This window comes from Gymnoscopelus braueri (genome assembly GCF_963280865.1).
Source record: "Gymnoscopelus braueri genome assembly, chromosome: 19".
NCBI lineage: Eukaryota > Metazoa > Chordata > Actinopteri > Myctophiformes > Myctophidae > Gymnoscopelus > Gymnoscopelus braueri.
The window spans coordinates 47640330-47712418 of record NC_137621.1 but is presented as its reverse complement, the minus strand read 5'-3'; the positions used below and the strand labels follow the sequence as shown (position 1 = coordinate 47712418).

The 72089-nt window shown below is 43.2% G+C and overlaps 7 protein-coding genes and 1 long non-coding RNA gene across 8 annotated transcripts; 1 reads left to right on the top strand and 7 right to left on the bottom strand.

Moving 5' to 3' along the window:
• Nucleotides 1-14106: 14106 nt before the first annotated feature.
• On the bottom strand, nt 14107-16732 carry LOC308074287. The gene is made up of 4 exons (XR_013932083.1): nt 16587-16732; nt 16336-16487; nt 15261-15440; nt 14107-14243 (listed from the first exon to the last, which is right to left on the bottom strand). It is a non-coding gene; the product is annotated as an uncharacterized lncRNA (long non-coding RNA).
• Nucleotides 16733-16935: 203 nt separating this feature from the next.
• On the bottom strand, nt 16936-20501 carry LOC308074825 (uncharacterized protein; the record flags this gene model as incomplete). The annotated part of the gene is made up of 6 exons (XM_080414324.1): nt 20040-20501; nt 19072-19225; nt 18698-18899; nt 17735-18275; nt 17430-17616; nt 16936-17204 (listed from the first exon to the last, which is right to left on the bottom strand). The coding sequence occupies exons 1-6, from the start codon at nt 20379-20381 to the stop codon at nt 16936-16938; spliced, it is 1695 nt and encodes a 564-aa protein (XP_080270450.1). The 5' UTR covers nt 20382-20501.
• A 2314-nt stretch (nt 20502-22815) lies between these two features.
• LOC308074595 (electron transfer flavoprotein-ubiquinone oxidoreductase, mitochondrial-like) lies at nt 22816-24684 on the bottom strand (the record flags this gene model as incomplete). Its single annotated transcript, XM_080414099.1, has 1 exon — nt 22816-24684. One exon carries the CDS (start codon nt 24682-24684, stop codon nt 22816-22818), a length of 1869 nt encoding a protein of 622 aa, XP_080270225.1.
• A 2730-nt stretch (nt 24685-27414) lies between these two features.
• Nucleotides 27415-28101, bottom strand: LOC308074824 (superoxide dismutase [Mn], mitochondrial-like; the record flags this gene model as incomplete). Its single annotated transcript, XM_080414323.1, has 1 exon — nt 27415-28101. The coding sequence occupies one exon, from the start codon at nt 28099-28101 to the stop codon at nt 27415-27417; it is 687 nt and encodes a 228-aa protein (XP_080270449.1).
• Nucleotides 28102-29954: 1853 nt separating this feature from the next.
• Nucleotides 29955-30470, bottom strand: LOC308075004 (NADH dehydrogenase [ubiquinone] iron-sulfur protein 4, mitochondrial-like; the record flags this gene model as incomplete). The annotated part of the gene is made up of 1 exon (XM_080414580.1): nt 29955-30470. The coding sequence occupies one exon, from the start codon at nt 30468-30470 to the stop codon at nt 29955-29957; it is 516 nt and encodes a 171-aa protein (XP_080270706.1).
• A 1335-nt stretch (nt 30471-31805) lies between these two features.
• LOC308074823 (heat shock 70 kDa protein 4-like) lies at nt 31806-34262 on the bottom strand (the record flags this gene model as incomplete). Its single annotated transcript, XM_080414322.1, has 1 exon — nt 31806-34262. The coding sequence occupies one exon, from the start codon at nt 34260-34262 to the stop codon at nt 31806-31808; it is 2457 nt and encodes an 818-aa protein (XP_080270448.1).
• Nucleotides 34263-35756: 1494 nt separating this feature from the next.
• On the bottom strand, nt 35757-36287 carry LOC308074613 (D-aminoacyl-tRNA deacylase 2-like; the record flags this gene model as incomplete). The annotated part of the gene is made up of 1 exon (XM_080414121.1): nt 35757-36287. One exon carries the CDS (start codon nt 36285-36287, stop codon nt 35757-35759), a length of 531 nt encoding a protein of 176 aa, XP_080270247.1.
• A 580-nt stretch (nt 36288-36867) lies between these two features.
• LOC308074991 (vesicle-trafficking protein SEC22b-like) lies at nt 36868-37515 on the top strand (the record flags this gene model as incomplete). The annotated part of the gene is made up of 1 exon (XM_080414562.1): nt 36868-37515. The coding sequence occupies one exon, from the start codon at nt 36868-36870 to the stop codon at nt 37513-37515; it is 648 nt and encodes a 215-aa protein (XP_080270688.1).
• Between the last annotated feature and the right edge of the window lie 34574 nt (nt 37516-72089).

The window sequence follows — 72089 nt, the reverse complement described above, 5'->3', positions numbered from 1 at the left end:
GGTCGTTGCGGGCACTCGCGCCTGGAGGCGCTCGGGCGCAACTCCTCAGCCTCAAGGTCTGCTGAGTCGGCGCGCCTCCGTCATGGTCCAAAACTATACTTTATCGGCGAAAAGTCCGCGGATGACTGAAAAAGTTTTACCCCAAGCATTCTGTGAAAATGGAAAGCTCACAAAGTTAAAAACCATTGGGGTGAGTTTTCCGGAGTGAGTTTTCTCAGGTCCTGGGGTGAGTTTTCCTACCCCCGAAAATCTTGGTGGTGAGTTTTCCTACCCTGTGGGGTGAGTTTTCCGGAGTGAGTTTTCCTAGCAATGGGGTGAGTTGGTTTTGGAGTGAGTCTTCTTGATACCATTTCATTGTACTGCTCTCTAACACGGCTGTTTACTACAGATTTGTTTCTCAAATCTAACACCACCACCACCACCATCATCATCATCTATTATTCTTATTCATTATGTTACAGACCAGGAGACCTGGTTCTGCCAGACCCAGAAGGAACAAATTCGTAGTAGGCAACACACCTACAAACCACTTTATAAGTTAAAAGTATGAATCATTTTAGGCATTGTGTGTGTGTGTGTGTGTGTTAGGGCATTAACGAATAGTGATTTATGATATTCGAATTATTCGACCCAAAAGTATTCGAATAGTCGATTATTCGGTTTGATTATAAAAAAAAAAAAAAAAAATCTGTTGAGAAAAGCCACTAAAACAAAAAAGTCTTTAAAAAAAAATAATAATAATGCTTTTTTTTTTTTTTTTTCAAATAGTCGAATAGTGGTTTGATAGTCGGATAGTCGGTTTGATATTCGAATATTCGACTATTCTGTGAATGCCCTAGTGTGTGTGTAGCATTTTGTGTCTAGGGGTATTTGCAAGAGCCAAGCCTTTGCTCAGTTATCTCATTAGAACTAGTAACCATGACAACCAGTAACCTTAGAGTAGTTCTCACACTTTCAGATGATATCTGCTATTTGACAATGGGTATACAATGGGTTTGGATAGGATATACCTAATATCTAAATACTTAATCAAGCAACGTAAAAAGGTCTGGGGTGCTAGTGAGCCCGCCTAGGGAACCAGAGGCCCTGGTTGCCCCAGGTTCGATTCCAGGCTATCCCAGCATATGTGCCGATGATATGAAATTTGTCCCTGAGCAAGACTCTTAACCCCAATTGCTCACAGGTTCTCATTGGAAACAAGACCGCAAGGACTTTCATGAACGACCTGTTAAAAGGAATTATCCTTATCCTTATCCTCACACAATTCTGAGTAGATTAAGAAATAAATGGGCCAAACATGTTTGAAAGTGAAATATCCCTTTAACATGGTGTCAGAAATTTTGGAGGGGCAGGTGTGCTGATTGCTTGCTCAATTAACAAACATATAAAAGGTGGAACAACTGTGTTGGGAGTTGGAGCGATTATAACTATACAGAGTTATTGAGAGAGAAACTACAGAGAGAGAGAGAGAGAGAGAGAGAGAGAGAGAGAGAGAGAGAGAGAGAGAGAGAGAGAGAGAGAGAGAGAGAGAGAGAGAGAGAGAGAGAGAGAGAGAGAGAGAGAGAGAGAGAGAGAGAGAGAGAGAGAGAGAGAGAGAGAGAGAGAGAGAGAGAGAGAGAGAGAGAGAGAGAGAGAGAGAGATAGAGATAGAGATAGAGATAGAGATAGATAGAGACATTTGTGACTGAGTCATGGACCCACAAATGTTTGCAGAAATTTTCAATTTCAAGAGGGATTCAACCTTCCCAGAAGGTTTCAACAAGCATCAGAGGTATAACCTCAAAAGAAGGGGCCGAACAGTATGTCCTTAAGGGTATGTATTCTGTTACACTATCAATCTTTATTTAAAGTACTTTGTTCATTAACCTTTTAAAATTATTTGAAAAAACATGGTCTCCTCACACATTAGAAGGACAATATCAGTCACCAGGACCAATAATTTGTGTTTTTGATTAATCCATCATGGTTAAAATGGAGTTTGAAGTTATAATGGGTTTGTATAGGAAGGGGGCGTGTGTGATCAAATGAATATCAAATTTCTAAATACTGAATCAAGCCAGAGTCGACGATAAAATGTCACTTTAAGAGTAGATTGAACATTTTCACATTTATTTGTACTAGATGGCATCCTTCTATACCATTGCACCAGAAGCAAGAAGCAGGAGCCCCATTTGGCCAAGGTAAATGTGTTTCATGCTTACTTTTGGTGCTCAAACACTTGAATTTCCCCATGGGAATCAAAAGAGGAATCTAAGTATCTGTCTATCTCATCTCTCTATATGCTATCTATGTGTGTAGGTGGTGCAGTCGGCTGCTGAGGCGGCATCTGTATTCCAGGAATTCCATGCCAGTAGTATCGGTGGTCACTGTGGTGTGGAGAAAACACACCACGCAGTGATCCACCGATACTACTGGCCTGGAATGGAGGCGGACATCCGCAAATGGGTAAGTTGGAAGGGTCAAGGGTCCTCCAAATGTGTATATATCATTTGTATATGCAGGCCTATTTATGCAGGGCCTACTTAGGAAAACAATGGCAAATTGAAGCATTAACTAAATGCACACACTCATGTGATTGTATATCCCCTTCACTTACTATTTGTGCTTGACCAAAGGCCTGTGATATAAATTAATGTGCATATCATTTGACTTAAGATCAAGGAGTGCCCTGGGTGCCAGAAAAAGGCGGGTTGCTTGAAAGACAAAGCTCAGTATGAACCCATCACAGTGAGTGTTTTGCAACTGAAAATCCCATGCATCTAAATGTGCAAAGATAGGCTACCAGCAATCATACAGATGTCTAATTGGTTTCTTTTTTAATCACCTTTTTATCAGGTAAAGGAGCCATTTGAGCTTGTCGGCATAGACCTGATGAAACTGAAAAGGACACAAAATGGCAATGAGTATGTCTGTGTGATGGTGGACTACTTCACAAAATGGACAGAGGCCTACCCACTGCAAACCAAGCACGCAGCCGAGGTCTCCAAGTGCATTGTTGATTTTGTGTACAAACATGGGGCCCCGCAAAGGCTACTTTCGGACCAAGGTTCGGAATTCCGAAACCAGGTACAACACCCATCAAACATTACAAATTATATTTTTATTTAATTATTTATGTTGGGGATCGTACCATTGATCTGAATTGTGTTCATTTAATTGTTATTATTATTGTTTCCATTTAAAAACAATTCTTAATTGCTTTTATACTTTTATGGAATGTAGCACTTTGAGATTTGTGTCAAATTGTGTTCCAAATCTATTATTAATGGAATTTATAGGTGAATGCTCTGCTCTGTAAGGAGCTCGAGATAGAAAGGAGTTTTTCAGCGCCCTACCACCCGCAGACGAACGGCCTGGTAGAGAAAATGAACGGGACCATCCAGAAGTAAGTTGCATAATGCCAGATACACCTACAGTACACAACATGAATGCTGTAGACTACATTACATGCATCTGAATGTCTGCTATGTTATGTAATGTGAACATTTTCAGGTCGCTGAAAGCCCTGTTTGGATCATCCCAATCAGTGGGACAAGTACCTGCCAGCGGCCTTGTTTGCGCTGAGGACCAAAAAACACCTGACCACCCAATACACGCCCTTTTATCTCCTTTATGGGCGGGAGGCACGGTATCCATCGCAGGTCCATTTGGATTATGATGTAAGTGGATCCATTTGTTGGGGGGGGGGGGGGGGGGCTGTAAATTAGTAGCAGAGCACCAAATGAGTTTAACCCCATTTATACATTGGCTATTTGAAAATAGCCAATCTACAGTCTCACAACGCAGAGCGACACGATGTGAGCTTGTAGATCTGCTATTTCCCAAAATGTATGCCAAATGCATATTGATTTGGGGGTCCTTGACATGAATATATGAAATTGAAAACACTACTGTCAATAACCCCACCTGGTGTTTTTGTACCTTAGGTGACACCAGAAGATATGGAGGCATACTGTGGGTCGGAGGAGGTCTGTGAGGGGCTGACAAAGCAGACACCAGTGTACGAGGCTGTGCAGGGCAATGTCCTCAAACAGCAGGACAAGGTCAGGAAGAGGAAGCTGGAGCAGGGCTGGGATGACAAGTTCACAGTCGGGGATGTGGTGTTGAAGAAGAACATCCGAGAAGAGCAGAGGAAGGGAGGCAAGCTGGCCCCAGAGATGCTGGGGCCCTATACCATCACCGAGATAAAGGGGAAAGCGGTGTACTTGGTTGGGGACCGAAATCAGAAGCTTATTGCTAATTTGGACCAGCTGAAACGCTACATCGAGCCAGAGGAGAGGATTCCAGCGAAGCTTTTAAAGCTAGCTGGAACCTTTCCTTTGGCTCGCCCCCCTCCACCACTTTCCCCTTTACCTCATCCTCCTGCTCTTCTCCACCCTCCCCAACTGTCACCCAGTCCCTCCAGCCCTCTTCTTGGCCGCCCTGCACAGCCATCATGCAGCCCCTCCGGGCCTCCTCCTGCCCTCCACCACCCACCACCATCCTCGGGCCCCTCCACTGGCTCCCCACCTGGCAGAGGAGGGAGATCAGCAGAGGACCAGGTCACTGGTAAATCCCATTCACTAATGTGACATGAAGAATAATAATGCCATGTACAATTTTTAATGACTGAAATGTTCTGAATTTCCACTTCTCCAAGCTATATGGAAGGGCCACACGGGGCAGATTTTGTGGGCCAAATTTGGCCCATTTAAAATTCTCACCCTTGACGTCCAGAGCCTGGCGCCAGGGGAGACATTGACCAGCGAAGTAAGTCTAGTTTTGTGAGCAAGTGTTCTCATTGATATTAAAGTGATTTTTAATTGTATTTATTTTTGTGTGTAGATAGTCAATGCGTACCTCACTTGGGTCGCCCAAAAGGCCACAACAAGGGTGAGAGTTTTGCCAGTGGAGGAGATGAACAGAGTCTGGGACGGTTTAACCAGGGGGGTTAAAAAAGTAAGGATAATAGTTACTTTTAAAAGTGTTGGTTACAGTCGCACCATGTTAACAAATTAAATGATCACTTCACTTGCAGATTGATGTCTTGGAATGGGACATAATTATGGGGGCAGTGTGTAAGCATGGCCACTACACACTAGTAGTAAGTTAACTTTAATCAATGCAAATTATGCAACTATATTTACAACTAAGCTTTTGAAGTATTAAAGTATTCTATCTGCCGAAGGTTATGTATCCACATGACCTCAAATGCATGTTTGTGGACCCACTCACTGCCACCCCAAGACAACTGCAGATGTGTCAAGATAGTACAAGGCAAGTAAATCATAGATTTATTGTGCTTCATTGCAAGTATGTTCAATGGCTTCTGATACACAAGTAACCAACGGTTTTGTTTTTTCTTCAGAGCTTATATGCGGAGGATGAGGGGCACAATCTCTCGCTGGACCTGTGAGACTGTCCCTCATCCCCGCCAAACGGATGCAACATCATGTGGGGTGTTTGTGTGCAAAGTGAGATTATATAGCCTAGAATATCTATCCTAGTAACAATTTAATACATTCTAAAAGAACACTGTTAACACTAACCTGTATTTTAAGATTGCAGAGATGCTGGTCCTAGCCACTGCTGGGGTGGAGCAGGGCCTGCTAGCTAACATCAACCTGGTACGCCAAAGTCTTGCCAGACGACTTTTGGAGGACTCTGGTAGGCTTCAATCAAATGTTTATCAGCCTCACCCAGAGCACAAAATTGGACTTCACTGAACTCAAAAATATGTTTTCATAGATGACCAGACACTTATCTGTCGCTCCTGTGGGGAGGTGAGCGCTGGGACAGGAAGGTCCGCCGCACCCGTGGATGCTTGGGTACGAAACCTTTAAAGTTTTTTACATGGAGAGCACATTCTTTCTGTAACTAACTAAATAAATAAATGAATAACATTGTATCCATCTTCTTTCAGATTGAATGCTCATCATGTGCATTGTGGTTCCACTGGGTGTGTGTAGGCAGGCCTAACACCAGTGCCAGTGAGGACTACTTCTGCCCAGCCTGCACATAACCCAGTGGAATCACAATGCACATCTCTCTAGGTCGTCCTCAGACGAGCCCTCCATCGTTGCTTCCAGTCATCCCGACTCTCCATACATCTGGCCAGCTCATTGGTGCTATGGGCTCCTGCATCCTTGAGCGTGTCCACATATGTTGGTGTGGGGCGTCCTCTTGACCGGTGCCCATGTGTTGGTTCCCACAGCACCAGTTTGCTGGCTGGCAGCTCTCGGTGCCTTTGGCAGTGTCCTGCTAGTCTCATTCTCCTTACAGCAATCTTCTCGCTCACCCTTGGTATTCCCTCATACAGGATTATGTTGGTAACATGCGCACTCTTGCTGATGTTAAGCACCGCACGCAGCATCCTGGTGTAGCACCCGTCCAGGGACTTCTCAAGGGCTGGTTTCAGGGTCCAGCATTCACTGCCATAGAGAAGAACGGACTCTACTGTCGCGTAGAAGAAGCTGAGTTTGATTTGGCGGGGGAGATTGGAGTTCCATACACTGGTCATGCCATTCAGGGCCCTCCATGCAAGTGCCTTCCTCACTTTAAGATCTTGCTCAGTTGAGTTGACCCATGAGCCCAGGTATTTGAAGTCCTTGACTTCTTTCAGCACAGTGCCTCCTGAGAGGTTGGTGGAACGTTGTAGGTGAGGACCTCAGTTTTCTTGTCGTTTAGCCTGAGGCCGACCTTGGCGCACTCTAGCTCTACCCTGTTCAGTAGTTCTTGTGCTTGTTCCACGTTGTCAGAGAGCAAACTGATGTCATCCGCATAGTCAAGGTCTGTGAGGACCACTGCGGGGTGTCGCCTTGACTTCCTTGGCGTTAGTGTGAAGCCAAGTTCCTGCTCTCGTAAATGGATCTCCTCATACTGTGTGACGCCAGGATGGATCATCATCACTTTTTTATTTATTTTTTCATCAAGAGGCATTTTTTCCCCTTCATTGTTACAGTGAAGATGGACAGGAAAGACATGCAGCAAAGGTCGTTGGGTTGGAACCCGCGTGCGGTCAGGCTGCATTAGAGCCAATGGTCTGCGCCTGGACTGCTCGGCCAGCTGGGAACTCTTTATGATTTTGTTTTGGAATCCTGTATGAGCAGCATAGTTGTTTTTTTTGGCCCCAAAAAGGATGACCTGTCTTGCTGCTCTTGACCTAGTCTGGATGCAGACTTCTGCAAAGGTTAAATTGCAATTTAGATGGCATGCTATTTAGACAGAGGCTTATCACAGGTCTACAGCCAAAGGGTACCGTCATGTCTCGAACCACAAGCTTCACAATGCCACACTGCTGATGAAGGAGGAGGTGAAGGACGCAATGAGGAAGACTTCATACGTAGCCATAACAACAGACTGCTGGTCTGCAAGGAGGAGGAGCTTTATTGGCGTTACTGCACATTGGCTGGATCCTAGTAGCTTTAAGAGGTATTCTGCTGCTCTTGCATGCAGGCAGTTGAAGGGCTCGCACACCTTTGATGTCTTGGCAGGTGCGTTGAATGACATACATTTGGAATATGAAATCCGTGAGAAGATGTCAGAACCACAACGGACAATGGCTCAAACTTCATAAAGGCGTTCCGTGTGTTTGGTGAAGAAACTGAAGATGCAAACAACAATGCTGCTGAGGAGACAGCTGATGAAGAAGATGCAACTGATGACCCTGAGAATGAGGAGGTGGTGGACTTCATTAACGTTGATGCCATTATGGCTGAAGATGATGGTCTCCAGTACCAACTCCCGAAGTATCATCGGTGCGCTTGTCATTTACTAAATCTAGTGTCTTCAGTGGATGCCACTAATGCAAACAAGACTCCTATCTACAAGACGCTGTCGAGGTCCACCTTCGCCAAATCTCAGGCTCTCTGGAACAAGACATCAAGGTCCCATACTGCTGCAGAGGTCGTACAAAAGCATTGCAAACTTCAGCTGGTGCAACCTAATGCCACAAGATGGAACTCCTTTTACATGGCTGTGGAGCGGATCCTGAGGATCATCAAAGACCAAGGAGAGGAGGCTGTGAGATCCGTCTGTTCTGTAAGTAGTTAATGTTTGTATTTTTAATTACCCGCCGATATACTTACCGTACTATTACCCTGCTGAACCTGTAGAAAAAAATATCCTAGTTACCTTTTATAAAGAAAGTAATGGTTACATTTATTAAATGATAAATAGTCTCCATAGTATCTATCCAATAAGCATATTTTGTGTGTGTGTGTGTGTGTGTTAGGTACAGTCCAGCTGAAATCTCCTTTTTGGGTGAATATGCCAACACCATGGCTCCAGTTGCGAAGGCGCTGGACATACTGCAGGGAGAAGAGAACATTCACCTCGGATGGCTCCTCCCTACAATCACCAGTCTCATCGCCAAGCTTCAGAAACTCAGAGCGTCGCTGAAATACTGCAAGCCGCTGATTGATGCCCTCCTAGGCGGGGTGAATAAACGATTTGGGGAAATGATGTCTGACCCAGAGCTGATCGCTGCAGCTATTCTTCACCCAAAGTTCAAATCATCCTGGACCACTGATGTCCTCAAACTAGGTGAGAAAACATCACTTCTTTGGTCAGGTTCTCCTTTTCACTTTTTTAAAACACTAAAGTTATAATTGATATCAGATTTTTAGGGTTAATGATTAAAAAATCCTGAAAACAGCCAATGCAACCATAAAATGGGATAATGATGATGATGATGATAATGATAATTGTTTCATTTTTCATTTAGGCCTCGGATACATCAAGGAACATCTTCCGGATGATGAACCTCTTCAGCAGCCGAATGACTCCTCAAGCACTCCCGATGAAGATGATTTATTTTCCGGTAATAAGCATGTACACACCCAGGAAACCACCAAGCAACTGGATACATACCTGGCATGTACAGCTGGAGGTATGGACATTTTCACATCTTGCCCAGCTGTAGCCAAACTGTCGCTCAAGTTAAACACAGCACTACCCGCCTCTGCTGCCTGTGAAAGGCTATTCAGTGCAGCTGGATTGCTCTTCAGCCCAAGACAGGGAAGACTTCATTCACAGAACTTTGAAAACCAGCTGCTACTGAAGTTGAATAAGGCCTTCTTCAAGTTTTAATAGTTTGAACAGGCTGACAATTGTCTCAACTGAGACCTCTTTCACTTAATTTGACAGTAAAAGTCCAAGTGCACTTAAAAAAAACAAAAAAAAACAGAAAGCACTACATCTGGCTCAAAGCCTTTGCTTGTTTTTATTTCATTTATTTTATTGAGTTTGTCTTGCTGAAAGCAGTATTGTTGAGCCAGTTATAAAGGTAGATTAATCAGTAGAGTACATCCGGTGTCCCTGTATTTTCTCTCTGGTGTTATGTCTTTCCATACTACAGACAGACAAACTGCATTTCCTCTCTGGTGGTGTTATGTCTTTCCATACTAGAGACAGACAGACACTGTATTCCTCTCTGGTGTTATGCCTTTCCATACTACAGACAGACAGGTCAGATATTGTTGTGGTACTGTACTGTATATGCTATGTTCTTGTGGAGTGGTTTCAACCATTGAGTTCTTGAAAGCAGAGATGTAGTTTGTTTAGGAATTTCTTCACTGCTCCTCTCAGTGAAGGAGAGAACATGCCCTGCCTAATGTCTGTGCGCCACTGAAAGCCTACTGTAGGTGCAAATGATGGCTTTACAATGTCCATTTGTGTGGACAATGTTATAAAAAATGTTTCATTTAAACTGTTAAGGGACCACCTGCAGATACATATAGGCTTGTCACACAGCTCATTCTAGTATCGCACTCGTTTGTGATGAGTCCCATTTCCTCCAATATAAAGCCTTGCCCTTGTGTTCTAAAAATGAGTGTACTGTGCGGGGGGGGGGGGTGTTTAATAAAAGATGAAAATGACAACCTTTTCGAACCCATTAATTTCAATTCTATGTTTTTATAGGCATTTCTGCATGCTTTTTATAACGTAGTGGTTCTACAAGCAAGCACATCAGTGCAGGTGGTTTCAGAGTGACTTATCTGAAACGAGTTACAAGGTCTTATAAATTAATTGTGAAAAAATTACAGCAATTCATTGATGTGAAAAATAAGAAATTTACTTTTACTTAAGTATTTTACGTAAGTGTTTTTAAAAGCATGTACTCTTGATTACTTAAAGTGGAAGTAACATAATGGACACTACTTTGTCCCAATTTAATTGTGACAAAGTTGTGAAAATATTTGCCAATGCAACTATAGACTGAAAGGGTCTGTGTTGAGTTTTCAGAAGAAAGATGCCCCCAGTGGCCAAAATTCCGAAAATCCCTCCCACCACCTCGGAAAGGGCCGACTGAAAACAACGCGTCAGAGATAAGACTCAAATACGTCACCCATCTGGAATGCATTGGAAATGGCTGTTTTAATTACTCTATTTTACACTCTTTATAATAAAGTAAATAAAAAACTTTTTTAATTCACATAATCAACTACATGTCTGCTATACACTCTCAATTTATTTTTAATAATCCGCCGGACGTTTTTGCAGTATTCATAGAGAAACAGAGCTAGCGTAGATATTTTGTCTTGGGGGCGTGTCTTGAATCAACCAGGCTGTTCCAGCGGGCCACAGCGGATCAGCATGCCCCAAGATGAGCGCTCATCTGTGGGTATAACCAGAGAGGTGACTCGGGGTCTGGTTCTGGAAGTTTTTTTTTGTTTTTACCTTTGGATTTTTGTGTTCTGTCTGGCTGTAGCAAACAATGACACTACATTAGATTAATAGTGGACAGGTAGACTAGTTATTTATTTTAAATGGAATTAAGAGTTAGTGATAGAAATACCTTTATGCTCTGGTCTGCCCGCTGGACGAGGGGCGACGACGCGACGTGAACGGCTTTGTTATGTAAAGTAACTAAGTACATTTACTCAAGTAGCCTACTGCACTTCACTGTAGTATTTCCAATTTGCATTACTTTTACTTCTCAACTACATCTCAGAGGCAAATACTACTTTTACTCCACCACAACTATTGGACAACTAGTCACTAGTTACTTTGTAGATTTAAATTATTATTACTAAACACACAATAACCACTTCAGCCCTATATACATTTCGGCAATACATTTGAAAATAGCCGATCTACAAGCTCACAATGCAGATCTACAATTGTGAGCTTAATTGTAGATCGGCTATTTTTTCGAAAATGTATTTGAAAACATATGAAACGGGACATTCTGCGTAAGGAGTACTTTTACTTCTGGTACACAGTATTTCTACATTAATGATACTTTTACTTAAGTGAAATATTTGAGTACTTTTTCAACCACTGGACAATAGCTCTCCACTAGGAATTAAATAATTCCGAGCAGAGAAATAAACACTGTTTAGGTTACATGGATGATAAATACAAATGTTAAACAAGTATTCTTGTTTACACTATGCCTCAAAGCATTTAATTATTATATTACTTTTAACATGCACAAAAGTGGTTCTTCCTGGTTATTTTTAATGTAAAATGTCCAACCAGAGACCAACATATATAATATACATACAATCATTCATTGTAGTGTTATGTTGATTTTCCTGTTAATGTGAATATCAATTGGTTTACAGCCTAACACTCTCAACCATAGTATGACTGAGCTGCCATTCTGAATATTTGTAGAATATTATTTTGGTCCATAGAAAATTTGCTGGGTCTCCACTCTCCACATTTACATTGCATCAGTCCAGAGAAAAAAAAACGCTGGACACAACTAGAATTACAATACAATTATGCCTATTTTTTTCCACTGGAATTAAATCTCAATCCTTCACAAACAAGAATGACATGTCTCTTGCTCAGTGCAAACATAAACGCACATTTGACCTGCTGATGACATCTACGCAGCTGATTGTTGTCAAACATAATTGACACATTTTTAAAACTTTTTTTTTTTCCTATATTGATTTATATTATTTACGCATAATAGTGGGCTAGGTAGGCTACAGCTACAATCATAAACGTTTTGTATATGATTGCTACTATGTAGGCCTATAGTCATTCCAGACTTGGGTTAATTACACAAAGTTGGATAAATCACTACAGGTGGACAAAACTATAAAAGCTAAACCCTTCAAATATGTCACATTGAGATTTGACGAAATGTCATGGAAACTAAAAATCAATTGGCTATCAGGATGTTTGGAAAATGTAAGATCAACAAGCTCACTTTACTTATGAGCTTATAGATTGGATACTTTAGGTCTGTACTGTGCGTCACAACTGCGCGACTTTACCTGTGTATACCCATGCGTATCCCACCTATAATTGAAAATGTCTGACAGCGAGAGCAACCGTAGTTTCCAGTTCTCCCCATCTCCCGATTTTGAGGATGAAGAGGAACTGTTGCAGAATGAAGATGAGGAATTGGTGGACTCAGTGGACAATGGTGATGAAGACGAAGATGTAGATGAATAGGAACTAGCGGAGAATGATGAAGAAGATGATGAACTAGTGGAGAATGATGATGAAGACGAAGATGAAGAAGATGATGATGACGAGGATTTTGTGGAGAATGAAGATGAAGAGGATGTAGAAGATGAAGAGGTGGAGATTGCAGCAGCTCTTCAACCTTTCAGGTTTGAACCTGATTCACAAGGACCTGGCCCTGGAGCAGCAGCACCCCTTCCAAACCCTGGGCAGCCAGTGCGAGTGGGGAACACTAACTGGTACAGTGCTGTAAAGTAACTAAGTACATTCACTCAAGTACTGTACTTGAGTATAATTTTGAGGCATTTTTACTTCACATGAGTATTTTCAATTTGCAATACTTTTACTTCTACTCTACTATATTTCAGAGGCAAATATTATACGTTTACTCCACTACATTCAAAACTCCAATTATTTGAAAACTTTAGTTACTAGGTACTTTGTAGATTTGGATTATTATTACAAAACATACATTACCCACATCAGTCCTATATATACCTGTGGAAATTGTGTGGTGATGCCCACCCATGCTGAGTGTGTCTGCTGCCGTGGCTATGGGGAGACACTCAGCACCATCAATGAGTGCCCCCCAATAGTGTGCATTACTGCACACCCAGGCTTCTCAACAGTCTGCCTGGATGTGCATGTGCTGAGAACAGCCTACCATCAATACAGGCAGGACAATAGAGCCGATGCAGACCGACTGGTTACCCAGCATGAGTGAGTTTCAATCATCAATGAGTTATTTCAACCAAAAAAAACTCCACGTAAACCAAGAAATACTGGTACCTGGTGGCAGTATTTGGTGGCTACAAATACCCACAGACCTGTTTTATTAGCTCATATTATGTACATTACAACTATTCCACCATACATTATTTTTGTACTGGTTTAACTCCACGTAAACCAAGAAATACTGGTACCTGGTGGCAGTATTTGGTGGCTACAAATACCCACAGACCTGTTTTATTAGCTCATATTATGTACATTACAACTATTCCACCATACATTATTTTTGTACTGGTTTCACTAGGCAGGGTTTCTCATAGTTGGTGCCATGGTGCAAGTACAGGTAGAACACATTGATCATATTTGTAATTCATCAATATCAGTTCAATTTCCCTACTTACACCCTCTATACCTTTTTCCATCTACACCAAGTCGCTTATCTTCAAGCTCACAATGCGTAGCAACACAACACGGTTTGAGGTTGTAGATCTGCTATTTTTGGGGGGGAATGTTCCCCCCCAGAATAGGAATGCTGGGGTTCAAATTGTCATTACATGTCAAGTACAAAGTTATTTTCAATCTGTTCTTATGGAAAAGGATATTCTGTGTCACATACTGTGTCATAGGGGGAAAAATGTACATGTTTACATACCATATTTTGACATACATTTAATGTTCTATAAAGTAACAATGTAATTCAGGGGTGCCGTGGATGAAAAAGTTGTTTACAGGGGTCAAACCGGACCCAAAAGATCATTAGAACCACTGCACCAAGGAACACATTCTATACTACACGTGTACAGTGCTGTGGAAAAGTAGTTGCAACCAACACATTACTGTTTTCTTTGGCAGTCGCACTGAATAACACTAACAACACTAACATTACTGTAAGTCCAAAAGAAAAAAATCAAAACAATAAATAGGCATCAACTCTGTTTTACTTTTTCTTCCACAGAAAGTTCCGTTACACAGCTTACAGACAGTTTGTTTTTTGGAACTGGGGACATCTTGGCAGGTACAACAGAGTCCCGATTCCTTCGTGTTCGGTCCAAGCTGTCAGATCCAGATTCCCAAATGAAGCGGGTATTCCGTACACTGGATTCAAACTGCCATGATAAAACAAAAAGTTTCAAATTTAAAGAAAAATAAATAACTCCTCTCCACGTTTCTACCACTAATGGCTTCAGGTGCTTTCATTTGTACATGACTTCTTTGTGCCCCTTCATATTTTGCTTGTTTATACAATTGTATATGAACATAAGATCCAGACATAAACATCTAGATCAGGGGTCTTCAACGTTTTAAGGCCAAGGACCTCCTAGCTGAGAGAGAGATGAAGCAGGGACCCCCTCTATATTGTATAAATTGTGTTTCAGATTCAACATTTTTTGTTTACGTGGTCTGCTCTTTTTTCCCTCTACACCTATGCCTCTTTGCCAAAAATAGCCGATCTACAAGCTCACAATGCTTGTAGATCTGCTATTTTTGGCCAAAGTTCTCCTCAGAAAAGGGATGCTAGGGTTCAAGTGGTTATAAGGTAAAATAAAATATCCTATCACACAAAGATTTGGCGGACCCCCTGTAGTAACTCTGAGGACCCCCTAGGGGTCCCGGACCCCCTGTTGAAGACCCCTGATCTAGATTTTGTGTACAAGAGTAAATCATTCAATTAGCATCATGAATTTTCAATTCTTGCCTTTTGGCAAAATGCTACCTGCCACGTTTTTATTAACCCATTTACACGGTAAAGACTATGAAAGTCAACAACCTCAACGTGATCATCTTGCTCAACGACCCATTGAAAAAATGTCTAAACATACAACATGCTCATGAAAAAAAGTATTTGGTGGGGGGTTTGATTGTGTAACAACAGAGTGAGCAAACATTTTTTTATGACTCCCAGGTCAGGACTCACATCTCGTCTGTCTGTCTGTCTGTCTGTCTGTCTGTCTGTCTGTCTGTTTGAAACAAAAATAAAGTGACTCCAAAGCGCCACCTCGTGGTAGTATTTGGAACTAGATTTACTGCACGAGTGAGTGAGGCAAATGAGGAGTGTGATGTCAACATGAGAAACGACAAAGTCAATAGGCACCGACTGTATTGTTGATATTGTAGAAACTTACCATAGGTGGGTCCTGCCGATTAATCCTTCTTGTAGCGACTCACATATGTCGCAACTGCAAGGCTCAATTCTGGGCGTTTTGCATTGTGGCATAACGGTGGTGGGGCAATAGGCATCGGCTGGCAGTCACTGGCTCCAGACACTTTGGAAGATACCATCTCCATGACCTTTGTGGTATATTCTGTAACAAAAAAAGAAGAAGATACAATTAATGATGCAGTAATACAGTATACTGCATCAATAAGTCATCATGCATTTCAAGAGTGTGCGTTCCCTTCTTTTGAAGGCTACTTTTTGTATTATTTTGTAATTTTGTCTTGCATTGACCCGCACCTCCCGTTGAGGTCTAGAGACGTGCAGAATTGTTATTTTATGTGTGTGGATATATATATATATATATATATATATATATATATATATATATATATTGTTTATATATTGGACAGTGTTCTGCCCTATGAGCAATGGAGAGTGTAGAAATGAGGTGAAGAAACAAGTGCAAGCAGGTTGGAACGGGTGGAGAAAATTGTCAGGTATGATGTGTGATAGGAAAGTATCAACAAGAATGAAAGGGAAGGTGAACAAGACGGTGGTGGGACCAGCTATGTTGTATGGTTTAGAAACGGTCGCACTGAGGGAAAGACAGGAAGCAGAGCTGGAGGTAGCAGAGACTAAAATGTTGAGGTTCTCTCTGGGAATAACAAGGATGGATAGGATCAGGACCTAGTACATTGGAGGGACAGCCCATGTTAGATCATTTGGAGATAAAGCCAAAGAGGCCGGACTGAGATGGTCTGGACATGTACAGAGGAGGGATAGTGAGTATATCGGTAGAAGGATGCTGAGGTTGGAAGTGCCAGGCAGGAGGCCTATAGGAAGACCAAAGAGGAGATTTATGGATGTAGCGAAAGAGGACATGAAGTTAGTTGGTGTGAAAGAAGAGGAGGCAGAGGACAGGGTGAGATGGAGGCAGATGATTCGCTGTGGCGACCCCTGAAAGGAAAAGAAGAGGAAACAAGAATATATAAAATATATTAGTTGTACCAAGGCTGCACAATACTAGTGTAGACACTCACCGAAAGTGGGTTGGGTTTTCACTGGGCGGAGTGAATGACCTCCCTTCTTTGCCTTTGGGAAGACGACTGACCACCGTACCATACCATCTCTTTTACGCACTGCCTGCATGCGTCCACTGTTTTCATTGTAATGCATGACTGCAAGGTATGTTCTAGAAAACGTACAGAACCAAAACAGAGCATGTCCCTGAATAGTAATGCAACCCATATAATCAAAAGATACAATAACATTTGTGAAATGTAATGCCTACCTGGCATGCATTCCTGTGTAGGAGAAGCACGTGTGCTTCGGTAGGAAGTGCAGGATCAGTGCGTGGTAGGCCTCCAGACTAGATGTTTGGTGGTCAGTGGAGAGCTTTGAAATATCCTTGGAGATCAAAGTCCCATGGAGAATCTTCTCCAGACCAACTGAGCTAGCAGAGTCTGTGGGAGCAGGGTTCAAACACAAAAAGTATAAACCCCATCAGATTGAATTCCAGGCATGCATTAACCCATTTAGACCAGAGGCTGTTACATTAGTTTAAATTTTTTTTTGAATAAAATACATTTAGAAAATACTGTTGCTATAGCCTATAGACATCTAAAGACAAAATGAAATGGTCACTTACTTGGTACCAGCCATTCTTTTGTTCTTTCGTGCTCTTCTAATGGATCATGGGGACATGAAGGCATTAGTGGATTTGGGAGGTCTGTGTGTTGGTTTTGCAAATGGTAGAGCACAACCTGCCATTTTGCAAGAATCATGTCCCTGTCGACTTCCGTGCTCGATCCAGCAGACCAGTAGAGATGGTTTATGATGGATTTTTGCCACAGCCCTACAGCTCTGCTCTCTCGCTTAGTGGCCAGCAAGACAATCTTCTTGCTGATGCCTAGTCAAAGTATACATATTTGTATTAGTCTACAATCAAAATAATTCTGCAAAATGTTCTGACATTATACAGTTTGTTACTAAATTAAAATAATCAGAAGAAAGATTGTCTAGGGATATCATTATCAAGTAGTTTAGTCAGATTAAAATGTTTAGGTGCATTTCTTCAATAATTCCAAACTTACAAACAATAACTTAATTACTGTTAATGCACACTAGGTCATACCTTTTGCAATATGCCAAATGTCAAACCGATGTTTGACTCCTAGCCAGATTTCTCGGATCCATTTTGCTACTTGGCGATTTCTGTCCGTGATAAGTGTTCCCACTACCAGTTCAGCACCACCCAGGAAGGTCTTGATCCGCTTCAGCCCCTCAAGCTCACACCAGGACGAGCTCTTCACCTCATTACTCTAAAATAAAGAAAAATAAATAAAGACAAAAAAACTAAACACTAATTGACCTAGAAAATGAATGTAAAACAGATAGTTGAGCAATTAAGAAATGGAAAAAAAGACATGCATCACATACCTGTACAATTTCAACGTGGAGAACTTTGTTGATCCTCTGCTCAATAATGCTGACCGTGCCATATTTAGCTGAGTGTCCTGGGCTGTCACTCCTCCCATCTGCTGTCAACACCAGTGGTTCACCCATATCCTTGAGCGACGCGATGATGCCACTTTGCTCGTCCTTCCAGACCTGTAGAATGGCAGGCTCAAGATGGGCTTTCTGATGCCTAAAAAAGGTGTTGCGGTGGATGGTCGCCATTCCCAATATGTTGAGCATGCGCAGGGCTTTGGTTGGCATGCTTCCCGAAGCCAGAATCGCAGCCGACAGCAGCAAATTCCCAGCAGCAACACTCCCAATCTTTGGCTGGCTGTCCCATTTCTTGACATGGCCACAGGACTTGCAGGTTTGTGTGACGTAGATGGCGGTTCCACATTCTCTGACTGTGCCAGGTGTTTCGGCAAGACACAGCACACAGTGTTGGAACAGGGTCATTAGCTGCGACCTAAACACAAGATACTTCCTGCCCTTCACAGGACCTGGGTCAGAGGTTTCTGGCTCTCTGGAAAAAGAATACATACATACAAGATTGAACTCCTTGCTCTGGGTTAAATGGTTAGCATGGTATTGTACTTGAACAGACATTTAGAACTTGAGAAGTATGAATTGAATGTCAACACAGCATACACATTATTTACCCTCAGTCCTAAGATAATGCAAAATTGCACTGAGTTATAGGCAATTGTTGTGCACATCTGTGAACGTCACTCACAATAATGTTAATCATAATAAATATTATTGATACTATTATTAGTATTATTAGCATTAGTAATAGTACTAGAAGCTGCAATAGTATTTGTAGTATTACTATAAAAAAACGTCTTCACTGAAAACTTCCTAAACTAATGTATTATGCATACATTACAAAAAATAAATACAAACAGTCTACAGTGCATACAGGTGATGCTAAACATGGCCACTGACCCAGACAATGTCATCTCCCCATCCTCTTCATCTTCATCTTCTCCTGGGAGATAATCCTCATCATCCATGTCTTCAATGGCTTCCTCCTCTTCTTCTTCTTCCTCCTCCTCCTCATACAACTCCATCGCTGTCTCGGGTTCATCCAACATAATTTCACACTGCACACCAATGGAAATCATCTTGGGAGAACTGGTTTGACAACCTAAAAGTACAGTAAAATTGGCAGCTATTATTATTGAGCCATGGCACAGTTGTTACAGTGTTGTACTTTGTATTAGATTGTATGAAGACTTACACACAATGACTAAGTATTACATGATATTAGAGAGAATATGTAAAATAGTTCAACTGAAAAATACGTTTTCATCACTCACGAATGCTCTTATGTGGAGTTGGTATCCATGTGCACTGTGTGCCTTGGTGGTGGTGATCACACGATCGTGCATCTGGAGTCACAGGTGTTGGCTCAGTGTGAGAAACCGTGGATGAAGGTCCCGCTGTCCTCTCTGTGACAGTAGGTGCCAGGCACTATATTCAAATAGCATAGAACATACAAACATTAACAATATGCAAAGGTTATGTCACACTATTGATGACAATACCAAGTAGAAGCTGTCAGCATAGTGCACATCAGTGTTGATCCAATATAGCAGGGGTCTTCAACAGGGGGTCCAGGACCCCTCAGAGTTACTACAGGGGGGCCACCAAATATTTGTGTGATATGATTATTTATTATTACATTAACCACTTGAACCCTAGCATCCCTTTTCTGAGGAGAACTTTAGCAAAAAATAGCAGATCTACAAGCTCACAACTGTGAGCTTGTAGATCTGCTATTTTTAGATCTGCTATTTTCTTTTTTACAGAGGTGTAGAGGGAAGAAAAGAGCAGACCAAGTAAAAAACGAAATAGTTTAATCTGAAACACAATTTTATACAATCTAGAGGGGGTCCCTGATTCATCTCTCTCTCAGCTCGGGGGTCCTGGCTTGGCCTGAAAACGTTGGAGACCCCTGCAATATAGAGTTGTTAGGAGAGGTCCTTCTAACACTATGGACCAGAGCTAGGCTCACACTCACAGTATTAGCGCGCGCAAAATAACATTTACCCGCGCTATTTAGAAGACAAAATAAACGTTTTTTTCTCAAAGCACAGGCTACATGATGGACCCATTTGTATGCCGTTTACTTCAGCAATTCAAGGAATAACTTATGTTTATTGTATACGTTGTCAATTGTCATGTCGTGGGTGTAGCCAGACTAGCCAGTGTCCAAGCCAATGCATAATGTACCCCTGTTGGTTAAGAAAACAATAAAAATGCATTTATAAACACAGACACTCACCCGATTTATCTCCATCATGGCACACGCTCTTGATTGCTGTGTAACGGTGGCTGATGGAGCACCAGAAAACCCGACATTGACAGTGGGAACTGCATCCTTCCTCAGTCTCAGCCTTGCGATAAGTCCAGCTTTCCATTGCCCATAGCCATCGTAATCGCTCGGAGTAAAGTGGATCCCACATATCGTCGACACGCCTGGGGTCCCCTTGGTCCAGTCTGCCCTCTTGATCCGTGCGAAGCGATCCCACTTGCGAGCAAGCTTCTCACACTTTGGCCAAAAGTGCAAAGTTACTCCATCATAGTTGGAGTTACTGCAACCTCCGATAACGCAAGTCCTGGGCATGTTAGCTTGCTAGCTTCGTTAGCCTTTAAAAAGGCTGTTTGGTTGAGCTTTTAAAAAAGCTGTTGGTAAAACTACACTAGGCCTACTACTACTATTACTATCACAACTAACTACTGACTAACTAACTACTACCGACCAACTAAAACTAATACTACAAATACCTGCTTCTATGACCAACAACAACTTCTTTCTCTCAGTAAACAGACCTATGACGCGCACTGCTGTGTTGCCAGATTCTGCGAGAGAAATAAGCAGCCCTTTCTATAAAACAAGTTGCTTATAATAAGCAGACATGGCAACACTGGTAGCTACGGCCGCATACGAGTGATGTCACGGATATTGCACAATCGCCTATTTCCCGAAGTACAGCCACTAGAGGGAGCTATGTTTGTAACTTCAAATTTGCCTATTTCCATTTCTTTTTTTTCAAATGATTTTTTTTGGGGACATCCTTAGGGGGTCTTTTAGAGATATGCGTCATTACTTTTGAGAGGAAAGCTCCCTGGTGTCTCCCCTTTAAGGCCAGGCTTATTTAATTCACCTTTCGTGAAATAGGTGGTGCGTCGACATCCACTCCGAGATGTCAGCCAGACAAGCAGCAACACGTGCCTCCACTTGTGTGTCAAGTATAGACCTCAACATTAGAGACCACTGAAAACTATTTTAAAATAAAACATAGATGTAGAAATACATTTACACATTTACAGAATGTACATTATATTACATTCAGTGGTCATGTAAAAACAGACGATGAGTTAGTTGCCCTCAGACTGAGCTAAGAGTAATAGAGAAGAGATGGATTAAAAAAAAAATTCAATGGTGGGGCTGGACTTGGAAGATGAGAGATTGTTCCAGAGTCTGTGGGCAACAACAGATATGGAGGTCCATATGTCCAAAAATGTAAAAATAAATACCACAATGCCCAGTCCCCTTTTGTTTTAAAGCTTGTTTGGGACAGAAAAGGCCCTGTCACCTTTTGTTTTAAGGCTTGTTTGGGACAGAAAAGAACCAGTCACCTTTTGCTTGTCCGTGTGTCGGGTCCAGGAGAGGTCCTCAGTGACAGTGGTGGAAAAAGTACACATACTTTTCACTTAAGTAAAAGTATCCACTATAGAAATACTCTGTTACAAGTAAAAGCCTAGCATTCAAAATGTACTTGAGTAAAAGTACAAGAGAGTATTGGCACCAAAATATAGTATTACCAAAAGTCATTACGCAGATCACAAGTTTTCAAATGTATGAAATATATATAATAATCAGAAAAGAGCAGATCTACAAGCTCACAACGTGTCGCGATGCCATGCGTTGTGAGCTTGAAAATAGCCAAAGTATATATAGGGTTTAACCCTCGTAGGGTCTTCGTGTTTTAGTCACACCCAGGGCCTTCGGGTCACTTTGACCCGAAGGCCCTGTGTGAAAATTTTCATTTTCATGAAAATGAAAATTTTCATTTTCATATCACATGTTTAGTACAGTAAATAAGGCAAATAGAAGAAGTTTCATAGAGAACAAAAAATGTTTACATACGTTTAATTCATGTTGAAAATGTTAAACCGGGTCAAAAGGACCCGAGGACCCTACGAGGGTTAAGTGGTTAATGTATGTTTTGTAATAATAATCCAAATCTGCAAAGTAACTAGTAACTAAAGGTTTCAAATAATTGTAGTGGAGTAAAAGTACAACATTTGCCTGAGAGTAGAAATAGAAGTAAAAGTTTTGAAAATTGGAAATACTAAAGTACTTAAGTTAAGTACAGTACTTAAATGTAGGTAAATGTACCTTCCACCACTGCTCATTGATATGCACACCTTTTCAATCTCATGTCGGCACTCCTGGCCACAATGGTCAGGTAAGGTAAGGTAATACTCTACTAGTCCTACTGGGGGAGCTTCAGTGGTTGAAAAAGTACTCAAATGTTTTACTTAAGTAAAAGTATCAATACTGCAATGTAGAAGTACTCTGTTACAAGTAAAAGTCCAGAATGCAAAATTTACTTGAGTAAAAGTACAAAAGTATTGGTATCAAAATGCACATAAAGTACCAAAAGTAAAAGTACTAAAATGTTTGAAAATATCAGATCTACAAGCTCACAACGCGTCGCATCGCGACACGTTGTGAGCTTGTAGATCGGCTATTTTCAAATAGCCTAGGTATACAATAGGGCTAAAGTGGTTAATGTGTGTTTTATAATGTAATATTATATCTGCAAAGTAACTAGTAACTAAAGTTTTCAAATCATTGTAGTGGAGTAAAAGTACAATAGTTGCCTCTGAGATGTAGTGGAGTAGAAGTAAAAGTATAGACAATTGGAAATACTCCAGTAAAGTAAAAGTACCTCAAAATTGTACTTAAGTACAGTACTTGATTAAATGTGCTTGGTTACTTTACACCACTGGGGGTGCTTATCATAATGAACAAAATAAACACCATATGTTCACAACCCGTTGTAGGCCGGCCCCCCACCGCCCTCTGGGACGACCCAGTTGATGTTCTGACTTGGGTCCTTGATGTCACAGGTTTTGCAGTGAACACAGTTCTGAGCGTTGATCTGCAGTCGCATGCCATCGCCTGTCTCCGCGGGCACAAACTCATAGACGCCCGCTGGACAGTAACGCTGTTCAGGTCCATCGTATATGGCCAGGTTCCTGGCTACAGGAACATTGTCGTTCTTCAAGGTGAGGTGGGGCGGTTGGTCTCCCTCGTGGTTCGTACCGCTCAAAGCCACGGAGGACAGCAGGTCAAAGCTGATCTTCCCGTCTGGTTTGGGGTATTCGATGGGGGTGCAGTCTTTAGCCGGCTTCAGCTGAGCAGAGTCCAGACCACGGTGTTTGAGTGTCCAGGGTTCTTTTCCTCTGAATATCCAGTAGAAGATTCCAGTGTAAATCATCCCTCCGTACAGACCGAAGTAGTTATGGAAGGATGGTCTGATGTTCCTCACAGCGCGCAACTCCTTCCAAACCCACGACTTCTGCAGGTTCTCAGAATACTCCGCAACATGGAGACCTGCTGTTTCAGATTGGAGGTCCTCTGCGATGATTTTTGGGAAGATGGCCTCAGCGGCAAGCATGCCGCTCTTCATGGCCGTGTGGGTTCCTTTAATCTTTGGAACATTCATGAAGCCGGGGCTACAGCCAATCAACAGCCCTCCAGGAAATGACAGCTTTGGCAGACTCTGGAACCCTCCCTCGTTGAGGGCTCTCGCTCCGTATCCGATCCTGCTGCCTCCGTCCAGCGTCGGGGAGACGGACGGGTGGTGCTTCCAGCGCTGAAACTCCATGAAGGGGTTCAGGTAGGGGTTTGAATAGTCCAAACCAACCACGAAGCCCAGAGCCACCATGGGTTCTCCTTCGTTGAGGTGGTACAGGAAGGAGCCGCCGTACGTGTTTCTGTTCAGAGGCCAACCGACTGAATGCTCCACTCTGCCCGGCCTCCATTTCTTCTCGTCCACCATCCACAACTCTTTGAGGCCGATGGCGTACGTCTGTGGTTCACAGGTCTCTCTCAGGCTGAATTGTTTATAGAGCTGCTTGGCCAGGTGCCCATGGCAACCCTCCCCGAACAGGGTTACTTTAGCGTGGAGCTCCATACCTCTCTCAAACACATCCTTTGGCGAGCCGTCCTTAGCAATCCCCACATCGTTGGTGGCAATCCCTTTGACACTGCCGTCTTCATGAAACAAAACCTCGGCTGCAGCGTAGCCCGGGTACAGCTCTACTCCCAGCTCATCTGCCTGCTTGCCCAGCCAATGCACAAAGTCCCCCAGCCTCACTATGTAGTTTCCATGGTTGTTCATAGGCAAACCAGGCGGTATGGGGACGGGGATCCTGTATTTCTCTGTTAGGATGCTGAAGATGTCCTCCTTCACAGGGGTGTGTAGAGGAGCCCCCCTTTCCTTCCAGTCGGGGAACAGTTCGTTGAGTGCCGTGGGCTCCAGACAGGCTCCTGACAGAGTGTGGGCTCCGATATGGGAGGCTTTCTCCACCAGACACACTCTCAGCTCTTTGTCGTGTTCTTTAGCCAGCTGTTTGAGTCGGATGGCTGCTGACAGGCCGGCTGGTCCTCCGCCTACAACCACTACATCGGCTTCGTCAGAAAACCTCTCCATCTCTACGCCCTCCCATCGTGGGTCTTTATCTCTGGGGTGGATTGTGTAGTGTGTTGTAATGCGTGGGGTTGCAACTGAAGAACGGGACCGTTTGTGCAGAACTGCGTACAGCTGTGGAGAGGCATGATCAGCTATGACTGTGTTTAGGGCCCGAATACACCTGTGGACGTGAATTGAGTATCGGCTGGCTAGGAACATAACAATTAGTCTGCCACTGCAGGCCAGACACTGTTAAAACATTATGTGTTTAGTCTCCATTATGCATTTCCCTTATCAGAGTACTTGGAGGCCAGTCTATGATGACATCATGCCGTCTGTATCTATATGCCATCTATATGTCAGTACTATGATATCAGTACCATGACATAAACAGATACAGAGATCTCCATATATGGGCATACAAAGGACAGACAGACAGACAGACAGACAGACAGACAGACAGACAGACAGACAGACAAGTAAAATGGATAGCCTATTGCAGTGGTTCTCAAAATGGGCACCGGGGACCTCCGGGGGTTCCAGGGGGTCCCCAGCTAAATTTATTAATACAGCATCACAATCATTTTAACCACTATATCCATATTTTATATGTTGGCTATCCAAAAATAGCAGATATACAAGCTCACAGCGCGTCAACTTCGTGCCTCGCAGCAAGCTTGTACATCTGCTATTTTTGAAATTCTTCGAAAAACAGATAACATAACTATTACAAGTAACTAAAGAAGGATTAAACTAAGCATTGTGTTGCACCACTTAATTGTAAGCATTGCTTAAAGATAGGGTAAGTGATTTTCCTTTGTTGAAATGAGTGTTAATTAATAGTGTTAACATTTCAAATCCTCTGCTTTGCAAGCTCTCTCTCTCTCTCTCTCTCTCTCTCTCTCTCTCTCTCTCTCTCTCTCTCTCTCTCTCCCACAAACATACACGCTGTTAAGTTACACCTATTTCCTGTTAATAATAACATGTGTAAAATGTGCTGCATTGGGAGGTAAACAGACACTTTATTGTGAAGGTAAGACTGAAAGAGGGAGTCGTTGTTGCTGCAAAGTTGTCACTGCCAAGGACGACTTTTACGACTTTTTTTGTTTTCAGTGGTTTTCCACCAGATGGCTCTGTTCTCTAACACGCTGATGCGCCAGGGCCACACTCCAAGAGGGGAGTGTGTCCTTTTGTTCAGTATCCTATTGTCCAGAGGGTACATACACGACATTAAACCAGGATCACGTCAGCTCAATACCAGCATATTTATTAATTTCAATGCAGCAATACACAGGAACAACACTGTGAAATATATGAACCAATAATGCAAGATAAGTGAAATCAAGTACTCAACGTATCAGAGGATTTGCTTCGTAAAGGCTCAAGAGCAATTAGTCCACACAGGGAAAAGATCAGGAGGCGCCTCGTATGCACGAACAACAGAGTCAGTAAAACCAAAGTCTGTAGGATCGCGGAGAATTCTAATGTAACAGGATGTGTAATGCTACTATATACTACAGGAAACCAGTGAGGGGCCATCCCCAAAAGGGAGTTTGGATTGAATAGTTTAGAAATGCACGTCAGTGTCATAAGGTGTGCTAAGTGGTTGCTGTGGTGTTCTCAAGTCTGTTAGGGCACACGTGGAGCCAAGACAACAAGGGTTAAGAGGTGCATGTCAACTTTCTAGCAAAAACCACCACTATGCATACGGTGCAGACAGGATGTGGACAAGTGGGAAAGTTCAGTTAAAGTTCAGACAGTTTGACATTTACTTTTCAGCCTACGCCTCGTATCCTGTTTTTAACCAATTTTAGGTAGTTTTAGTCAATGTTATGTTCATAAGGTGAAATGGAAATTTCCACTTAAAAATGTAGAGGCCCAGAAAATGTAAAGTGATGTTCAGTCTTTAAAATGGATACTGATAAAATATGTACCATATTTTCCCATCAACACGAGTGACCATTTTCATCCTCAAGTCGCACAGATCCAGGAAATCTCGTGATCTAAAAATCTTCACCACCATTGACTTCCTGCTTAGCGTATTTGGGGAAATGGCTGTATCTTTTTTTCTCCCTGCACTTTTGACGAGACGAGCTATATTCAACGGCCTGTAACAAGCGACGGGGGGTTGCGATTACTTATTTTTCTTTTTGCGGAAATACAATGTAACACTCCGTGTTTAGCAACCACCAGGGTCATATCATACTGGATATAAATATTCTGTGACTAGTTGAAAAGGTAAGGAAAACCAAAAATCGCTGGCACTGGGCGATTCATTTATGTATTAAATCTGGCAGTGAAGAGTTAAAACTCTGTTGTTGGCACGGCAGTCGAAATGTCAGACGAGTGTGTAGGCTATATAAATTGCCTTCCATACTTATTTATATTCAGTTAAGCTACTAGGTAACTTTTTCAAAAAAAACTAAAGTTAAATTGTAAATATTTTGGGGCAAGGAAGTGTCCCCCCATGTCATTTTCCATTCCAGCGCCCCTGCCCCCACCTCCATACCAGCCACTCCCATAACCTCATTGGTCACATTCACCAGTCTGTATAGGTAAATAAAGATACAGTACAGCTCTATTACATTATCTGCTAACATAGGTATGTGTACTGTATGTGTGACAAAGTGACAAATATTCAATGTAGGATTGTTTGACCTATAATCACAAATTATTAATATCCATGTCTTTGTTTATTTAAAATAAATATTTCAATAAATGGGTATGGGAATACATTTTAGATCCACGTGTAAACTTGGTGTAGTACAAAATACAAAAACTATTTTTGTTCATATAGTATGTAAGGAACAATGGAAATAATGATGTGATCATGAAAAACTAGATATTTAAATAAAACTTGGTATATTTTATTATGAAATTCTTTTTAGACCCATGTTGTGTATTAGAAGGGGTGTGCAACTGTGCATAATTATGTTGTGCATCAGAGGGTTAACTTGAGTTGCCGGCGGCCTGGAGACGCTCGCTTACGTTCTCCCAGTTGATGACATTCCAGATAGCTTTGATATAGTCGGGCCGGACGTTCTTATACTGCAGATAATAGGCATGCTCCCACACATCAATACCAAGGAGGGGAATAAGACCTGTTGTTCCCTGCAGAGGGTCCTGGTTAGCACAGGCGGCGATGCGGAGCCTCCCACTGTCCTTGTCGTAGCCCAGCCAGCCCCAACCTGAGCCCTGTACTGCCACAGTGGCAGCGGACATCTTCTCCTTCATCTTCTGGAAGGAGCCAAAGTCCCTCTGGATTGCGTCCATCAGCTTGCCTTGTGGCTCCTCACCACCATTCGGCGAGAGGTTCGTCCAGAAGATGGCGTGGTTGACATGGCCTCCTCCGTTAAACTTCAGTGCAGGCTGGAGGGCCACCTGTGCCGTCACATCGCCCTTCGTGAGCGCTTCCTGGTACTTCTCCTCGGTGACATTGAGGTTGTTGACATAGGTGGCATGGTGCTTGTTGTGGTGGAGTTGCATGATCTCTGCACTAATGTGTGGCTCCAAGGCCCCATAGTCATAGGTAAGGTCGGGGAGCATGTGCTTCTGCCTTGAGGCAGATAATTGGTGTAATGTTTGGCTACACAGGCTGGCTATGCTCCTACTTAACTGATTAACTCGGGAAAGCATGTTCGTCATACAAACTGAAGATCGTATTGCTGAAAACCCATAGAAAAGGCTGGGACTCTGTACTCAACTTTTAAGCTGGGTGCCTCGAATCTGACATGAAATATGTCTATATTTGGGCAAATCTGACATCATCAAATATGATGTCAGTCTTCCCCAAATATAGGATAATCCATATTTGGCAAACGCTGACGTCATCAAATATGACATCAGTCTAGTTCAAATATAGAATACTCGAGGCAGCTTGGCTTAAAAGCTGACTACAATGTTGTGTGTCTGTATAACAGATATGTTTGCATCTTCTGGTGAGGTTGGCCACTTTGTATTATTCGACACTATACAGTATTAGTATCTATCTGTGTGTTCACGAGTTGTACATGTAAAATGGGCATGCAGGGAGGCATTGCCCTCCAGGAGAAGGTCAGTCGATTGCTGAGCAGGCAGCATAAAAAGCCGGTTCTGAAACCCAACAGGCCGCTAGTTCTGAAAGATGCCGTCGCTAATCGTAAACCGGTAAAAGGAGAGGCCTCCTGCGTCACAGAGATGTCCGTCATGCTTGCCTGCTGGAAGCAGAACAACTTTGTGGAAGCTCTGTGCACCAGTGAGATGCAAGCCTTCTGTTCGTGTGTTGAAAAGACTCAGGCTCATAAGAGGTCCAAATCAGAACAGAATGATGGCATCCAAACAGGTAGACGCTTGTCCTCCCAGCAAGCAACAGCACTACTGAAGAGATATCCCAACATACGCACTGAAGTCTAGGACAATGTTTTCCCAACCAGGGCCCAAATTGACAGAATATCAAATATCTAAATACGGAATAAAGCAAAAACTGTCTGGGGTTGATGCTAAAATGACCCCAAACATGTTTCAAAGTGAACTAGAAAAAGTGCTCCTCGGAGCACAGGTCTCCGCCAGGTCAGGTAGGTTATTGTGGCCTCCTGGTGGCGCTATAAAAGCCAATGTGAAAAGGGTGCCTTTTATTCTTAGGCCTTTCACGGCAATCGGACACTGCATTCGTGATTTGAGGCATTTTGTGCCAAAAATGTGTTTTGCTAAATTAGACCTGATGGTGGCGCTATAACAGGCTAATGTGAAAAGGGTGCCATTTCTTCCTCAGCCTAGTGGGAATGTGCGTGTGAAATTTAACGAAATCGCAAGCTGCGTGCATAGTTTGAGGCATTGTTCAAAACGGACCAATCCTGCAAACTTTGGAAGCCAACCTTAGCCAATCAGGATGGAATATGGGAAATCGGACGGATCCGTGTTGATCACATGACTATAGAGATACTGTGTACCGATTTGCATGACGTTTGGATAAAATCTGTAGGAGTAGTATCAAAAAATGGGTTTTTCTATAACAGGCCCATGTGAAACATTTGGGGCAGAGGTTCTGAATTGGCATCCAGGGAGTGTGTGTGCACAGTTTCGCTGCGAGCAAGCCAACGGTGCCGGAGATTAGCTGTTCACAGACGGACACACGGACGGACGGACACACACACACACACACACACACACACACACACACGGACGGACAGGGGGTAAAACATACTCTCTCGCCATGCCTTTCGGCCTGGCGGAGACAAATATCCCTTTAAGAGGAAAAACACATATCCTCAATTTATTTAACATGTCTGAAAACGTAGTAGCGCTGATCAATACGTTGTGTGAAGTTTAGCCAATTAAATCTGGACGACATGTTTGCACAAAGCATCACATCCAGATCACATTATGTTTGTGACCACATTTGGTCAAATCCGGATATTACGTGTGGTGACATTTGTTTTCCAATCAAATGTGGATGTTCCATTTTGTCACAGCCTGCCAATTTTAATATATACGATTAGAATGTCATCAGTTTATTTGGCAGACCTCCTGGTTCTCTTGTCCCAGGAGAAGTTTGCCGAGTAAGATTTCACCCTGGGCTTTGGTGTTCTTTTCTCAGTTATGTCGTAACTCCACCCATTCTTCTCAGCAAAGGCGATGGCGTCTTCTTTGGATGAGAACGTTAGGAGCATGTTGGATAAGGGGTCAGCCGTGGAGGCCCAGCCCATTAGAGGGTTCTCCCAGCGCTCCCTGGTGTCAAAGTCCATGTTCCACTGATTGGTGTTGTTGATTCCCGACTGCGTGGCCGTCCTGGTCGCCACAAAGATGCTCACCTTGCGCGTTTTGATGTGCTCTTCTGGCACGCCTGTCACCGCGGTGATGTCCAGTTTCTCGTCCACAGTGATAAGCTGTCTGTCTTGTTGTGGTGGTTTGTCTGCCAGTCTCCCCGACGATGTGCTGGTCCACCTGGCAGGATTCAGGAACACCTTTGTGGCGGCGTTGATCACAGAAACACGTCCCAAGCCTAGACGTGACAGTGAAGATGCCATGATTATATCCCTGCCTGGTAATAGTAGCTTTACATCTGTCTTGTTAAGCACCGCAGATTCAACCTCAAAAAAGGATTTCTCATACATTTCACTGTGTGTGCAGCCAGTTCTTAAGCCAAACGGTATCAAATGTTGTGTCATCAGATATAACGTCAGTGTTGCCCAAATATGGAACTCCACATGGCTCTAGAGTGGCTTCCAGCATTGCCCGGGTTATTGTGAAATAGGCACAAAGTACCTAGAGGCCAGTCTGTGACCAACTATGACATCAGGGATTCTATATGTGGGCAAAGTTTCAACATAAGACGCCTGTCCATTAACTTGCATCGTAATAAAAATGGGAACAAATGGAAAGAAAACATGCAAATGAAACCTTTCAGAATACCTTGTCCCGCCTTATTGGACAAATGTGACCAAACTTCTAACTGTGACTTGAAGGGGGGAGGGGGCTTAAGGCACATGTTGACTTTTGGGGGATATGAGTTACGATTCTGTCCCTATCGGAATATAGCGCAAACGGCGCTGAGTCGGCTCAATCGGACTTCGCAACTCTCGGCACGGCGACTCGCTCGCTTGGCGGTGACTCCCGTGGCTCAAGTCAGCTTGAGATGGTGCGCCTCCGTCCTTTTAACAGTTTTTTGGCAGACCGGCTTGGGTCTGAGAACTGGACCGCATTCCTGGAGACCGTCATTGTTCAAGTTAATGGGATCATTTGCATTTCACTGTCAGCTAGCTTCTCCCCTCTAAATAAAAATGACAACTGTGTATATAGAAATTCCAACCCAAACCCATAAATCTAATCTCTACTGTATGTTGTATTTCGTCTAAGCAATATGCCTGCTACAAATAACCCAGCCTGCATGCCTGCGTATTTGGCTCAAAACAAAGTCTGACACTAGGTACCCGAAGCTTGAACTATGAGCTCTAACCTTTGATTGCCTTTCAACAAAACTATATTTGATAGACATAAGTATCACCAACATGTTACTAATTATAGAGTGAAATTATTGTAATCGGTTGTTTATTCCCTGCACAATGGGTGAATTCAATTTATAGTGTGTGGTTCAACTTCGGACGTCTCTCTCTCTCTCTCTCTCTCTCTCTCTCTCTCTCTCTCTCTCTCTCTCTCTCTCTCTCTCTCTCTCTCTCTCTCGCTCTCTCTCTCTCTCTCTCTCCTGTCTCTCCTGTGTAGTAGGTCTGTTTGTGGTGGTGATGCGTCATGGACTCATCTTAATCTATGAATGCATGAACCGTGTATCTCTCGCTACAGCAACCAGCCATTTCATACGCTTCTTGGCACAGGGCTCTGATTCAGGAAGTTTGGGAACTAATTAATTAGTCAATATCTATCTCCTCTATCCCCTCCTGGCCGTTGACTGGCCCATTCTTGATCTTCTCCTTAGGAGGCTCCCCCTTGGGCCTGCATATGGTCATCACAGGGTTACAGGAGTTGAGCTCCATTATTTTGTCCTGGATCTCTTGGACTTTGACGACAGGCTCCAGAGTGACGTCCTGTTTGCTCTGCTGGTTCAATTTGCTGTTCATCCACACCATGATCTCGTTCACCTGCATGTCCACCCTGGTCAACTCCAGCTCGTCCAAATGCTCATACTGCTCATCCTTTGTCTTGTAAGCTTTGATGATCTTTATGTACATCTGGACCTGTTTGTCGAGTTCCTCAAATGCTTTTTGTCTCTCCTCAGCCTCCATGTATCTCTCCTGAATAGGCTGGCCTAGTCTCTTCAGCTCGGCCAGCTTGTCTATGTATACTTGTTTCTGTTGGTCCTCTCCGTCCTCGTACAGCCAGTTATATATGTCCTCTAGTTTTAACAACAATGTGTCTTTGTCAGCTTCGCTCACAAACTTCTCCTGTTCACCGAGCAGTTTATTTCTCATTTCGTAGATATATGCTTCCACGCTGTTCTTCACGTCTTGCCTCTCTTTCTCCAGCTTGTCCTGCATGATCATCTTGCCCTCATTCTCCACAAACAGATTGAGTGTTTGGGTATCCAGCTGACAGTGCAGAGTGCTTTCTATGGGCAGCTCCATGGTCTTCGTCTTCGCTTTGGGCTTCTTCGCCTGCCGGGGCTGGTTTGTCTTCTGCTTACAATCCTCCGCTGAAGTTTCAAAGTCTTCTGTATCTGATTTCTTCTCTCCGTTGTCGTCATACTGCGATTTGTAGTCCTCCTGGTCAACCTGTATTTCATTCACTTCGTCTTTCACGGCCTGATCTATCGCCATTCTGTCTCTGGCCTCCTCACTCTTGGCATGTTCGAGGACCTTCACGACAAGTGAGGCACTGGGCACGCTGAACACCCCATGCGTATTGACACGTACTTTCACCTTGACCTTTGAACTCTCACCTGATACCTGGGGGAACACGTTCTGGATCATGAACTGACCTATAGTGACGGTGGGGTAAGGCAGCTCTTTAGGGTCATTATAGTAGGCTTCCAGGGAGAAGGGCTCTTTCCGGTTTCCCACTAGGCTGAGGACCTTGGAGAAGGGAGCAGAGTGGTTCTTTGGGAACACCTCCCATTCGCTCAGTCCCTCCTCAGCTGCTGAGTTCCATTTTAGGGAGATGGGGTATGGGACAACATCTGTGATGGAGAACTGTCTGACTTTGATGCTAGGTTCGAAAACAGCACACTGCAGGGCACAGCCTCTGGCCACAGCTTCATCTGCATTCAGGGTGGTGCTTAGCTCCTTGCCAAAGAACTTGCTGATCCGCTCTTTGACGGCTGGGATCCTGGAGGCCCCACCCACAATCTCCACTGCATAGATGTCTTCCATCTTCAGCTTGGTTTGTTCCATTACACTGCGCAGGGGACCCTCTACTTTGGCCACCAGCCCTGCACTAATTTCCTCAAACTGTCTCCTGTTGAGTTTGCCTGACACGTCTATGTCATTCATGAAACACTCGATGTTGAGGGGGACGTCAGATGAGATGGTGCTCATCAGCTTCTTGAGTTTCTCACACTCTTGATAGAGTCGGGCCAGTGCCCGTGGACTTGACCTGACGTCCAGGTTGTACTTATTTCTAAACTCCTCGCAGAAGTGGCTCACCAGGACTTCGTCAAAGTCCTTCCCACCAAGCTCCGTCACAAACGCAGAGGCCAGGATCTTCAGCTTCCCCTTGTTCAAGGCACACACCGACACCTGGCAGCTGGAGTGTCCCAGGTCTACAAACACCACTGTCCTGGGTATCTCTTCAGGTGCTGGCAGGTCCTGCTTATACAAGCCATAAGCCAGCGTCACTGCAGTGGTCTCGTTCATGAGTCTTAAACAGTTGAGGCCTGCGATCTGTGCTGCGTCCATGACAGACCTCCTTTCTGCGTCAGTGAAGTAGATCGGGACGGAGATAACGCAGTCGGCCACCGGGTTATTCAGCACCCTCTCTGCAGTCTGCTTCAGTTTGGTCAGAAGCATGGCGCTGATCTGCTCGATGCTGAATACCTTCTCCTCCTCCATGTACATGACCTTGATGCCAGTCGAGCCATTGGGCATCTGTACCAGGTCGTACAACAGGCTGGACTTGGCAGACTGGACGTAGGGGTCGGAGAATGTCCTGCCATGGAGACGCTTGAAACCCTGAACTGTGTTTTTACAATTGTTACCAATTGTAACCTGGCTTTTTGCGGCAGCTCCTATTGTCCGATTCCGTGGTCCAAATGACACAAAGGACGGGGTGCATCGGTCACTGATTTCATTATCAATGGTCTCGATCCCTCCAGATCGGACTACAGCTACATAGCAGCACTGAAAGCCCAAGTCAAATCCTACCACTGACATCTTATCCAATTTGACTGTAGCTCTACCAGATGAATTGATATTATTATTATTATGGTTACGGTCTCAATGGTGGTATATTAGCTGGAGGCAGTTCTGAACCACAGGAGCTGTTCCGTTTATAACGAAAAGTTCTGAAATGATCAACTAGTCAGTTATCTATTTTATTTAGTTGTTTTTCTTGTTTTTAATGTAATTACACCTATCCCCAGTTAAACAATATTATAAAGCCATCTTCAACACCTTATATACTGCAGGGCGACAGAGCTCTGGTCTGATGTAACACACAACACACTCCGTTTTCTAACTATACCGATTTGCACAGAATGTGTTTGATGTCTACCACTGACTTTTCATTCCAAATATGACCGGAAATTCCAAGATAGTGAATTGGCTGAAAAACTGGTCTGTTGAAACCAATGGGTGATGTCACCGTTCCGTGTGTGCATTCTTTTTCTTACAATCTAAGGGAAAAACCAATAACGTACTGTAAGGTACTTTTAATAACTTATGATAGTGCCATAGCCTACTTCAGTGGTTCTCAAAGTGGGGTCAAGGGACCCCCAGGTGTCCATCAGGGGGTGGGTCCCCAGCAAAATGTGTTAATATAGCATCACGATGCGATGCGTTGTGAGCTTGTAGATGTATATTTCCATGAAATCTTGAAAAAAAAGTTAAATAAATATATTTTGAAACATTTTAACAACACAGATCTTGTATGGGGGTCCCTGACCGAAAACATTTTCGGATGGGGGTCTGGGGCCAAATACATATTCATTTGTGGGTACTTGACATGACAAAAGTGTGAGAACCACTACCATACAGACATGAGATCTAACCTCTTCACACTTCTCTCCACTTTCCTGATCTTTCCATGAAAAGTCTATTTCCCCCCATTTCCAGGGGTGAAATGAGGCCAATTCGCACCTGGCATCATTTCACACTTGGCAAATCCCCCCTTTGTCCGTGACAATGCTTCAGTGCCAGTGCCAATGGCAGGCTCTCTGAAACCTTGGCATGTGACATCTGTACATAACTTTCCTTGAATTACATTGTGCTATTCCCTATATCATACATGGGCAACTGGCGGCCCAGGGGCCACATACGGCCCCCACCTACACTTAATGCGGCCCGCAGGTTAATATTGGAATACTGATATATTATTGATTTCAGCTGAATTCCAAACATGACCCGCTTTAATTACTTCAGTCTATATTAGTAGCTTAATGACTAGTTAAAATTCTATTGTCTTTTTAATGTCCAATGTATTTGTATTTAAGTTCAAAAAGTTGACATAAGTATAACTAAATGCATTTGAAATTAAATAAAAATGGAACTTTTCAGGATTCCAATAGAAAAATTGCACAAAAAAAAAAGGATTCCAATGATGTTAAAACATTTTTTTAAATACAGCAATAAGAGGTTTTTGTACAGTATATGCAATGTGTGTGGCCCTCTCCATGACATGCCCCGGGTCTTGTGTTTTTCTCGTGCAGGTCAGAACTCCATCAGATGAGTGTATGGTCCATTGGTGTCGAGGTTCAGAACCTGTCTGTTTCCATACGTCCCATGTTGCACCACCACCGCTCCAGATTGGAGCTCTGTCTTTCCACTCCCCGTTTCCCCTCCAGCCTGCGTCAGTTCCTTCTCACACAGGGACACAAATTCTCCGTAGAGTCTCTGTCCATCCTCTTTGCCGATGTTGGCGTGGTACTGCATGGCCCTGCCTTTGGCCTTTCCTCCCAGCGTCGCCTGGGGAACGATGAGCAGGCTTCCGGGAAGCTCCAGCACCGAGACATACTTCCCTGAGCCGGACTCACACAGCCTCAGGTTCAACAGGGTGGAGACCATCTTAGGCAGGATATCGTCTGTGGCTCCTTTGAAGAAACAGACGTAGATCACCATCCCTCTGTCTACCTCCACCCATTCTGCTTCAGAGTGTTCGTCTGCAGGTTTCACCTGCAGTCTGCCACGCAGACACTGTTGCAGGACTGTCCTGGCAAGTGCTGTGGGAGCCTTCTCTGTCATTTCGGAACGTTTTCTTAGGGATGATGGATCAATTGTTGAAGGGCAGCAGGGTAGGCAGACAATTCAACGGAACTGGATTTCAACTGTTCAACTGAGAGAAAAACTGAAGAAACTCTCCACTGTATGGGTAAAAGCAAAAGCTTGTGCAACTTAATTACACACGTTATTCACCTGGCTCGAAAATCGTGGGACGAGAAGCACAGCAAACTTTTGAGGATATGTTTAATAAATGCTTAACTGCGGTTGCAGTAGTTGTAAGTTATGCAACCTCATTGAGTTGAGCATTGAGTCATCGAGTCATCGAGTGACGTGGCAGGGTGATGTCACCTTACTTCACAGTCTTTTATATAAGTGCAGAGCAGGCAGCACTATCTCTACGACACGACTTCTCAAGACTATATACCTGTCTGGTCATTGATCACTTTCATTCTCTGTTGTTTCTAGTGTCCAGTTGCTTTCCCGAGTGATCAGTTATTTTGTGAGTCTGCGAGTCTGCTTCTGGCCCCTTCAACTCTGTTTCATACGTTTAATTAAAAGTTAAAAGTTTTCTGACTGATCAATTACACATTCAAACACAAAGATGGTTATTCTAACAATGGTAGCCCGTGTGGCAGATGGACTGCCACTTGCAGCATCGATGCAAGAGGATCAGCAGTCGGCAAGAGACCTCCAGCAATACCAGAATCAAGCCAAACAGCTGTGCCGTAAACTCAATGCCAATTCCAATCGCTACAACACACTCGAGGACGGAGTGATGGCCTTTCATTACGTGATAGAAGAAGGTGTGTGCTACTTGGCCTTATGTGAAGCGACGTTTCCCAAGAAGATGGCCTTTGGGTTCCTCGATGACCTCCAAACCGAGTTCCATGACCAGTATGGAGGGAGAGTGCCTACAGTATCGCGTCCGTACACTTTCATTGAGTTTGAAACGTACATCCAGAAGACAAAGAAGTCCTACATCGACAGCAGGGCGAGGAGGAACCTCGGCAGCATTAACACAGAGCTGAAGGATGTCCAGAGAATCATGGTGGACAACATCGAGGAGGTTCTGCAACGTGGGGAGTCTCTGTCTGCCTTAGACACAAAGGTCAGCAATCTGTCCAGCATGTCCAACAGGTACCGCAATGACGCCAAATACCTCAACATGAGATCTACTTATGCCAAGCTTTCTATCGGTGCCGTTTTCATCATCACCCTCATCCTCTATATACGTTTCTGGTTGCTCTGATGGAATCTCTAAAAGAGAAAGGGGTGAAGAGGGGAGGGGCGAAGGAACCATTGTCCTTAGGGAGCACCACCAGAGGAGGGTCAGGATTGGAAAGTCAAGGGGGTGCGGGTCTCCTTTGAAGAGAAAAGCTCAGTGTTTCCCAAACGATGTGCCGAGACCCATTTTCAGGTCACTGACCCATTTTTAGTAAGTAAATAGCCTTTTATTTTTATTTTCTACAAAACATTTTTTAAATCGTTATTCTCACTTAAAACACTTAAAACAAAAACAAAACACTTTTCAAAAGTATTTCAGATATGTTCAAAAAGATCAAAACTGCAATGCATGAACAATTCATAATATAGTTTATAAGTTTGGGTCCCAACACACCAAATGTATCTTTTGGGTCTTGAGATGAAAAGTTCCCTGGTAGCCACTAGAAAATAATTAAATTGAGAATCACTGTTCAGCATTCCAGTACACATCAAAGATATGTTTGTTGTTGCTGTTCCTAGAAAAAACAGGAGACAAATGTCAACAGCACACAATGAAAGTCCAAAGCAGTGTTTCTCAACACTTTTTAATTTCACAGACCCCCAGTTTGGTGTGTATTGGACCATGGACCCCCGTACCGCAGAGATTGTACAAATTGAACCAAATGGACCCTCAGGTCCAATTTGAGAACCACTGGTCACATAATAACATGCTATTTCCCGTACAGGACCTACACGCCCATGGATGTCTCCCGGTTGTCCCCCTAGGGAGGACATCCTCTGGACATTTCCTGAGGATGGACAGAGAGGGCACGGGGCAGAAGGATATCTCCACATTGGCCTCGGAACGCCTCGGGAACCCAGTATAAAGTAGCTAATGTGGCCCGAGAAAGGGAAGACTGGGATTCACTCCTGGAGCTGCGACCTCACAAACCGACTCGGGATAAGCGGATGAAGATGGATGGATGTCTGTGTGTCCTGTCCTCAGCTTATGCCCATATATCGAGATGGCTGACGTCATAGTAGTAACGTCATAGATGAGTGTGTATAAATTCCACAATTCTGTTTCTCTCTGTCTTGTCAGTCTGTTTTGCCCAAATATAGAGATGTCTGACATCACAGTACTGACATCATAGATTGGCCCCCAAGTACTCCACGATAACGGGTACTGCACTAATAGATATAAGATACGGCCGGGTGGGCACAGCAGAGATAGAGTAAAGAAGGAACTGGAACAGTTGCCATGAGTATAAAGAAGCCGGCCAGTTTCGCAAAGGCGTCGGTCTTTGAAGCAGATGTGCCTCTCGACACGCTGACCATTGCCCAGGCAGAGAGGGGCACCCCAGCGCACCGACCAGTACGGGTGTACGCGGATGGAATCTTTGACCTTTTCCACTCGGGACATGCTCGCGCTCTGATGCAGGCCAAAAACCTATTTCCTAACACACACCTGATCGTAGGAGTCTGCAGTGACGAACTCACTCACAAGTATAAGGGCCTCACGGTGATGAATGAAGCGGAGCGCTATGACGCAGTGAGGCACTGCCGCTATGTCGATGAGGTGTTGTGCGACGCTCCCTGGGCCATCAGCACAGACTTCCTCAGGAAGCACAACATCGACTTTGTGGCCCATGATGACATTCCTTACACTTCTGGAGACTCGGAGGATATTTATAAACACATCAAGGAAGCGGGAATGTTTGTGGTCACCAGGAGAACAGATGGCATCTCCACATCTGACCTGATCGCTCGTATCGTCCGAGACTATGACTTCTACGCACGGCGTAACCTGCAGCGAGGATTCACACCCGAAGAACTAAATGTCGGATTTATTAATAACAATAAATACCGGCTCCTGGACCAGGTGGACAAGATGAAGGAGACGGTGCGAATGGTGGAGGAGAAATCCAAGCACCTTGTCCACATGGTGGAAGAGGAATGCCATGAACTCATCCTCAAGTGGGAAGAGAACTCGCGAGAATTTCTCGACAACTTCCTGGAGCTATTTGGCCCAGATGGATCATCTACAAAGAGAGTTCCACGAGGCCCACCAACCCAGAGAACACCTGGATGCCCTCCAGCCATACGTAGAGGATCCAGGCCAGTGTTGGAAGGGAGGCATAAAATAAGTCCACAGGTGAAGAAATGCAACACCCACCAACTGTTTGTGGGGAACATCCCTCATGAAGTGGACAAGGCTGAGCTCACAGAGTTCTTTGAGCAATTCGGTGCAGTCCTGGAGCTCAATATCGGGTGTGGTGGGAAGCTCCCGAACTGTGGCTTTGTGGTATTTGACAACGCGGAAGCGGTACAGAAGATCCTCAGTAAGAGGCCCATAATGTTTCGTGGCATCTGGCATCTCAATGTGGAGGAGAGGAAAACTGAGTCGGCAGGGGTGGGATTTCCACGTGGCCCATACACCCATGCGCAGAAATCTAGCTCTGGCCTCAGACAGGGGAGTAGCGCTGACTTCACACAGGTGCAAGATGAGGAGACGTCTCTGGCAAATGACAGCCCTAAACCCACCGACGGCCCTGAATCGGAGAAAGCGGCGGAACCTGCAGTCGAGCGCTTGAACTGCAGCCGACCTGTTCCTGATCCCGACGATGATCGTCGGGGTGGATCAGGGTGTCAGTTCTACGAAATGACACCATGGTTCCAAGAGGTCGAGGACGAGTCCGTGGCGGCTGCCAGCCCTGAACCATCAGCTGAGGCTGATGAAGAGACGGAGCCTGTTGACGTGGAGCCAGAATGGCCATCAGTCCAACCGGAGGATCCCACAGAGAGAGTAACGGGGGTTTCAAAGGGCTCCTCTGTAATGATTTATTTTTCCGTCTTTATCTTAATTTCATTTTTAATTTTGGTTTACAATTCGTTTTAGATTCACAAGTAGGTTTGCTAATTCCAGTTTAGTTTTTTGTTAAAAAAACGTGGTGTAGTTTAGTGTCCGTATTAGTTTCAATATTTATAGCGTGGCTTTGTAGGCTATCCATAAGAGGGTTGGTCTGTGTGTGCATGTGTGTGTCTGTATCCGAAGCTAATCTCACTAACCGCTGAACCGATCAGCACCAAATGTCTTGTGATTCCACCCTTTTTTCCACGTTTAATATTTTTTGAAATATTTAAATTGCATATTTCATGATGGAAGTCTATGGGACTCGGATCGGCTGAAACCTGATCCCAGGAGGTATACCCCCATTGTCTTGACTGGTTCTCAACCTATAACCGTGTGTGTGTGTGTGTGTGTGTGTGTGTGTGTGTGTGTGTGTGTGTGTGTGTGTGTGTGTGTGTGTGTGTGTGTGTGTGTGTGTGAGAGGTTCCATTTGGAACCCTGGTAGCCCCCGGACCCCACAGGTGGTCATGCATCCCATGAAGTCCAAGATCCACCTGATTTGGGAAGCCACATGCTTCCCAATAAAATACCATCTTTTACTGGGTATAGTCACCTTGTTGTTCTTAAATACGTGAGCACTTCACCTATTTTCAACTGTATCTTCATATATGTTTGGTCATCACTAATGCTCATTATAAGATCTCATTGGTGGGCTATGGACAGTTCAGAAACCTGCCTACTATAATGACAATATGCTCTATGCACAGCAGCCTTAATGTGGAGACATTCACAGGTGTTACCATTTACCAATAATACTAATGAAGGCTCTGTTCCATTCAGGTCAAACAGAGTCAGGGTGCTGATATTGTGCATGTTGGCTCACTGGAAACACTCTGAGGGGGTTCCAATATGGCCCCTTGACGGGTGTGTAACTCTGAGAGTGTACAAATGGAACCAAATGGACCCTTTTCCATTGTACACTCTCAGAGTTATGGGGGTCGTGGAAATTAAAAAGTCTGAGAAGCACTGTGCTACACTAAATGGAACAGAGCCTTCATTAGTATCATTGGTAGAACCTGTGAAGGAAGTGATAATGTGGCTGCTGTGAATAGAGCCAATACCCAAGCTAATAGTCTTTCTCTTCCTGTAAGGTTAGCATGCTGAAATAAAAGTGGATTCTGAACGGTCCACAGCTCTCCTTAGTCCATGAGCCAGACAAGATTTCAGTATCGAAAGAGTGGGCAAAACCAAACCTATATTAAATTGTTCATAGGGTCAATACGAGTAAATAAATATATGATAACCTTTCCACAGGAGTAGCTTTTTCATGGTTATCACACATTTTGTTATTTTCCCCATACGTACATGACAGGTGAAAAAATGACAACATTTAAAAAAGAGTTATCATAATGAAACTTCCTGAGTTGATTACTTACATGAAGACAATGATTTATCGTATTACAAGTTTTCTGAAATTGTATATTTAAATATGCAAATTAGGCATTTAGTCCATGAGCCAGAGCCCCAAAATTTAGCCAGATATTGAATATTCCCTCGTTAAAAACCTTTGACTCCAACATCTTAACAAAATGAAATAAGAATGTTGACTCTGGCTTTGTCCAATGTTCCAATGTTGATTCTGGAAAGTTATGCAAATTTGGGCATATTTTCCTAATGCCTAATTTGCATATTTAAATATACAATTTCAGAAAACTTGTAATACGATAAATCATTGTCTTCATGTAAGTAATCAACTCAGGAAGTTTCATTATGATAACTCTTTTTTAAATTTTGCAATTTTTTCACCTGTCATGTACGTATGGGGAAAATAACAAAATGTGTGATAACCATGAAAAAGCTACTCCTGTGGAAAGGTTATCATATATTTATTTACTCGTATTGACCCTATGAACAATTTAATATAGGTTTGGTTTTGCCCACTCTTTCGATAATCATTGCTCAATTCTGGGGCTCTGGCTCATGGACTACCTCTGAGAGTCAGTAGACAGAAATGGTACCATCTTAAAATGAGCATAGTGAGGACCAATTTTCTAAGATAGGTGAATATAGTACCGTATTAAAATGGGTAAAGTGGTCCTTTAAACAGAAAGTTACACGTGTCAATGCCTAAACATTCTGGAATTACTAATATCAACCCAAGGTGAAGTCTGGTATATTGACTGTATTGGTTGACTTGGTTATAGTCAAACCAATTAAAAATGATAGGCTTTAAATAATTTCTTCTTTTTTTCTTCTTCGCATCACACAAACAAAACAATGAATTCTAAATTTGATCAACAACTCCATTGCATAAAAAAAAGTCTTTCCAGTAGTTGAAGGGTGTATAGATGCAATGAGAGATGATAGTAATCATTGCTATAGTTTGTTCAGTAACAGGGATTTTCCCATCTCTCCAGCTCTTTAAACAGTACCCATTTATCAGCATCAATTTTATAGTGTTCCAGTTCCAACTTTTGTCTGCTGCTTATTGGTGTCATCACTTCTAATGTCACTTGTTTACCCTGTATGCTGACCCGAAAATGCACTTTCTGTTTACCAAAGAGCTGGAGACTGTTACTGAACACTGAACACAATGATTACGATTATTATTATGATAATATATGATTATGATTATGATTATTATTATTATTATTTAACACTTATAAAAAAACATTACATAGCGGCGTTTTAAATGTAGCCAAGGCTATATCACCATCTTAAATGATATGAGCATAACTGACATATATACGCAAATGCATTATTATTACAAAAAACTAAACCGGAGATTTTCATTATTAAATCTTAGCATACACACCAAGGCAAGAAAAGGATCTTCAGCCTAACTTTATGAGCACCATTTAGAAGCAGGATAAGCCCTACTAAAGCCAGGGCTTACGTGATACACATGGGAAAAATATATAATGAGTTGGCTCACCTCATTTCCCCCATTATGCACAATTTATATAAAGTTAGCCGTTCTATGTGTCACGACTGTGCCGCATTTGTGAGCTTGTATGAGCTACTTATGCACTGCATCGTCATACGACTTTTAAAATGTAGCTCTTATTTTATCTGTTTTATTTTTTAAATGTCCTTTTTATAATGTTTTTCATTTTTGTCACTCTTGTTGTTGAAATGTAGGCCTACTATACAAATAAACTTGTCTTGCATTGCCTTGCTTGAATGGATACTCTTTATCCTTTTCATTGAACATTCTCCATATGCGGCCTATATCTATATAAACAATATCTTGTATTGTTTATTCACTGACAATACACTTTTTTCCATGAAAAGTCTTCACGCTGATAAACATTATTTTAAGCGTTTCATAGAATGTTTGAAGAGATCTCTGTGATGGTTACAGGGATGGGCTGATTTAAATAACCACTGTGCAAGAGCCACTAAACATCTAATTGATGTGTCTTAGTAATTTACAGTTTGCAATAATGTTTGCTAGGAAATTATGTATTTTGGATTTTTTTTTAAATGGAAATGATTATATTGGCTCCATCTTCTTGTTAAACTCTTGTTTGTTGGCATTTAGCCTTAAAGGTAGGGTAAGTGATTTACTTTGGTTAAAATAAGTGTTAATAGCTATATTCTGATAGCACTCATAGTGTAACAAAAAAAAATGTCTCTCCAGCTATTTATTAAACAGAAAATGCATTTTCAGTGCTCTCTCCTTATTCGCTTAAATTTTGTCACCTACCTGAAAATGTACTATATGTTTACTAAAGAGCTGGACAGACCCCTGTGACCGAACAAACGCTCTGTAGCAATGATTACTAACCTTTTTAACAAAAAAAAAAAGAAAAAATACCCCAAAATATCACTTACCCTACCTTTAATTGTAGGTCTGTGCTGATACTGTAGCACAAACACCACTAGATGGCAGCAGTGTACTTTGAATATAAACATGACAGTATTCCACTAGACCAGTGCAGTTAACCCCTTAGACCTTCATTGCCAGTGAGGCCTCACCTGTCTGGAGGTAGTCCAACTTTGTAAACATGTGGCACAAAATCATAACATCATATTGTCAAACATAATCATAAACATTCTACATTTAAAAAAAAACAAACATTGAAAGATGAGCTCTTATAGCTTGCGGTGTATTTTTTTTATCTTTGTATCTTTTAATCTGCCCGTGTGAATGCACCATTATGGTAAGAGTGGCACGTGACACAGGTCACACAATCTGCCTTTTGTTAAAGGAGTAGTTCACCCCAAAAATTACTTATTTTCTATCAATTACACACCTCACGAAGCATTGAATTCATGGAGATGTTTTAGTTTTTGTCGCATTCCTAAGCCAATAAGTTGATGACCGGCGGAAAGATGCTAATGTATCGAGCTTGCGGATCTGCTACTTTTGATGCTTTTGAATTTCAATCCTGAAAAGTAATTGTTTTGGACATATGAGGTTTCCACCCGACAGAGACGATATATGAGCTGATTTGCCTGGAAGTGTGTGTCTGTACACGCGTGTGTGTGTGTGTAGAGCATTTTGTTCAAAAACATTCTGAGGTGAAGAAAGAGCATGCGGTGGGTGTTGATTGAATGAACCTAAAAGGGTCTCAGTGAAGTGAGGCAAGGAGTGTCATCACCTAGAACTCGCTTTGATTTGAACGTGGTGCAGTTCCCTTCAGGGCCTCCTTCTGGGAACAAAAGCCCAGTGGTCTGGACAGGCGAAGACACCGGGGTGCCTTGAGGGGGATTTGTTCAACATGAATAATGTACATTGTAGAAGAACAACCCGCAAAAAAAAGCATAGACAGTTTGTGGGCCTCTTGTTGCAAGGTCCTGTTCGTCAAGCGGCAAACACTGCCAGGTTGGTTTTGAAATATCTGCGATGTTCATATCGTTGCTATCGGGCAGAAACCTATCTCCATAGTCTAACATTTTGTGCTTTTCCGTAAATTAACGGCCCTGCTTGATCATACTACAGCGTCACACAAACGCATCAAACGTAGCAGATCTACAAGCTCGAAAAAGCGGCGCATTTTGAGCTCGCAGATCTGACACTTTTGAATTTGAATCGTGAAAAGTAACAGTTTTGGACATGAGGTTTTCCACCCGACGATATGCACATTCAATAGTAGTTATAATCTCTGAAGTTGCTCCAAGATACTGCTATACACAACATTTATGGGAATATGGGTAATTTACAGGATCTACAACACTTGGCTGGAACTCAAGTCTCCCATGTATTGGTATTACAGAATAGTGTTAGTTTTTTTTCCCCTTTCCTGCTGAATGGTAAATGTTGCATTTATATAGCGCCTTTATCCTAAGCACAAAACAATGTGCATTACATTCAGTGGTGGAACAAGTACTAAAATGTTTTACTTGAGTAAAAGTATCAATACTGCAATGTAGACATACTCTGTTACAGGTAAAAGTCCGGAATTCAAAATTTACTTGAGTAAAAGTACAAAAGTATTGGTATCAAAATGTACTTAAAGTACCAACATTATTTCTACTTTTGGTAGGCCCACTTACTCCTTATGCAGAATGTCCTATTTCACATGTTTTCAAATGTATAAAATGTATAACAAATCTTTTGAAAATAGCAGATCTATTAGCAGATATAGCAGATTAGCAGAAAATAGCAGAAAATAGCAGATCTACAAGCTCACAATGCATCGCGACGCATTGTGAGCTTGTAGATCTGCTACTTTCAAATGGCCGAAATGTATAGGGCTGAAGTGGTCAATGTATGTTTTGTAAGTAGTAAAAGTACAACATTTTCCTCTGAGATGTAGAGGACTAGAAGTAAAAGTACGGGAAATCGCAAATACTCCAGTAAAGTAAAAATACCAAAAAAAATTACTTAAATACTTACTTGTACTTGTACTTACTTTCCACCACTTACATTCCCCCATTCACACACATTCACCCACCGACGGTGGAGGAAACCATGCAAGGCACCAACCTACTCATCGGGATTCGGGAGCAGTTAGGTGTTCAGTCAGTGTCTTGCTCAAGGACACTTCGACACTAGACCAGGGGGACCCGAGAATCAAACCGGGAACCTCTCATTTCCCAAGTAATAGGTTACATCCTGAGTCACTGCCGCCCCAGAAGCTTATTTTTTGCTTAGTTATAAATATTTTCCCACAGGTTTGTTTATGCCGGAAGCCTTTTTTTTATAGGTATACACTCACATGCCCACCCACACATCCAGCAACACTATGCCTAGTGCATTATTTTCTCTGGGAACACTTAAACGATATGCCCAGGCCATACGCTGCAATGTCTGTCTCTCTCTCTGTGTGTGTGTGTGTGTGTGTGTGTGTGTGTGTGTGTGTGTGTGTGTGTGTGTGTGTGTGTGTGTGTGTGTGTGTGTGTGTGTGTGTGTGTGTGTGTGTGTGTGTGTGTGTGCGTGCGACGCATTGTGAGCTTGTAGATCTGCTATTTTCAAAAGATGTTTATACATTTGAAAACTTGAAATGTGACATTCTGCTTAATGAGTACTTTTACTTTTGGTACTTTAAGTACATTTTGATGCTCATACTTTTGTACTTTTACCCAAGTACATTTTGAATTCCGGACTTTTACTTGTAACAGAGTATTTCTATATTGCAGTATTGATACTTTTTACTTGAGTAATACAAATTAGTGTGTCAGTCAGTCAAGCAGTGGGCTTCCATCAAATACGATATAATCCCGATTCCACTGCAGTAAACGGGATGCAAATGCAGTGTACACCCCCCCCATCCCGGTACATACATATCCAGAGCAGTCTCTGGGGTAAACAAAGCAAAGGGCTGTTTGATGGAGAGAAAAAAAAAAGTGCAACCAAATTACAAGCCTAAAAATACCTCTGTCAAAAGCACGCGCATTCATTAAGAACGGACGTGCGGAGGAAATCGCATCCAAAGCCGACTCGAGTTTCCCTTTGGGACATTAGCTATGCTCGTGTTGTGACTGCTTTGGTTTGAGCATCGGCGAAAACAATCCGCGGAGAGAGAAAGCGAAAACAGGCTAGAGGTGCATTAAATATGCATTCAATATCTATAATGATGACTCAGAGACGAATTAGTAGCAAAGCTGTTGGGTTCAATGTCACTCCTTTTGAACGCTCGAGAATTGAGACGAATCCTCTATATTTCTCACAGGATAATTATAATCATTTCCTATCACATTTTGTTATTTTGTTGATTTTTCTTGTCAGGTACTTGTATATGTACCGTGGTTTGACATGAAACTTGATTTCACAGTGTTGAAGTATATGTTGTTGCCTCTAGATGGCACTAAGGCATCACACTTCCACAGAACTCCTTTATGTTCTCAATGAGTCTCCACTTCCTAGTTTGCCACCCCTCTGGCATGCCATGCCTAAAGGGACCCACGGGCAGGAGGTAATATAGGGGTAACTTTAATATGATCCCCCCACTCCCCTCGTTGGATGAGCCATATCTGAGTGCTTCACAAACAGGGCCGATAGTAAGCACTGCCCGAGTTCACTGTTTTGGCTGGCTCTCTACTTCTCAACCATTTCACATGGAGCAAAATAATGAAGGAAACGATTGGAAACAAAACTGGTTCTTCAGATTGATGCCATAGAAAGATCTGGTTCCAGAAAGAACCTTTCAGAGCCATCGGGTTTAAGTGGTTAAAGGAGAATTTTGGACTAAAGTTTTCTTACCTTTTCTATGACGTTATGATATCTTAGGATGAATGGTACAGTAGAAAAATTTCATAACTCCACCCCTGAGCCGCCACAGCTTAAAAGGTGCGCGGATAGGCCTTAGGTTAGATCACATATTTTAATAGCTTTTTATTATTATTTTTTTGGTGAGATCTGACGTTTATAGTGACAGAACACTGTCCCAAAAAAAAAAAAAAACAGAAGTCTCGCTAGACGAGATTGAAATCTCGAGATTGAAATCTCGTCTAGCGAGACTTCTGTTTTTTTGGTTGCATAGTGTTCTGTCACTATGAACGTCAGATCTCACCAATTTTTTTTTTTTTTAAAGCTATTAAAATATGTGATCTAACCTAAGGCCTATCCGCGCACCTTGTAAGCTGTGGCGGCTCAGGGGTGGAGTTATGACATTTTTCTACTGTACCATTCATCCTAAGATATCATAACGTCATAGAAAAGGTAAGAAAACTTTAGTCCAAAATTCTCCTTTAAAGGTGGCTCAAAGTGTCATCAAAAACATTTTCTTTATGGAAACTTTTGCCAAAATTGGCTGTCTAGAACAGTGGTTCTCAACCTTTTCAGACCGCGACCCCCCAAAATAATCATAATTGAACTGGGGACCCCCTCCCCCCCCCCCCCCCCCACCCTGACAAGCACTTGGAATTGTAGGAGTTGAGGCATTACATTGTTGCCTCTTTCTTATATAATTTGACAATTTGGCCAATGTTTGACCAGTTTTTATAGTATAGTTTGTTGATTACTTTTGATGCAGTAATGGTCTTCTTCTTAAAAAGGTATTAAAAGTCCTTAAATTCACTGTCATCTGGGGACCCCCCTGGAGGTCCCGGCCCACAGGTTGAGGACCACTGCTCTCATTCATTAAATAGAATAAAATAAAATACATATTTTATTTAAATAACAATAAAAATGTAAATAAAAAGGTTATTTAGTGGGTGTATATATCCCTTTAAAGAACCATTTAAGAACCATTATCTTTCTGTGCACATGACCTTCTCTGCCGTCCCTCAAGTGTCTCTTTCATAGAGCGTTAATTGGCGTAATTTCCTCGGGAACAATGGAGCTCAGGCCGGTTATAGTGGCAGACAAAAGCCGGATTTAGTGTCAACTAGAGCCGAGCAATTAACTCGAAAAATATAAAAAACGACATTTAGAACCAGTGGTGTAAAGTAACTAAGTACTCAAGTACTGTACTTTAGAAACATTTTTGGGTACTTTTACTTTACTGGAGTATTTCCAATGTTAAGTACTTTTACTTCTACTCCACTACATCTCAGAGGCTAATACTTTTACTCCGCTACAATTCTTTGAAAACTAGTTACTAGTTACTTTGTAGATATAGATTATTACATTATAAAACATACATTAACCACTTTAGCCCTATTTTATACATCGATCTACAAGCTCACAACGTTGTGAGCTTGTAGATCTGCTATTTTCAAAGATTTTAGTACTTTTACTTTTGGTACTTTAAGTACATTTTGATACCAATACTTTTGTACTTTTACTCAAGTAAATTTTGAATTCCGGACATTTACTTGTAACAGAGTAGGCTACTTCTACATTGCAGTATTGATACTTTAACTTAAGTTAAACATTTGAGTACTTGTCCCACCACTGTTCAGAACCAATAACCAACTTAATCTTGTATCGAACAATAGAGAAGCAGGGTTTTTTTTTAACTTTTTTAAAATGTATTTCTTATACATCAACTGGTCTCAAATTCTAACAGATGTTTTGCAATCGACTAGATCGATTAGTCTGAATAACCACTTAAACCCATACTTCGATACTTCGTACAATGGTGGCGTGCAAAAACAGCGAAAATAGACAATCTACAAGCTCACAACGTGTTGCAATTCGACGTGTTGTGAGCTTCATTAATCGGAATCGCCCGACCTCAGTCTCAACACACCTGCATGGGTGATACCATATTATGCACTGACACCTTGCACGCACAATCTCAAACGTGCACCGCTCTGCTGGAAATCAGCCCGCTGACTTCCGTAATGAGGGAGAAAAAGGGGTGCCAACAAGTACCAGCGCAACCTAATGAGTGAGCGCGCTGTGAGGTGACACGTGACACCCTTAACTAGCCCAATATTCTGTGGAGGCGCTTGACATGGAAGAAAGAGAATCCGGGAAATGCCTTTAGACAGAAAGCGCTACCTGCGTCGCCGCCTGTCGAGATCCAACATATTGGCACTGTCGGAGGCAAAAAAACATTAACTCTTTGCCTGCCACTGACGAGGGAACTAGTTTTGCGTTTTCAGTGTTTTTTTCAGTGGCTACCCTATGAATGATGCTTTCACTGCCAGATGACGACAGACCCGGAATTGACGTAATTAAAAAAAATAAAAGCTTGTTTACTTCCTGTGGGAAAATGGTTAAATCTCTGTTCCTCTTGCTTTTTGGCAAAAACAAGCCACATTCAACTGGCCACAGCTATGCAATATGCTATTGCTATTTTTTTTGCGTGCGTGTAATGAAGCGATCGCTGTGAGGCGTGAGGACAGCGATCACGGATAATATTCCATGATTTTTCAAAGAAAATGGCTCGTTTCCACTGGCAGTAGCGTCACACTACAGTATGACACTGTTACTCTGGCAGTTTAAGAGTTAATAATCATTAATAATGTCAAAAAAAATTCATGACCTGCAAATATAGCAAAAATCTATTCTACAAGCTCACATTGCGACGTGTTGTGTGCAATTTCACAGGCGTTTTCAGGGGGAGTGGGATTAAATACTTCATCACTCATGTTAGTTATTTGAGTGAAAAGCAGGAGAAAAAAAAGCTTATACAGGCTGATAGCTTATACAGGCTGATGTGACAGACCTGCCAACGCAATAACTCACCATGTTTTGTCTGAAAGTCGTCTGATGAATGGGTGCGACAAAGTGTTCTTTTGGCGAGAGAGTTGCTTTCTGGTCAGTCACGTTCGGCATCATTGAAATGCACCAGACCCCCGCCCCCCCCCCCCCCCCCCCTTAACCCATTCAATCCGGGAACGCATCTCTGTCACTTTAGATGCCTTTGGCTTTTCAAAAATAGCAGATACAAGCTCATAGTGCGGCACCGAGACATTGCCGCACTATGAGCTTGTAGATTTTATTATCTTTTTTTATCATGCAAATTTGTGCAAGTCTGCAGCCTATGAATGATCCAAGCACCACCGAAGAAGAGTACACCCAGAAATCACGTGACCAAAAAAAAATGTGGTCAACTTTTTTCTCAGCTTTCTGTTATTTTCAAAGTGTTTTTCAAAAAACAAGCCACATTCAAACGGCCATAGCTCCGGAATGGAGGATCGCGGCCGGCCAATTTTTTCCCCTGATTCTACCGGACCCCTGTGCGTGTAATGAGCCGATCTCCGTGAGGAAGGAGATCACGGAGAATATTCCATGATTTTTCAAAGGTTCAGTCAAATCGTCATTTTCGCTGGCAAGGGGACCGGAGACGGATTGAATGAAATAATTAATTCCTGCAGTGAATGAGTTAACCGATAGTTTCACCTTCAAAATTTTACTTGAGATAAAGTATATAGTGATTGCTTTTCAAAATACCCAAGTATTCAAAAGTTAGGGCGCTCGGGTGGTGCAGTGGTAAGTTAGCTGCCCACCACCGCAGAGTCTGGGGGGTTCGAATCCACCGCGGTGCATTCCGACTTTGCCGAGCGTCTATATGAACACAACCGGCCCGCGTTCGGAGGAGGGAAGCCGGGCAGGGAGGGTGATGTTGGTCACTGCACGTATCCCTACGGGCTGGGGCGGCAGCTGTCAGCAGGGAGTGTTGGGTGGGAGGAGGAGGGAGGCTCTACATCCTCCTGGTGGGGGCTCCTCACTGGTATGTGAGTCAGTAGGATACAGCAGTGACAACACACAGAAATGTGTGTGGGAAGGAATTAATAACGCGTAACAACTAAATTGGGGAGAAAAAGGGGTACAAAGCACAAAATAAGTATTCAAAAGTACATGCTTTTAAAAACACAAAGGGGATAGTACACCAACAGAATGACTTGTTTTCTATCGATTAGTCACCCCATGGAGACTTGAATTCATGGATATTCTTTCTTTGTTTTCGTCGTCGTCCTAAGCCAATAATTTGATGATCGGCAGCGGTTCCGTATGGAGACACAAAGAGTCTCCTTTGTGTCTCCTACCGGAACCGCTGCAAGTTATTTGAAAACTTTAGTTACTTACTTTGCAGATAAACACGTTAGCCCTATTTTATACATAGGTTATTTGAAATTAGCCGATCTACAAGCTCACAACGCGTTGCATTGCGACGCGTTGTGAGCTTGTAGATCGGCTATTTTCAAACATTTTTGTACTTCTACTTTTGGTACTTTAAGTATATTTTGATGCCAATACTCAATTTTACTCAAGTAACATTTTGAACACGGGCCATTTACTTGTAACAGTATTTCTACATTGTAAGTAAAATATCTGAGGACTTCTTCCACCACTGCATTCTAGTTATTTCAGGACAGCTTCTGAGCATGAGAAGGAAATCTGCACTAACTACACGAGCGTGTCCCAATGAGTAACTAATCTCCTCTTAATCACTAAAGGAAAATGAGCTGGAAAAGGTGCAGCCAGAAGACGAAGAAGTCTTAATAAAATAAAAAAGTTTCAGTGATTGCTGTCAGGAGGAGTTTTGCCCGCAGATGAATCATTATTTAATGGAACACAGGGTTGTTCTTTTCATCTCGTGCCTTTTCTCACACAGTTGGGCGTTGGAACAGTTTGCCCGTGGGCACTGAGATAGCCGGAGACAGCTCCCATTGCACCATCAGTACCGTATCTTCCTAATCACTGGTTATTAGTGGGAAAAACTCTCAAGGACGGGGAGGAGAGTCAACCAGGATGGCTGCTACTGAGAAAAGCAATGGTGGAACTTAAAAGCTCCTCTTCTACCCTGGATTTGAACCAGTTTTCCTGCGCAAGTGCTGAAATGTCTACCAATAGAGCGTGCCTGCTTGCTCAGGGGATACATTTTGTCTCGACCAGGTCAAGATTCGTGTCAGATCCTGTGTCTAGGTGAGACGTGACCTTTGACACGATCTAAATAGAAGAGCAGGGAGACTGAATACAGCCACCCCAATTATATAACTTATATTGTATTCAAATACTCTCATTTTATTCATTAAAGGTTTCATGACATTCATTTTCTTTTTTCCTTTCTTTTATATTTTTTGTTTTGTTTTATGACCTCAATTACACCCCAAACAACTGAACTTTGAACATTCAGTGGATTTTCTGTGGTCTGGGGTTTTCTGAATAATTATAGGCAAAAAAAAGTGCTAGGATTGGCCTGTGGACTTTGATGTCCCGCCCCTCTCCTTCAAATGTACTTGAGTAAAAGTACAAAAGTATTGGAATCCAAATGTACTTAAAGTACCAACAGTAAAAGTACTCATTATGCATCATTCTGCATTCCCATTTCACGTTTTCAAAAAAGATATATTCACCTGTTTCCTAGGCTGTGTGTTTTCCACTTCCTGTCGATTTGATCCAATGAAATCCAATGAAACTGGTCAGATGACCAATGATATCCAATGAAATCGACAGGAAGTGGAAAACACAGCCTAGGAAACAGGTGAATATATTTTGAAAATAGCAAATCTACAAGCAATGTGTCGCGATGCGACACATTGTGAGCTTGTAGATCGGCTATTTTCAAATGACCGAAATGTATAAAGGCCTGAAGTGGTTAATGTATGTTTTGTAATAATAATCTAAATCTACAAAGTAACTACTAGCTAAAGTTTTCAAATTGTAGTGGAGTAAAAGTACAATATTTGCCTCTGAGATGTAGTGGAGTAGAAGTAAAAGAAATTGGAAATTGGAAATACTCAAATAAAGTGCAAATAACTCAACATTGTACTCAAGTACAGTACTTGAGTACATCACTGGTGAATGTTCTCAGTTACTTTCCACTATACTGCTGTCTTGCAAATGCTGCCGTCGTGCTACTGGGCATGGATACTTCCCCAGCAGGCCCCCTTCACATGTCGAGTGTGTTTTCCTTGTGCGGGAGAAGTGGAAATCTGGAGTTATCAGCTCCCACCCTAGGCATCAACACAAAATCACTTCATTTCAGCTTCATGCTACATTTTGTTGTCAGCTCAGGAGCCAAAGCTGGATGTTTTTGGGGTGTGGAAGGTTCATGTCACGCTCCTCACAAGTTTGTAGCTGAAATTGATTTAATGTGCTAGAAAACAATGCCGGCGTCCCTGTTTTTACAATGTCTGAAAACTTGTTCTTTTTAAATCTGCCGTGAAGATTCTGCAACGCTGGAAAAAGTTCTCAAATTCTTTACTTAAGTAAAAGTACCAATACTGCAATATAGAAATACTCTGTTACAAGTAAGAGTCCAGAATTCAAAATGTTACTTGAGTAAATGTACAAAAGTATTGGCATCACAATGTACTTAAAGTACCAAAAGTAAAAGTACTAATGTTTGAAAATAGCAGATCTACAAGCTCACAACGTGTCGCGATGCGATGCGTTGTGAGCTTGTAGATTGACTATTTTCAAATAGCCTACGTATAGAATAGGGCTAAAGTGGTTAATGTATGTTTCATAATATCATAATTTATATCTGAAAAGTAGCTAGTAACTAAAGTTTTAAAATAATTGTAGTGAAGTAAAAGTACAATATTTGCCTCTGAGATATAATGGAGTAGAAGTAAAAGTATTGGAAATTGGAAATTATCCAGTAAAGTAAAAGTAGCTCAAAATTGTACTTAAGTACAGTACTTAAATTAAGTAAATGTACTTTGGTACTTTACACCATTGGCAACGCTACATTATCTGCAATCAAATATTTTAACATTGCTGTCTGGTGTTAGTTCAGTTAGACATTAGTGATGGTGCAGGCTTTTGCAGGAGAATTCACTTCCCTGCTTTGCATCGGCAAAATAGCTGTTTTCGTTTAAGCTTCTTTGGCTTTTAAAAGCTTTCTTAAAGCTATTTTTATAAACCCTCCTACTGTATGAGCATGTGTCCCTTGTGTTAAACATACATGCGTTAGCGCAAACGGAGGTGGATACAAACAGCAAGGAGGAGGAGGAGAAAAAAAAGAAGACAACAGCTTGTCAAGAGCTCAAAGACAGCCGCGGCCTCCGTCTCCTCCCGAGGCCGCTGGGTATCGACTCGGCGGGGGACAAAAAAACAAAAGCGTCTGACGTGGAACCCAGATTGCTCGCATATCCCCAGAGCAGATGGGCGAGATAAGGACTTGCGATGCAAAGTATGACGACGAGGGCTTGCGCTATCCTCAGACCCGCAAGGCTCGACGAAATATGCCTACTTGTGTTCCAAAAAGGAGATTTTGGCTAATCCTTTTAAAAGCGTTTTGGGTTGTTGTGTTTTTTTTTCTCTCTCTCAGGGAGAGAGAGAGGTTTACAGACAAACAAACAAAAGAAAGGACAGCGAGAATGTTGTTGCCCAACGGGGGCAACTGTTGCTCCAGAGGCAGCTCGGGTCTCATCAAAGCAATCATTGACTTTGTACTATTTGAATGTAATTAAGTGGTAATAATGCTGCATTAACCCATAATAAGACCGGGAACGCATCTGTGTCACTTTAGATTTCTTTGGCTATTCAAATATAGCAGATACACAAGCTCATATATATATATATATATATATATATAAATATATATATATATAGTTTTTTTTTAAAGCAAACATTTGTAACTCAAATCTTTGCCTCTGAGGATTCTACAAATGTCTTCTAAATCCTAACAGTTTTTTGAAATATAATGCTATGTAATGTTGCTATAATCAGTGGAATAGACTACGTGACAACCAGGAATAGTTTGGTGACCACCGGAGAGATGGGTGACAGCCGGAATGTAGACGGCATCCGGGAGCAGTATGGGTTAGCGCCCCAGCCTGTGTCTTCCGTGAGGAAGAAGCCCAACAAATCCACGGTGAGGCCTTTAAGGAGGGCCTTTCAAGCAAGCCGCAAGGGGAGCCTGCAGTACCACCACGGCCCAAGAAACCATCACGCCAGAATGAAATGTTTGGAACGGGGGAGTCTGGTGCAACGCTCAGGTCCTGGACCTGGTGAGACGAAGGAGGAGCCCGGCCAGGAGGCCATCCACAGAGCCTAGTCCCTCCACGTGCCAGAGCCTCTCCTCTCCCCTGGTCCCGGCAGAGTAGTTCCGGACAAGCGGATTGAGTGGCACTGTCTTGCCCTAAGAGGACTGACCGTGGGTAGCTACTGGGACGTAAGTCGGGGCTTGATCAACCCCGGCTGGGTCACCTGGGCGAGGGTGTATGTTGCGAGACCCGAAACACCTGTTGACCCCATGGCTATAACACTGATGATACGTCCCAGGTGCATCCAGGTGATGTTTTTTCGTTATAGTTTTGTGGTTCTCAATTTTTTTTCATGACAAGGACCACCCAAAAGATATGTATTTAGCCACAGACCCCCATATCAAAATATGTTGTTCCAGGGACCCCTGGAATGTATTATTCAAAGATGTGCACAAATATTCACGATAGCCCAAAGAAATCTTTAAATGACACACAGATGCGTTCCCGGTCTTAATGGTTTAAGCAGTGACGAGGTGCCTCAGGGTGGTGTGCATGACCTTCTAATCATTGGTCCTGGGAGCCTTTCATAGTGATCGTTGGGAAATGTAAAAGGGAACCTGTGTTCCAATGGATCCAATGTACTTATTATTTAGTCTCAAGCTCTTGTTATATAGCAAAATATAGCGCTGTGATGCATCGTGAGCTTGTAGATCGGCAATTTAATTTACCAAAAAACATACACATTTGAAAAATAGAGATTCAAGGTTTCTTGCCCCGACAGTTAATTTGTGCATATTTTAACATTTATTCCAAACGCTCCTGCGCTGTTTACTCGTTCAAAACATGTTTTGCTACATTATGCCTGGAGTAAAAGGACACATTTTTACGACTTGTAGAACTTTTTTTTGCTAGAACACTATTCTAGTCTTTGATCATCCAGACTCACTGCTAGGGGCCTTTTATGGAGTACTGTTCTTAAGTACAATTTTGAGGTACTTTTACCTTGCTGGAGTATTTCCAATTGTCTATACTTTTACTTCTACTCCACTACATCTCAGAGGCAAATATTGTACTTTTACTCCACTGCAATTATTTGAAAACTTTAGTTACACGTTACTTTGCAGATATACATTATTACATTATAAAACATACATTAAACACTTTAGCCCTTTTTTATACCAAGGCTATTTGAAAATAGCCGATCTACAAGCTCCATCGCGACGCGTTGTGAGCTTGTAGATCTGCTTTTTTCAAACATTTTAGTACTTTAACTTTTGGTACTTTACGTACATCTTGATACCAATACTTTTGTACTTTTACTCAAGTAAAATTTGAATTCGGGACTTTGACTTGTAACAGAGTATTTCTACATTGCAGTATTGATACTTTTACTTCAGTAAAATATTTGAGTACTTTTTCCACCACTGATTATTAGCACAAATAGCCTATTGCTGAAACAACTGCAAAACATGGACTTGATTGTGATTACGATTCAATATACATTTTTTATTTATTTAAAAATGAGCAAATCTACAAGCTCACAACGTGCACATCACGTTGCGAGCTTGTAGGTCAGCTACTTACGATACATGTGGGTAGTTAGTATGACCCTGACAGCGAATAAATAGGGCATTAATTTATGGAAACAAAAACAGAAAAAATATGAAATATGGAGATACAAGCTTTCTGCCCGACAGAAACGATATAATAAGTATATGAGGCAGATCTAGCCATATATCGATATGGTATATTTCTCATGCCATTTCCTCAACTTGTATAATACAGTAGTGCCGCACCTAGATGACATAGTTGGTGTGAGGAGGACTCCTGGCTTGACAGTGGTTCTCAAAGTGGGGTCCGGGGACCCCCAGGGGTCCTTACGGGGGTTCCAGGGAGTCCCCAGCAAAATTGTGTTAATACAGCATCGCAGTCATTTTAGCCCCATTATCCATATTTTATACGTTGGCTATTCAAAAATAGCAGAGATACAAGCTCGCATTTTTGAACTTTTTTTATTTTATTTTGGGGGTCCTTGGCACGACAAGGTTTGAGTGCTACTATTGCTTTATCATGCACAACCGTTGTGGTGCTTGCGTGAGAGGATGCGCCGCAGCAGCGTCTTCCTATGCAGGTCATGTCTGACAGCCCCCGGGCGCGGGCGCTGTATAATAGCTGTGTACTCCTGCATGGATCTTCTCTGTTCCTAATTGCATTTTCTCCTCTAGCGAGGCTTTTGTTCAAAGAGTCCTCATTAATCTTTGCTCAAACTATTTGCGACGGGGGTGGGGGGGGGAGGGGGGAGACATTCCCTGACCTCTCGTGACATCACCTCCCCACCCCTGCATGTTAATTGTTTGTAAGGGACGTGACGTTGCGATTGGCAATTCCTCAAATCCCCCAACGGCGTCTTCTAAAGGCATTGGTTCTCAAAGTGGGGTCCCTGGGGGGTCCCCAGGGGTCCTTGAGGGAGTTCCAGGGGGTCCCCAGCTAAATGATGGATAGTTAGGAACCAAATGGACCCTTATGGGTCTGTAACTCTGAGTGTACAAATGGAACCAAATGGACCCTAACGGGTCCATTTGGTTCCATTTGTACACTCTCAGAGTTAAATTAACATTGATTTTACAATGTAAATTGGGGTCCCAGAGATAGAAATGCCATTAAATGGGGGTCTGTAGCCTAATGCATGTCAAACTGGGGGTCCTTGACATTAAAATGGTTGAGGATCACTGCTAGAGCCGTAAAAATCTTCTCTTATGGGGGTCCCTGGCATATATTTTCAAACGGGGGTCCGCGGGCTAATAAGTGTCAATTTGGGGGTCCTTGACATGAACACGTTTGAGAACCACTGCTCTAAGGGTTGCAGGGGGAGCATTCAGGCACACTAATCCCACATCACAAACAATACACTTGGATGCCAACAAGTGCTGAGCTTTGCCAACCGAAAGGCCCTCCGTCTTCGGCAGTGTGCGTTGTGGCACCTCGCTCTCACATAACGTAGACGAAGACATCTGGAAGGCCTTCCGTATTTACAGGTTTTGTTTCTGTTTCTTTTTTTCACACTCGGTTGTACTGAGGTCAAAGTGTTCATTGTTATGTTTTTCAACTCGCTTCCCGTTGCCAAGACGCCGTGCAAATGTTTATGCCTCCAAAGGTTCGACTGAAACAGGTTGCCTCTGGGCTTTTCACTTCTGGCAACCCGGGATGAGATAGACAGGCGATAAAAGCTTGCGCTTTCACGCAGGCAGCCATATGAAGCGTCAAGGTGGAATATAGGCTCTATGCACAGCAGCCATATTGGACAGAAATTGGGCCCTTCACAGCAGGTGTTACCAATGATACTAATGAAGGCTCTGATCCATGTAGTGTAGCACAGTGGTTCTCAAACCTTTTTAATATCAAGGACCCCCATAACTCTGAGAGCGTACAAATGGAACCAAATGGACCCGGGAAGGTCCATTTGTACGCTCTCAGAGTTACACCCCCTCAAGGAACCATGAGGGTCCCAGGACCACACTTTGAGACCCACTAGTGTTTCCAGTGAGCCGACATGCACAATATCGGCACCCTGACTCTGTTTGACCAGAATGGAACAGAGCCTTCATTAGTGTCATTGGTAACACCTGTGAAGGAAGTAAGGAAGAGGCCCAATTTCTTTCCGATATGGCTGCTGCGCATGGAGCCTATCCAGTCAATTCTGTCACGACGCCACAGACAAAAAGCGTCTCGCTTTTTTCCATACAGTCGAGTTTGTGAAGTACTTATGTGCAATAAATCCCACCTGCCTGCACATGCACCAGAGAAGGTGTAATGGCTAACGATCCATTTCTCAAATCTGATCTTCGGGACTGACCGTCCACACTGATTGTGCCAATGTGAACGTATAGCCTCAGCGTACTTTACTTTACCAATGCACACAGTCTTAGTCTGTCCCAAAATGGAGCATGCAGGCTCAGGCCTTAAGATCTGATGACACAGGTACTGCGGGGGACCCTCGCGCGACGTTGACAAATGGCTTATACTTACCTTATCCTTATAGGTTCAAATTGACCATAATCAAGATAAATGTTGCTAGCCGGGCCCAATTACATCCGTGTGGCTTTGAGCTTCCTTATAGGACTCTTACACTTTTAGCCTCCGCGGAGATCAATAAGTTATTTATTGTGGGATTTTCTCCCGCTAAGCTGGGAAACTATACGAGAGGTGAATCATTGGAAACGGCTGTACTGTACCGTACTTCGCGCTATGGCAGTGGGGGTGCGACGTAATTTTAATTCTATTTCCCCAATAATAATCATGAAGTATTTTGATGGACAAAATGGCTTTTCCGTTCAGATGCGGTAAAAAACAAAAGTGATATCGCGCGGGGAAAATGGAAACTAATGGGATGATATTGAACAGGAGTTTAGAGAAATGTTTGGAGCCCACAGGCCGTGCCGCTCTCGACCCTGTCTGTGGTCCACGTGTAGGAGGAGTAATTTAACCCATTAAGACCGGGAACGCATCTGTCATTTTCCTTTGGCTATTAAAAAATGCCAGATCTACAAGCTCATAGCGCTGCACCGAGTGCCGTGCTATGAGCTTGTAGATCTGCTGTTTTTCTGAAAAATCATGAGAATTTGTGCAAATCTTTGAATATATATATTTTTTAAGCCAACATTTGTAACTCAAATGTTTGCGTCTGGGGGATTCTACAAATGTCTTCTAAATCCTAACACATTAAAAAAAACAACGTATGTTGCTATAATCAGTGGTTCTCAAACTGTTTCATGTCAAGGACCCCCAAAATTATATGTATTTGGCCGCGGACCCCCATCTCAAAATATTTTGTTCCAGGGACCCCCATGAAGCAAAGATTTGAGTTACAAATGTAACTTTCAAGATAAAGATAAAAAAAAAATGCAGATCTACAAGCTCACTCTGTGCCGCGGCACAGAGTGAGCTTGTAGATCTGCTTTTTTTGAATAGCCAAAGAAATTTTTAAATGACGCAGATGTGTTCCCGGTCTTCATGGGTTAAGTGCTTCAAGGGATATTTTATTGCTGCTGTCGGAGGAAAAAAGCATGCATCTTGAAGAATAAAATCTGTTACAGTAATACAAGAATGTTGATTTTCTCACTAATGTTATTCAGTGGGGCTTCAACAGGCTATCACTATAACGTAATGGGAAAACAGGTCCATGTAGATTCTGTGTAATCCTTGATCTAGCCCAGCGATTCACAACCTGTGGGCCCACTGGTGGGCAGTGAGGATATTGCAGGTGGGCCCCCAAATAATTGGCTTTTAATGATAATGTAAAACAAATGTCAAGGCATTTTTTTTAAATCTTTAAAACCTTGAAAAAACGGGAACTTAAGGGTAAGTGATATTGGGTTAAAACAAAAAGTTATCTCGTTAAAAGGTCGCTATAGGGTGCGTTCGGATATATAGCACTGAGCGCACTGGCCAATACAAACTAATACGTGAGTGCGCTCCCGGTGTGCATTTCCAAACGCACCCTATAGAGTGTTTGTTCAGTAACATGGGGTCTCCCTGTCTCTCCAGCTCTTTGATAAACATAACATATATTTTCAGGTAGGTTGCGCAATTTCTGCCAACCAGGAGAGGGTATACCCATTTATCAGTTTCATTTGTATAGTGTTCCAATTCCAGAGCTCTCTATCCTGATTGGATAAAACTGGTATCCCAACCTGAAAATGCAAAAAAACAAATTTTCAAGTGGGCCCTGGTCCAGAATATTGCAGGTCGCCTTTGTCGGCTGGAATGGGCGTGAGAGATTTTAGTTTTCTGTTGTGGACACTATAGCCCGACACTCCACTTCGTTTCACGTCATTTCTCAGTCTGAAAGTGCTTCCATAGACCCTGAGATCACAACACATTTCTTTATAGGCGTGACTAGCAATTCAGGGGCTGGAGCCATACCAGGCGAGATGGAGAGTGAATCTTGTCATTGACATTGGAGGAGCGTGCTGAGATTATCTTTGATTGTAGTCAAGAAGAAAACAGCCCCAGAGACAAGAGGCAGAGAGATTCCTTGTACTGCCTCAGGGTGGAAAAAAGTATATTCCGTGAAAATGCTAAACCAATACCATCTGTTACAGAGAGCTACTGACGAGTGTGCAGCTGTTGATCAACATGTGCTTTATTGCATGTGAGTGTGGAATAATATCTCATATTCACTGGTAGGTAAGGCCCCACTGTCTTGATGGACAAAGTACTCAACCCAGTACTTGAGTCAAAGTATATATACTCCTTGTCAAATATTACTCAACTAAGTTGCTCAGCCAAATTTTAGCTTGAGTTGAAATACTGGATCAGAGTACTTAAGTATTCAAAAGTGCATGTTATAAAAAACACTTAAGTATTCAAAACTGCAAATTACTGTTTTGAAATTTAGACAGGAGTTTTCAAAAAATATATACATAATTGTGGAAATAGCAGATCTACAAGCGACTCTATCCTTCGGCTATGTTGTGAGCTTGTAGATCTGCTAATCATCCGGCTTTGTTGAATGTCTATATCAAACACAATTGGTCCGTGTTCGGGGGAGGGAAGCCGGGCGGGGAGGGTGATAATTGTCACTACATAATAATGTAGTGACAATTAGCGCCGAGCGGCACCTGTCAGCAGGGAGTGTTGGACGGAAGGAGTGGGACGAAGGCTCTATATCCTCCCGGTGGGGGCTCCTCACAGGAGGATACAACAGCAGTGACAACACAGTAGCCTGGGACCAGACAAATCTGCCAGTGCAAAATAAAATTGCCCTCGGCGATTTGGGTCTGGCACCGCTCCGTTGTAAATCCATTTCCTGCTCCCGAAGTCTGGGGTGACCAATCAGGGCCCAGTATTCAAATATGGGAGACTGTAATTGGTAGTTGGTTTGTAGGTCTAACCAATTGTGTCGAGAGACATTGTTTTGATCCCGCCCCATTGGAAAAAAAAACGTCCTCATAGAGGCACCAGACTCATATCCACGGAGTGATATAGTCTGGCTATGCGAGGCTAACAACACAGAATTGTGTGTGGGGGGAATTAATTGACATAACAACTAAATTGGGGAGAAAAAGCAAAAAAAGAAAGTAAAATAAAAATATCTGCTATTTTCACAGCATTTTAAATAGGGCATACGTGGTTAATTCAGAATTAAAACTTTTGCTTCAGAAATGCAGTGGATTTGTCTTTGAAATGTAGTGGAGTCAAAATAATGTACTTTATTTTTTCTGTGTGTGTGCAGTGGTTCTGCTATAAGCTGTGCTCATGCACATGGCTGAGGAAAGGCCAACTGAAAAATAACAAAACCAAACAAAACAAACAATCAAAGTGCATTTTTCCCCCCCTATGCTTGTTTCGCACGCGTTTTCTATTCCAACAAAAACGTATTGACTCTAGTAATAATAATTGACCTTATACTTCTCGGCACAAAACACGCAACCGAGCTGTGAGAAACAGCCTCAGCAGATAAGAGAGGACTAATACATAGTCTCTGTTATAATGCGGTCCTATTTTCAGAGCATGCCCGTGAATCACAGGTGATTCTGCAGTGAGGCGGCGACAGAGACAGAAACCTTGTATGTCCAAAACGGTTATTTTTTCAAAATGATTGTAAAAAACAATATCATTTGCATGGTGAAAATAGCAGATCTACAAGCTCACAACGCGTCACATCTGAGCTTGTAGATCGGCTATTTTTGCTACTTTTGTGAGACACACTTGTATGATCAAGTAGGGTAGGAAAAAAACGTGAACAGTTGAAATATGGAGATACAAGATTTCTGCCCGTCAGCAACGATATAACATTATCTCTGCTCTCTCTCTCTCTCTCTCTCTCTCTCTCTCTCTCTCTCTCTCTCTCTCTCTCATTGTATGTCCTAAAACTGTTGCTTTTTGGAGGGGGGTTCCATTCCAATAGATTTGTGCTTGATTGATTGATTGATTGAAGTGAGGTACAGTCAGACATTAAGGCTAAAAAGGATGACACAAACATTTCCTGGGGACCTGTTCCCCTTGTGTTCCATGTAGTCTCTAATCTACTGTACAAACTCAGAAGTTGTGAGGTTTGTAGATTGTCTATTCTTGCGGACGAAGTAGGGAAATAATTTAGAGATGAAATACGGAGATACAAGGTTTCTGCCCGACAACAACGGTGTGCTCCCTTGCGTTGCTGCACCACAGCTTGTTATGTTCTTTTGTGCCTTTGTTTCTTCTTCAAGGTTTCCCCTGTGGCTTCGGTTCGACAGACAGACAGACAGACAATCAGACAGACAGACAGACAGACAGACAGACAGACAGACAGACAGACAGACAGACAGACAGACAGACAGACAGACGGTAAAGTGGTATACAATAGGTCGAATAACATCACAATAAAGACTCAAACAAATATGAGTTAAAGGACGACTTCACCCATTTTCAACCCATCTTCATATAATTGGTCCTCACTAATGCTCATGATAATATGGCACCATTTTTCAAAAATGGTGCCATATTATAATGAGCATTAGTGAGGAGGTTGGTGAAGTCCTCCTTTAAGTATACAGAGACAGTGTCAATGAGAATTAAAGTACACCTCCTGCTGCCTGATGCAGAACATGAAAGGGAGTAGCAAGGTAAGCATAATATAGTTGTGAGTGACATCAGCATAAACCACAGGTATACGTTAGACACACTCACAAAACAAACACAAAAAACATGTCCACATATGCACACAATACCTGCACCCACACACGCCCAAACACACACTGAATTGCGCGTAGTCACGCTAGTCTCTCTCGACAGACTGTTGACTCAGACAATTTGCAAATGCTTCCCCTCGTAGGGACATGAACATGACAAGAAACTACAGCAGACATTACACAGCAGCTCACAACGTGTCAAATAATAATTATTACACAAATAAATGATTGTAAAAAAGACTAAAACCCCCAAAACATAAGGGATATTAAAACTCGACCCATAACAATGGGTCCCGACCCCCTGTTTGGGAGCAGTGCTACTGGGTGGTGAACGGAGTTATTCCCCAGTGGTGTGTGTGGATGCACTGGACAGTGAGAGATAAACCACACACACACAGACACACAGACACAGACACAGACACAGACACACACACACACACACACACACACACACACACACACACACACACACACACACACACACACACATACACATACACATACACATACACACACACATACACACACACACACACACACACACACACACACACACACACACACACACACACACACACACACACAGGTCCGTATTGCTATACTTGTGAGGACAAACATTTTAGGACGACAATTTTATGAATTCTATGCAAAAAAAGTTTTTAACGGTACGCCTAGAGCTGAACAATAGCAGATCTACAAGCCTTGTGGGTGTCTGGTAGATCAGATATTTTGCGGTGCATGACACTGGCACGCAACTAATATACATTATGTTTAATTCTAATTCCAAACCCCCTAAACCTTACCTCTAAATGTCTAATCCTGACCCCAACCTGAATCTTTTTCTAAATGTAAACGTCTCTCTAAAAAAAATCTGTGCAACCATACAAACAAATATTATGTTTCTTGTGAGGAGGACCAGGAATGTGGTCCTCACAATGTCAATTTCTCAAATTCTGCTATACTTGTGGGGACATTTTGGTTAGTAATACACACACGCGTGCACATACACACACACAGACAGACACACACACACACACACACACACACACACACACACACACACACACACACACACACACACACACACACACACACACACACACACACTCACGCAACACACATTACGAGACATTGATGGACAGGGCCATTAAAAGTTGTGGATGTGGCCTGTCAGTCGTGTGGATTGGATGAAGCTCTGGACATCATGGCACTGTGGTACAGTGGCTCTCAACCTTACAGTGGCCACGACCCCCCAAAAATATTTTGAACTGGGGACCCCCCCCCCCCCCCCACACCCAGACAAGCACTTGGAATTGTAGGAGTTGAGTCAGTTTGACTCTGTGCACAGATAAATATTGTGAAAATAGCTGCTATTTTCACAATGTTTGCCTCATTCTGGTCTTCTTTTTTTTTTAGGTACACATTTTTTTTTTACATTTTTCACTGTCATTTGGGGACCCCCCCCCCCCCCCCCAAAAAAAAACATTTGGCGACCCCCCTGCGAGTCCCGACCCACAGGTTGAGAACCACTGCTGTAGTATAGAAGGATTCCAGTAGTTCCTCCACGCCGCCAGCTTGTAGATCTGCCTTTTTTTTATCTTGAAAATTTGTGCAAATCTTTGAATATAATTTTTTAAGCAAACATTTGTAACTCAACTCTTTGCTTCTGAATGCAACATTTTACTAGAGTAAAAGGACAGTTGTGTCCGGGTATAGAGCACCGACTCGGCCCTCGACCGCAAGGTAATGGGTTTCGATCCCGGGAACAAGCCAACTCAGTGTATGAGTATAGCACGGCTTGGGTGCGGCAAGTCGTGCGGTAACTGGGAGCTGATGTTGCGCTCCACCTCAGCATTCCATCTCCCCGATGTCTAGCGCATTGTGAAACGGGGATAGCCACCCGCACCCGACCTACTTAAATAGGGCTTAAAGCTGCACAATGGAACTTTCCTCTTGTACCCCGGATTTGAACCCGGTTTCCTGAGCTAATAGAGCCTGCCTGCTTGCTCAGGGGATAAATTCAATCTTGGCCATCAGGTAAAAATTTGGGTCAGATCCTGTGTCTAGGTGAGACCTTTGACACGATCTAAATGTCTCAATAGAAGAGCAGGGAGACTGAGGTTATAATGTATTATGACTGGCACTTATAATACGTCGTTGTTATACGTTGTGATTATAAGTTATGATTATTAACATTTACAACAAGTGTTATAATGCCTCAGAAGCACATTATAATGCATTCTAAACGCGCGTGTAGTGCATTATAGACCCGACCTTAATATTGTCTGAACGTGTCGCTTCGCACCACTGCGCTGTAGTATGATCGCGTAGGGCAATAATTTACGAAAAACACAAAACAAATAAAAACACGGAGATAAGAGGTTTCTGAGCCGACGGATGACCTACATTTGCCCCTTTGTCCCACTTTTCCACTGTCTCCAGATTGTAGCTTCTCAAAGTGACCTCTCACATTGGCGCTGCAGCAGGTCACAGCGCGGGTGATTTAAACCCGTCCATCGACTTGGTAATTATCCCACCGCATTGAACATATTAGCAAGCCCCGGCAATTAATAATCGGCCCCGTTTGACAGACTGTGAGGCTGCCATCACAGCCGCCGTTCCGTGCGCTGCCTCATTTCCTTAACCCATTAAATGCGGGAACGCGTCTGATTTCTTCGGAAATTCAAAAATAGAAAAAAAAAAAAAAACGTGAAAATGAATTTGAATAATATTTAACTCAAATCTTTGCTTCTGGTGGTCCCTTGAACAAAATATTTTGAGATGGGGGGGGGGGTCCATGGGGGGGATTGACATGAAAAAAGTTTGAGAACCACGGACATTATAGCAACATACGTTTAAAAAAACAAACTGTTAGGATTTAGAAAACACGTAGAATCCCCAGAAGCAAAGATTTGAATTAAAACATTTCGCTTAAAAATATATATATATTCACCAAGCCAAAGGAGTGTGAGCACACAGAATTATAATTAATCAGTACTGATAAACATGCCGCGTTTCTCTGATCGGTACCTCACACTGTTCAATAGCCTATTCATATTTTTTTTTACATGATGGAGAAGTGTTCAATAGTTTTCCAACCAAAATCTAAATATGAATCTGGCAGCTATAGGGCATACATCAATTCACATGAAGTGACAAATACGGTCTGGTTATGTTTTTAAATGTTTCATTCTTACTTTTACAATGCATCGGTCTCTGCTACAAGTTCCACTCACCGTCGAGCGACGGTCCCTCTCTCCTCATATAAACACATGGTCACTCGACCACGAATGGCCATGCTTTCAAAGACATGACGAATCCCCAGAAGCAAAGATTTGAATTAAAACATTTTGCTTAAAAAATATATGTATTCAAAGATTTGCAATTTAAAAAAGAAATTGCAGATCTTCAAGCTTGTAGCGCGGCACTCGGTGCCGCGCTATGAGCTTGTAGATCTCCATCTTCAACCGCTTATCCGGAGTCGGGTCGCGGGGGCAACAGTTCCAGCAGAGAGCTCCAGACCTTCCTCTCCTGAGCAACATTAGCAACTTCCTCCTGGGGGATCCCGAGGCGTTCCCAGGCCAGTGTGGAGATGTAATCCGCCCATCTGGTCCTTGGTCTGCCCCGGGGTCTCCTCCCAGTGGGACGTGCAGCGAGGACCTCCCTAGGGAGACGCTCGGGAGGCATCCGTACTAGATGCCCGAACCACCTAAGCTGGCTCCTTTCCAAGCGAAGGAGCAGCGACTCTACTCCGAGTCTCTCCCGGGTGACCGAACTTCTCACCCTATCTCTAAGGGAGATGCCAGCCACCCGTCTGAGAAAACTCATTTCGGCCGCTTGTACCCGCGACCTTATTCTTTCGGTCATGACCCACACTTCATGACCATAGGTGAGAGTAGGAACGAAGATTGCTCGGAAGACCGAGAGCTTTGCCTTCTGGCTCAGCTCTCTTTTCGTCACCACAGTGCGGTACAGCGACTGCAATACCGCTCCTGCTGCTCCGATTCTCCGGCTGATCTCCTGCTCCGTCCTCCCCTCACTCGTGAACAAGACCCCGAGATACTTAAACTCCTTCACCTGGGGCAAAGCCTCATTCCCTACCCGGACTGCACAATCCACCGGTTTCCTGCTGAGAACCATGGCCTCAGATTTGGAGATGCTGATTTTCATCCCAGCCGACGCACACTCGACTGCGAACCGATCCAGTGAGAGCTGAAGGTCCCGGACCGATGGTGCCATCAGGACCACATCATCCGCAAAAAGCAGTGACACAACCCTTAGCTCACCGAACCGTATACCCTCTCCGCCACGACTTCGCCTCGAGATCCTGTCCATGAAAATCACAAACAGGATAGGTGACAAGGCGCAGCCCTGTCTGAGACCAACCCCCACTGGAAAATAATCCGACTTACTGCCGAGCACACGGACACAGCTCTCGCTTTGGGCGTACAGAGATTGGATGGCCCTCAACAAGGTCCCCCTCACCCCATATTCCCGCAGCACCTCCCACAGAAACTCCCGGGGGACCCGGTCATATGCCTTCTCCAAATCCACAAAACACATGTAGACCGGATATGCATACTCCCAGGCCCTCTCCAGGATCCCTGCCAGAGTAAAGAGTTGGTCAGTTGTTCCACGACCAGGACGGAAACCACATTGCTCCTCTTGAATCTGAGGTTCGACTATCGGCCGGACCCTCCTTTCCAGTACCTTGGCATAAACTTTCCCAGGGAGGCTGAGTAATGTGATACCTCTGTAATTGGCACACAACCTCTGGTCCCCCTTTTTGAAAAGTGGGACCACCACCCCAGTCTGCCACTCCCTCGGTACTGTCCCAGACTTCCACGCGATGTTGCAAAGACGTATCAACCAAGACAGCCCCTCAACACCCAGAGCCTTCAGCATTTCTGGACGAATCTCATCAACCCCCGGAGCTTTGCCACTGTGGAGTTGTTTAACTACCTCAGTGACTTCCTTCCGGGAGATTGACGCCGATCCCCCATCATCCTCAGGCTCTGCTCCTGTCAGGGAGGGTGGGTCTGATGTCATTGGGTTTAGGAGTTCCTCAAAGTGTTCCTTCCACCTCCCTACGACTTCCTCACTTGAAGTCAGCAGAGCCCCATCCTTGCTGTATACAGCTTGGATGGTTCCCCGCTTTCCCCTCCTGAGGTGCCGTATGGTCGTCCAGAACAACTTTGGTGCCGCCCGAAAGTCCTTCTCCATGGATTCCCCGAACTCCTCCCACACCCGCTGCTTAGCCTCCGTCACAGCTGTGGCTGCCGCCCTTCGGGCCTGTCGGTACCTTGCAACTGCCTCTGGAGTCCCCTGGGATATCATACCCCGATAGGCCTCCTTCTTCAGTCGGACGGCTTCCCTGACCACCGCTGTCCACCAGGGTGTTCGAGGGTTACCGCCCCTTGAGGCACCTAAGACCTTCTGACCACAGCTCACAGCCGCAGCTTTAGCAATAGAGGCTTTGAACATTGCCCATTCCTGTTCAATGCCCCCAACCTCCACAGGGATGCCAGAGAAGTCCCGCCGGAGGTGGGAGTTAAATTCCTTCCGAACAGAGGTCTCCTCCAAACGTTCCCAGTTCACCCGCACTACACGCTTGGGTTTGCCAGGTCTGTCCAGAGGCTTCCCCCGCCATCTGAACCAACTCACCACCAGATGGTGATCAGTTGACAGTTCCGCCCCTCTTTTCACCCGAGTGTCCAGAACATGCGGCCTCAGATCAGCTGATACGATTACAAAATCGATCATTGATCTTTGGCCTAGGGTACTCTGGTACCAAGTACACTTATGAGCATCCTTATGTTTGAACATGGTGTTTGTTATTGTCAGTCCATGACTAGCACAGAAATCCAATAACAAGCCACCACTCAGGTTCAGATCAGGGAGACCGTTCCTCCCAATCACGCCAGTCCAAGTATCCCCGTCATTGCCCACGTGTGCGTTGAAGTCCCCCAGCAAGACTATGGAATCCCCCACCGGAGCCCCATGCAGGACCCCATGCAGGGTATCCAAAAAGGCCGAATACTCTGAACTCTTGTTTGGCGCGTACGCACAGACAACAGTCAGAGTTTTCCCCCCATCAACCCTTAGGCGGAGGGAGGCGACTCTCTTGTCCACCGGGGTGAACCCCAACGTGATGGCACTCAGCCGGGGGCTTGTGAGTATCCCCACACCCGCCTGAGACCTCACACCCTGAGCAACTCCAGAATAAAACAAGGTCCACCCCTTGTCCAGGAGTTTGGTTCCAGAGTCCTTGCTATGTGTGGAGGCAAGCCCCACCAGGTCTAACCGGTAGCGCTCTGCCTCCCGCACCAGCTCAGGCTCCTTCCCCACCAGCGTAGTTACGTTCCACGTCCCAAAAGTCAGCCTCTGCTGCCCCTGATTGGTCCGTCTGGAACCTCTGCTGTCACTGCCACCCATCTGACAGTGCACCCGACCCCACTGGTTCCGATCGCGGGTGGTGGGCCCACGTGGCGGCGAAGATCTGCCCACGTTCCTTCTTCGGGCTGTGCCCGGCCGGGCTCCGTGGTTAGCCCGGCCACCAGGCGCTCGCTGACGAGCCCTTCCTCCGGGCCTTTCGGGCTTGTAGATCTGCTATTTTTTAATAGCCAAAGTATAAAATAATGGCTATAGCTATCGAAAATGACACAGATGCGTTCCCGGATTGAATGGGTTAATGATCTGCCTTCCCACTTGCATTCTATTTTTTTTAAACAAAAAAAAATTATAACGAATGATGCGTCCACCCCCGCATTAGCATTCATCAGTGAAGCATTCCACCTTATTAAGCTTTTAGTAAACAAACTGCTTTAGGATCATTAGCCTTGAAATGTAAAGAGGACGGTAGCAGAAGGCAGTAGGTCTACTGAAGAGGCCAAGGGGAAGTGCATGAATCACGCCGCAGTCACTGATAAAGATGGCGCGCCGGCTAACTGAATTAATTACAGTAGTAATGGCAGCTAAGATTATCGTCGCTGTCGGGCAGAAACCTCTTATCTCCATTATTCTGACTTGTTCTGTTTTTTCGTAAATTAACGCCCTTCTTGATCATACCGCAGCGTCACACCAAAGCATCAAAAGCAGCAGACCTGCAAGCTGGAAACGCGGCGCGTAGCGACGCGTTTCGACCTTGCAGATCTGCTGCTTTTGCTATTTTTGAATTTTAATCCTGAAAAGTAACAGTTTTGGACCCAACAGAAGTACTGTACTTAAGTACAAGTTTGAGGTACTTTTGCTTTACTTGAGTGATGTCCATTTTTCAATACTTAATACTTCGACACGCACTAACCTATCGGAGGAAAATATTGTACTTTTTACTCCACTACAATTATTTGAAAACTTTAGTTACTAGTTACCTTT